General features: G+C 40.1%; 1 protein-coding gene across 5 annotated transcripts; it reads right to left on the bottom strand.

Annotated features, from left to right (window-relative positions):
- Positions 1-3602: 3602 nt before the first annotated feature.
- Positions 3603-42277, bottom strand: plekhf2 (pleckstrin homology domain containing, family F (with FYVE domain) member 2). Of its 5 annotated transcripts, XR_006379118.1 has the most exons (4): positions 42098-42277; positions 5980-11544; positions 5730-5802; positions 3603-3991 (listed from the first exon to the last, which is right to left on the bottom strand). XR_006379118.1 is itself a non-coding variant. In XM_044206982.1 (2 exons), exons 1-2 carry the CDS (start codon positions 42255-42257, stop codon positions 10799-10801), a joined length of 906 nt encoding a protein of 301 aa, XP_044062917.1. In that variant the 5' UTR covers positions 42258-42277; the 3' UTR covers positions 3603-10798. The 5 variants fall into 5 exon arrangements, 2 of the variants coding, with proteins under 2 accessions (XP_044062917.1, XP_044062919.1); XR_006379117.1 differs by having other exon boundaries at positions 5730-11544; XR_006379116.1 differs by having other exon boundaries at positions 3603-5802.
- Positions 42278-50839: the final 8562 nt, after the last annotated feature.

Here is a 50839-nt window from a genome sequence, read left to right as displayed (position 1 = left end):
CTCTTTATTGGTTTCTTTTTCTTCCAGCATCAGCCGATCCTGTGCACAGAAAAACCAGCCTCCCTGGCTGGCGGTCGTGGCTCGGTCTCCTCAGGTCCAGCATGCTACTGTATTTAGGGAGAGCATAATTAATTAACCAGTTTCAGCTGGGCCAATTACCTCTCCCTGATGCCGCTCACCTGAGCCACTCCACCACCTCCCCCTCTGCAGCTGACAGCTACCCATGCCCACCTCCACACACTGATTATTATCAGCATAATGTACTTTAAGTATTAAAAGTACTCGTTATGGAGGCCTCTGTCAGTGATATATATATATATATATAGATATATATATATATATAGATATATATATATATATATATATAGATATATAGATATATATATATATATATATATATATATAGATATATATATATATATATATATATATATATATATATATATATATATATATATATATATATATATATAGATATATATATATATATATATATATATATATATATATAGATATATATAGTGTTTTATCTTTCACGTGTGAGCAGTTTTTCTCTCTCAAGGTCGAGCTAATTTGAACTATTTTATATATTGCTGGGTAGTTTGTGTGCTGTATAAAAATGCAATCTATTTTCTATGCTTATCACAGGTTTTTTAAATCTGCAAAGAAACGAGGAACTATAACTCTCAGATAAATGCAGTTGTGTAATAAGTACAGTATTCCCCTCTGAAATGTGGCAGGGACGTATAAAGTAATGCATTTAGGCGCAGTACTTGAGTAAATGGAGCCTAATTACTTTCCACTACTGCATTTGTCTCAACTTAACTAAGTTGTGAACGGTGGGATATTATCATCATCATCATTGTGAGCACGATGGCACTCGAAGGCACCACTTTAGGGAACATGTGCCTCAAATGAAAAGAAAATAACCTTCTACTGAGCGGCACCTTCATCAGCATGGACAGATGTGTCCAGGGGTGACTACGCCGTTGGAAGCATCTGATAACCTTGATTGAACATAATATTTAATACCTTTATGATGTGTTGGTACATCTGGGATTTGTTTTGATGGAGCTTTGTGGTCTGACATGTCTTTAAACGTGATAATTCATTCATTATCATGTGACACAATGACTCCGCCTATAGCGCCACTGGGATTCCTGTTTTTGATGAAGAATTTATTCTCTCTTTAACGTTGATGCTCTAATTTCAATGAACGACCGTGTGACGCCTGCAGGCCTTTGGAGTTTCTCACATAAAGCAGCAGATGGGCTCCTGCTGCGATGCTGATTTCATATGCACATTATCAAAACACACTAGCTTCCTCTGAAACAGTGAAGAAACATCAGTTTTTCTGTGTTAGAGACTCCTTTTACTTAAACTTAAGTGTTTAAGCTACAGGTACAGTTTGTGTTGGTCCCCTTCCTGTTTCAACATGACAATATCAAACCACACAATTCTGGCATATTTTGAACTACTATGTCAAGATAAGTCACAATTCTTTAATTATTAAAACCTGCAATGACTTATTATTTGGCCACTTTGGCGCAGAAGAAACAAGCTGCGAACAGAAGACTGACATCCTTGATATGGCAAACTGCCTATTTCCACATCCGGCAGTTACAGAGCCACATGATCATTCATTAGGAGCCGGCTCCTGAGGGAAACATCTGGCTCTTTAGCCGCTAGATGCTCCACTATGTTCACCAGCTGCTCTCTGACTGCTGTTTGCTGCTGAGCAGCTTTAGTGTTCAGCGGCTTTTTACAGCCTTTTCTCTGGAAACGACGCTCTGAGAGCGCCGAGAGGGAACCAGAACAGTAAAGTTGCAGCCGGACAGATAAACAGACGAGCTGAAAGTCTCTATAAAGCCGAGCGGAGCTGCAGGTTCTGCTGATGATTCTCTGTAGCTTCATCACTACACGCAACACACATTATTATAACAGTATTGATTATAGCTGCTTTATACAGAGTCCGATACTCAGATACTGAGTCATTATCGTGGATCGCCACGTAACTTTCATGAGGTTGAGGAAAAGTCAAGAGACTCTTATGATTGTCTCCCCATAAGCTCCTAGCTGTTCTGGAGCTTCTGATCGAGTTCGTTCTTGACCGTGGAAACTTTCAGTCTCAATTTTTAAGCCAACATGGATTACAGTCCTTAGAAATGGAAATTACATTACGTTTACGTTGCCATTATAACTGGACAATGTCCATGAGCCTACAGAATGACGCGCTCCAGCAGCACATATGGGTGGAAAGTTTGGGTGTCCACATACGTTTGGCCAAGCAGTGTATTTAAAAATATCTTTTGACACGGCCTGCACGTCAGTACGAACACAATTCAATGATTTAAACTTAAAGTTGATTGATAAAAATGTTCCATTATTGTTGTTTTATTATTTTATTTTACAGTTTAACTTAACTTTAACTCCTTCATGCATTACATAAAGTACATGAACATATAATAAATTATTTAAAACACATTATAATGTAACTATAAGCAGATATAAGGACATTTTTAAGTGTTTATTAATGCACAGTATTTAACAATTACATTCTTCTTGTCACTCATTATCTGTTTATACAGCAGCATCCAGTTATAGATGCTTCACAGGAGTCAAGTTGTTGACAATTACATCAATAAACACTTTTATTACATCTGCAATACTACATTATAGTGTGTTAAACCAGTTATTGAATGTTTATAAATGCTAATGGGGGGGTTGAATATTGTGTTTAGAGCTGCAGCAATTAGACTCACAAAGAATTACTTGGCGATTATTTTGCCGATCGATCGTTTTAGTCATTTTTAAGCAAAACTCCTGAGACTTTGCTGCTTTTCTTTGTCCTATTTGATAGTAAACTGAATATTTTTGGGGGTTTTGGACAGTTGCTCGGACGAAACAAGACATTTGAAGACGTCACTTGTGGGAAACGATGACGGGCGTTGTTCACTCTTGTCTGACATTTTAACCAACAAAGCGATTAATCAAGCAGATAACTGTCAGATGGATCGTTTCGTCAGGTGCAGCCCTAAATGTTTTTCCATATTTGGAAGATAAAGCAGTTAATCCTCAGTTCTCTGCCACGAGCAGCAGCAGCTCCCATCATTCCCACAGGTGGAAGAGACAACTGAACGTCCAGCCTTTTAGTTTCAATGTCACATTGTGACTGTTATCCAGCTGCAGCAGCGATCAGCTGATCCTGTTTCCTGCCTCAAATGTCTTTGTCATATTTGAACGTGCTGATTTAACTCAAAATATTTTTGTTTAATTTCCTGGAAAATGTGCCCTCGGCTTCTTTGTGCACTGTTTGTGTCAGCGGCGCTCTTTTATTTCTGATTCCTAGAGTTTTCACTGTAAGTGAACCTTTCCACACACACATGGGTACATTTCTGTTTTTTGTTATTAGAATTTATTTTAACTTCTAAATAAAGATTGTTCAGCCAATCCCAGGTTTGTTCCTTAGTGCAGGTTGATGCGCACGAAAAACTTACTAATGATAACTGTGTTTCTATTTGAGCAAAATTGGGTTTAATAATCAAGTAATCTATTTTCTCGAGCTGTGTTTGTAATTTGAATGAATCAACACAAGATAGCAGTCCGGCTTTAAGCAATACATTATTTATATATAATATAAACTCAAAGGTTTCTGAAGGAATTAGTATTCAACAATGATATGCTGGGTTACATTCTGGTTGAAGCCCTTTTTTAGAAGCTTTTAAAAAGAATTAAGGAAAATGACACCATCACATAGCAACAGAGAGAGAACATTAAAAACCCATGAGACAGAAGTGAGCGGCTCGCACAACAAAACCAAAACACAATGATCTCTCCTTCAGTTTCCCCAAGACGTCTCCTCTCATTTTGTTTCCTCACCAGTTTTTTCTTTTTTCAAATCTCAGGATCTGCAGCTTCTCTTTAATTAAGTCACGCCCGAGAACGTAGTCGAGTCTCGTCCATCTCACTCATCGGCTGCTGTGTGTTCAGACTGCGAGCAACAATTATGAAAAACATAAAAATCCTAACTCAAGGTCCACTTACAAGCTTTTTCTGGAGCTTTCAACAAGCAGGAGTTAGTATTTCTCAGCAGATGGATCTCTCACAGATAGAGCTTGCAACTGTGAGATGCAGTTGAAAGCTCTAGAAAAAAGGTAACCCTTGAGGGTTTCCCCCCACCCACAAACTATTATTTCCAACATGACAACAGCCAATCACATTTGTTGTCTCCACTGTTTTCACACTGTTGAAATTTACTGTGTAGCACATTCAGAGTGATCCTCATCATCCTGTTAATTCAGAAATGTCAAAGTTTATCACAATGACATCGAAGCAGAGCCGTAAGAGCTTGGTGCCAGCGTGTTTTTACCTCCTGTGTGTGACTACAGCTGGCAACACAGAGTCTTAACTCCTCGCTGGATATTGGGTGGAGAGAAAACGTGTGAAAATGCTGACAGCTGTGATGCAGCTCTGTGCTGTGGTGCATCTGCACAGGGCGTGAAAAAGCATCACCAGTCGGCCGTACAAGCAAGATGATTAGACTGGATGCAGTTAAATCTTACTGATAAACATCTCAGGTCTCTGAATTGTGACTTAACTTCAACACATGATGGTTAATGCTCAATATATCTATATAACTTCCACTTATCTGTCATAATGACATACAGCCAATGAGTTTAACAGCCTAAATGTGGTGATGAACAGCTGCTAACGAGAACAAACGGTCTGGTTTTAACCTATTTATTAACCCACAGTAGTTCATGTGTATTTATTCAGCAGTGATCCATGAACACCTGGACGCAAACACACCGGGAAATATCTCGCAGTGATTATTTCAGAACCTAAGGAGTTGATGAGGATCGAGTGAATGCAGCAGAGGCTTGATCATTCAAAAGAAAGGAGGAAAACATCATTTCAAAAGACGGCAGAAATAAACTGACGTTTGAAGAACAATTATGTCAACTCTGAGCGCCGAAGGGAAGTTTTGCCACTCAGCTATTTAAAAAAAAAAAAAAATCAAAGCAATTAAATATGATTTCTTTACATTTTCTTATCAAAGCTTTGTTGCTACAAATCAGCTTCGTTAAAGTAATCAATCTATAATCTGTCAGAACAGATCCACGCTGGAAAATAAAATAACAACACCAGGAATGTGTGAAATTCTGTTTCTGTTTGTCTACCAGCCAACGTCTGCAGGGTTTTTTGGTATTTCAGATTGCAGCAGGATCGCTCAACTGTGGGGAGACAAATGTTGCGTTTAGGTGCACTCAAGAAACCAGATTACCCGAGAGAAACCAGGGTACTACAGTGTATGTGGGACTGAGCTAGAGTGTCTGAATTTAACAAATAGTCATATGTTTAACTGTAAAAATGACTTATTCAGACTTTCCCTGTGAAGTCTTTGTCCTGCACATGGGTTCATGTAAAAAGCCGATTAGAAACCCAGTTTCTCCAGAAGTCTACCATGGGAAAATCCGGTTTCTCCTTTCCCCTACCCTGATTACAGAAACCAGTTCTTGTTTACGTGACGTTTAACAAATCAGCTTACTGGCGAAAGTTGACAGTAAGCTGGTTACTTAAGTGCATGTAAACACACTGAATGCCTGCCAGCTGCTGTCGCTGACCTCCCAGAGGAACAGGGATCATTCAAATGCAGATGTGGTTGGCTGGTAAACATCATCAGAGTGTCAACCTGTTGCTGTGACCGCTGTACGAAGACAGTTTTTCACCTTGAAAAAGCTGCAGATGCTGCTGAGATGTGATTGACAGGAGGAGGAGGAGGAGGGCTGAGCACAGGGAGACCTGAAACAGCGTTATTTCAGAACTGATCATAACTGTACAACAACAACAACAACAAAAAAACCCAAAACACATCTGTACAAAATGTACAAATCAACAGGATTAAAACAACATGAAGATTCATTTTAAAACATCCAACAGAGTCGCTGTTGATCAGACAGTATGAAGTAATAACTCAACCTGGGTCAAAGTCAATGTGCCAACTTTGTTAAGTGCAATCCACAGCAGACCTGAGGCCGGACTTTGTGCTTCTGCATTTGACGGCGAAGTCGTCTCCTCCATCAGCATCTCGGCCGCAGTGAGTATAAAGGACAGCTGGTTAGTGATCATTAACATGTTCATTTCTCTAATCACTTAGGTTGCTTTAACTGCAGCAACAGAAACATTAACAGCGACTAAAATCTGTAAAATCAAAAGAAATAAAAAGAAAATAATCCCTTTCTTCTCCCCGTTCTGCTGCTTTGAGTTGCAGTTCAGACGGGGCGTCGCTTATCGCTATAACCTCGTCAAACATGCAAATAACAGACTGTACAAAGATAATGCTTCGACTGTTTATAGTCAAAATGTAGATAAACATCTGAAGTGTCACTTGTAAAGGTTGAGCTGTTCAGCTTCTATTAGATGAAGCTAAACTTATTTTTTCCCCATTTGATCTCAGGTAAAGGTGAAATTAGATGGTTCCTGTTTCCAGTGATGAACTCAAGTCTCCAAAATGTGCCCCGAGACATCGCATCACTTTTACTGTTTTATATTACAATGCACCTGTGAAGAGTTTCATTCCGACACCTGTTCTGTTCCTGAAGCACTTCGGCTCCTCGGTTTTTAACTGAGGCAAACTTGAGACAAAGTAACGGTGATTAACAGAGGGCTTCACAGGTCCAAAAATTTTAAAAAAATACCAAAACTGCTGTGTGGAAACCTACCAAAACCTAACGTGCATTAATTGGTTAGAGACCTGATCCGAAAGGGACGTCAGACCTCGTCCAACAAACCGAGAACACCAACACTGGCAGCATCATGATGCGCCACCACTTAACGAGCAGCCGTGTTCACAGTTCACACTCTCCATCTGCCTCAAATAACACATTTTTCCTCCTGTGATGATGAGGACACAACACATGATCTGAGCTGAGTGAGACGCTGCTCGGATCCAGTCGGTAAGACTTCAAGTCCATTTTGTTCGGACTTGTAACTACGCAGATTTTTTAGGCTTCACAGCAGTGATGTGACTGGATGCATGCAGTGAAGACAAGGACGGAGGACGGCAGTTGCTGCTACACACCTGGTGTACACAAGATCACTCCCACGTTCACTCACTCACTTCTCCCTTTATAATAGACACTCAACAGTTTACTCTGATGGGCAGTAAATGGAAAATCAAGATGGAAATCATCCTGATTTTGTGTCACACGGATGTTTATTTTTGCATCTATAAAACGCGACATTACATTGTGGGACTGTTAGCAGAAAGTACTTTTACTGCTGCACTGTGGGACTCTCTGAGGGCCGTTTATAGAGAAGAAATGTATTCACTCAGATTTCGGACACTCGATTAAATGGTGGACGGTAAATGTAGTGCACTATAGAGTAAATAGGGAGTGATTTCGGTAGTGCCACATATATGAATTTGACACGTGCCGTTTGATGAACGTATCGCACACCAGCTGTGCTGTACAGTAGCTGGATGTGTCCAAATGTGATCAAACTGCTGCTTTTTTTTGGAGAGTTGAGGTGCGTCGACCAGTAGTGTGTGTTCTGACAATATGACGCAGATCAACCCACGTTAAGATGCTGCCGGTGTGTATTGCCCTTTAAATAGTGACCCAAGACATGCAGCGAGACAACAGGACCCTTCTTGACCCAATTAAACTTAATATAATTTGGACCAGGACTGACTATCCCAGTGGTATCCGAGTCCTGGGCCTGGTCTCGGGTACTAGGAACTGAGTGGACCTGCGAAACCCTCTAATGACCGTGGGGGAAATTTAAAAAATATCTATTCTGGGAAGAAAAGTACCACAAATACACAACTTAAAAATAAAAATAAATTAACCTTTTGCTAATTTGTTCAAAAGGTTTTTGGCTCCCCAAAATGATCCATGCCAACTTTTAAGATTGTCATCACGTTTCAGTGTGACATGAGTCACTCCTGCCTGCAGTTCTTTTGAAATTTGCCTCTTTAAAAAGGAATGAAACTCTTCACAGGAATCGCTGGGAAGAGAAACTGCAGCTGAAACTGATGACACGAACATCTGTCAGAGCAACTGAACCCAAACTCTCTACAGTTCGCCATAATTCCCCCCCAAGCAGCCTTTTCACTTCCTGGTTCAGTGTCTGATGACACGATTTAGGTCACATACATGTCACATGATCAGTAGACTGTGCTTTTCAGAGGAAAGTTCTGGTACTGAAAAAGGAAGGAAGGGAGAAAGGACACAAGAAAGGAAGGAGGGAAGGACGGCCATGTTAGCTTGTGTTGGCAGCGACTACGGAGAGAAAGGTCATTTGAGGTTACACAACTCCAGCAGGTGGGAGGAGCAGAGTTCAGAAGGGGTGCGTTTGTTTTGTGACACGATGTGGCCCCTTTGACCTCAGAGCAGCACAGGGAAGAGTCGCTGACAGGCAGACGACGCACTGATTTTCTGATATCTTTCCAGGAAATACAAAGCGCTTCAACTACTGAGCAAGTTATTACACGGACTATGATGCAAGACAAGATCATGTGATTAGAAAAGAAAACACAAGCAGCTCTTCCTGATTATTGCATTTCATTCACTGGAGGTATCAGTCAAGTGTTAAAAGAATCTTTACCCAAACAGACCGTCATAACTGCTGCGCTCTACTCTCTGTGAAGCAGTACGTTATTTATATATCATGTTCCTGCTCACAGTCTTGTGAATTCAAAATTAAATGGAGACATTAAATCACAGCTCTGGCCAACTTTTCATGCATCTCTCTGACCTACAGCTTTGTGGAAAAGCTAACAAAATCTGATAAAGATCCATCCAAGAGGGAGGAAACTTCCACCGTCTACATTTAGGCCTCTGCCACTACAGGAACTTAACGACCCGTAACTTAACGTGTAGCCACAATTTTCTGATTCAGAATATCTGACGTGTGTGTTTTGCAGCCTTGTTATTCTGTCGTTTGTGTGCACAGTGTTGGGGAGCACGTTATTAGCTTAAATTAAATTTCCTACTAACATTTGGGTAGTGTTGGTATTTAGATCATGTAACAGTTCCAGTAGTGACCCATTTTTTCCACTAAAGCTGGAATCATCCTTCTCTGGGCTGCATCTAGGCGAATGTACACAGGGGTCGCTCGGAGACATTCAACTGGCTGTTTCTTTTATACTTGTATGTACGTTTACTTTTCCCCCCATCTCCGTTTCTTACAACCCGAGTTCAATCAACCTTGCTCGACACGCAGGTCTGCACGACGCATGGTTGACATTTGGAAGGTGTGTGTGTTGTAGAAGCATAATTCTAGTTTAGGTAGCGGGCGACAAATTGCTACATTGCTATATTTTATTTCCTCTTGAGGGAAAAAATAAATCTCAGAAATGACTGCTGTGCATCCTGCAGTCTGTTCCACCCCCAGTTTCTTAGCCATCAGCTCCTTATCGTCTGATTCAGGAGAGAATCGAGCAGCTGGTTTGACAGTACAAAGCAGAGACAGAGAGAGAGAGCGGGTGCGGAAATCTATATTAGCCCCACTTCTTCCATTGTTGTGAACTGCACTCGCCTACCAAACTTTGAATAAAAATCACAACGTTTGTCCTGATTTCGTCTTTTTAAAAGACGTATATCCAAACCTTTCTGGTATGTAAAACACAGAGGAAACATGGGAACCAGGTTCAGGTTATGGGAAGCTGCAGATTACAAGTCGGTAAGTTCACGTAGTGGGAAAAAATGCCTTTTAGCAGCTCAATCTGAAAACCAACGCCTGGCTTTTTAACAACTCAAACACATTCTAATTTCGAGAGTCTATGATTGATAGCAGGTTCAAGTGTCTTTCAGTTGTCTGGTAGAAAACAAAAGTCCACATTGAACTCCCTGAAGTCCCTGTTTTTCTGCAGCCTGGACAAATAACCTTTTTCTTACTGAAGATTGAGCTCGATTTCCTACAAGGCACTACGTGACGGTATAGGCAAAAGGTAGAGTTAGCTTTTGGGGCGGCCGCTGAGAAAACTCACAAAAGTGTGTTAGCAAAGACAAACACACTCACTGTGAGACAAGCTTTAGCTGATTTGTCAGAAGCAACTATATTAGGTCAACTAGAAAAGCTCTGGGTTTTAGCATAATATCTACATTTTGTTATTCATAAAAGGGATCTTTGCTTTAGCTTGACATTTTGCTGGAGACAAATTTACAAAATATGGCAGAAAAATACCAAAACTTCTATTACAAAAAAAGCCCTGTTTGGTGTCATACCTGAAGGACAGAGGAGAGAAAAGGTTAGAGCCCAAGCATTTGCTTTTCCCTGCAGAAATTACAAGCAATCACCTTGTGTAGTTCATGGACATAAAATTAAAGAAACTGAGAAAAAGACAAACAAAAGCCTCTCAGATGAAATTAACTTCAGAGGAGAGCAGAGGGGAGGGGATGTTTCTCATTAGCACCATTGGGTTCTGTAGTGACTAATTGCAGCCTAATTAAGAGTCAAGAGAGAAGGGGAGGACTGAGCAGAGAGCGATGAGAGTCAGTGTCAGACTTTTCCCCCAGAGCTCTGCTGGTCACCCACTTAATTCCACATTTCATTGTTTAATCACTGTGTTTAGGAAAATATTTATCCCTGCTGGAGTTAGAGGAAAAAATTAAATATTTTGGTTTGAGTCTGGAAATCCAAGTGAATTAATGAATTAATCCTCAGAGGTGGAATTCATCTCACGACGGAGCATGATTCGATCATCTGGGAGGAGAAAGAAACAAAATGAGAAAAGAAGTATTTCCTCCTCGACATGGGGGCGAGGCAGGCCGTCGGGAGGACGGTTCGTTTCTCAGTCACTGCTGTCGTCTTCGTCATCATCGTCCGACAGGTTGTTGAATTTTGACCCCGGCCGGCTGATGGAGTCTGAGCGCGGCGCGAGGCCTCCTGATGTCAGCTGCACGAAGCAGTACTCGCAGACGCGAACGGGTTTGGACGACTGGCTGGGCAGGAGGTACTTCTTCTCTGAGCACGGCCCGCAAACCACGAAGCCGCACTTCCTGCAGTGGTGGCGGCGGCTGACTGGCGTGAACTTCACCTTCTGGCAGCGCATGCACACCGTCGCCTCCGAGTCGGGCACCCAGACGGCAGCGTGCTCGCCCGTCGGGGCCTTGCCGCTCTTCTGCAGCAAGTCTCCCACACACTTCCCTATGTGGTTCATCCACTCCGACTTCTCGGTTGCGGTGGCGGCATAGACGGCGAAGGACTTGGTGGGTGTCTTGATGAGCCAGCCGTTGCGCAGCTCGCCTTCGTCCGGCACCGTGTCGATGGTGACGCTCTCCAACGGGATGATGTGCTGCTTGTTGTACTTCTTCTTCTGGATGACGATGTTGCCGTAGACCAGGATGTCGTTGAAGAGGAAGAACTGGCGCGCCTTGGGCTTCTTGCGGCAGAGTTTGGTGAGGACGCCCTCACCAATCAGCACGCGGCCTGGGATGGCCAGCGGCTGGCCCGCAGCGCCAAAGCAGCCCTCCACCACCGCGATCCGCTTGGAGTTGGCCTCGCTGTTCGCAAGCCGGTCCACCATCTTCACCTCACCTGGAGGAAGACAAAGAGAGAGGAAGGTTTGAGGATTTTTAGGTTAAAAGGAAAAACAGCTCTTACTGTACTGTCAAACTTTTTCTTGCCCCATCCACAACCAATTTAATCTTTATCAACCAATAATATTGTGGAAATTAGACATGGTAACATTAATATTAGCCAATTAGAGGTCAAAACACTTTCCATATAATCTTTTCCTTGTCACATTCTCCTAAATCTAAACACAAGGTGCAGTTTTTGTACTTTCTACATTCCTGATCGCTGCTAAAAGCATGCTGTGCCAACAGATGGGAATAAAAACGTCGATGACTAAAACCCATTAGATGTTTGAACAATCCCTCCCACCCCCGCTCCTCCCAATTCATTAAAGTGGGACAACTGTTTTTGTTTTCCCACCTCTTCCTACAACATCTTGGTGACCCCGTCTGTATTTGTTCCTCTACTGAAATCACACATAAAGTCACTATTCCTCTTTCCTTCCCTTGTTGTATCTCACTTGCCTGCAATGCTGACACTGCTCAGCAAAACGGGCACAATTAACATCAGTCTGCGGTCAATGACGTTAACATTTCAAACGTTGAAATACCCGTCGCATGTTGGCTGCGTGCCACGTGATCTGATTTTACAGAGCACATCTGTGTGGTTTAGACTGGAACTAAAAAACGTGAATTCATGCAGAAATCTGCTGATCACACTGATAAGAAAACCTCTGATCTTTCTTATATGTGCCGTTTAAAAGAGGCACTTGTAGCTGCAGTGTGAAAACAAGCATGAAGCTTCAGTTTCTTTTCAGATTTTCTTTTTCTGCCCACCAGATAATTACGTCTAATTCTGGGGCCAATAAATATATTGAATAAATAGAATACCTTACATCTCTTGTCATTTGGGACCAATGAGAAAAGGCTGATATGGATAAAATCTGCTATCTATATATATATATATATATATATATATATATATATTTGCAATATGATATACATGTCATTCAGCTCACTAATTCATCTGCTTCTGCTTTTTGTGCTTCGACAAAACATCAGCCTGATATCTGCAGACAGCAGCTAGCTAGCGTTAGCCACCTGAAAGGCAGTGACAGACTGAACGAAGTAGAATCAGCACATGTTCAGTCGACTCCCGTGGCTTCATCTCTCGTAACAAGAGATAACACCTCGTCAACAAACACAAACCGAAAGTGCAGATTCCTTTCACGGTCTGTCAAATTCAGTATGAGAAGCCAGCGCCAGCTAGCCACCTGGAGTCACAACAGTCCCGTAAACAAACATTAGCAGGTGTAACTCTCACTGCCACAGTTTACAGGACTGCCATGAATCACAACACCTACTGTGGCCAGCAATCATCTAAGTTACTGTTTGACTGAAAATAACCTTTTTGTTTATGTTGTAATAACTTGATTTTCACGATGTAGACGTTTTACATATCGTGCAAAACCAAACATTTGTATTCATTAAATTAATTCAATGTACATAACATTTGTTTTTGAGTAGCATAAAAAGGTAACTACAATCAAAATCTCGTTATACAACACTGTCTATCTTGTATCTCGCTCGGCCCTACCCAGAGATATTTAAGAGACAGCTGCTACAGTATAAACAGTTGATACATTTATATCATCTACAATCAAATCACACAGCTCCAATAATGTAAAACAGAGGACACGCTCACTACCTCAACATCTGAATACTGAGGGAAACGGACTAGTTCCTTACTAGTTCAATAAAATTCTTATCCAGACAATAGTCACAATCATTACTTTAACTAACCGGTCTGTTGATTTCAGTGAAAACTGCTGACTGTACAGGACACGGCTCCCACTAACCTGAGTCAGCTCTAACACCCCACATGATGCGATTTAGAGTGAAAACTCAGCAAGCGAGCAAAATAAATGGACAAATAAATGCTCAGCTTCTGTCTTGTATGATAAGATTACTGTGACCATATCCATTTTAAATAATAATAATTGATTGATTGTGTTAAACAACATTCAGTTTAAAGCACATTTGGAACATGACCACTTACATAGAGGATCAACTATTTCTTTCAGTGTTTGTTTGGATTGCAAGGTGGGTATGGTCGACACATCTCTGCACTAAAGCCACAAAGACAAGTTACTGAACATTTACCAAGCTTTTACATACTCTTCTTTTGTTTTTAAGGTTTTTATTTATTTATTTATTTGCTTTTTAAACAGGGACAGTCTGAACCTTGCTCTCAGTGTGTGTCCTTTGTTAATAAAGGTTTCAGTTTGAATGACTCCACTTCTGAAACCTTCCAGATAGAATTCAATTATGACACAGAAGAGCAAAGACCAGCAGGTTTCTCTTTTCCACTGTGACCCTGATGGCAGCAGAGCTCATCGGCAGTGCCCCCCCCGCCCCCCTTTGGCTTTTCCTACAGCGCAACGAAGGAGGTCAAAGGTCGCCGATGATAGAGATGGAAGGGTGCTGGTGCTCTATGGCGAGCCCCGAGGGTCGCGTGCAGAGTTGTGACCTCAGAAAGCTCACATGCAGGGTGATGTATACAGCACAGTATAGACACAAACCCATAAGAGCAAACACAAGCCCGCTGTCTTTCAGATCCACTCTGACCTGTACTTTCTGCCATGTTTCCTTTCCACTGCTGTGAATATAGGTTCACAGCACTTTTCTGCATTTTATCTGGTGCTCTCCAGTCGGCCCTAATGGACTTTGTTGCTGTGAGGTGGCATGGCTAACCACTGATCCACCAAGCAGTGTTGTGTTGTGTAAATGGAGCGGACAAAATATTACCTTTTAATAACGCACTCTAATACACCACCAACACAAACGAAAGCCTAGAATATCACAAAGTTACAGTGCTCTTTTCTTCAGTAAAAAGTACTAAAACCGCATTGTGAAAATACTCCACTACAAGTAAAAGTCCTGCATTCAAAACCTTAATTAAGTAAAAGTCTTATCAGCAAAATTCACTTAAAGTATCAAAAGTAAAAGTACTCATATGCAGAAAAGTTTTCCTATTATATCTGATGTTTCTGGATTAATATTCCTGCTGCATTAATGTGTGTGTTGCATTTTACTGCTGTAGATGTTTAAGGTTGAGCTCATTTAACTACTTTATATCCTGTTGGGTAGTTTCATCTCCCTCCTTTTGTAGATTTTTAAAAAACTTTACTTCAAAATATACAACGTCCCTGTAGTGAGGTTGTGATTATTTGGCTAAAGATTTCTGCATCTCTCCCTCGCTGCAACCGACACAACCCCTATGCTTTATGCAAATGAATGCGATGCAAGACAAATGCCCTTAAAATGACAATAATATCGTTTAGCGCAATTATCGCCGAGACAATATATTGTCCAACAAAAGTAGTTATCATGACGGGCCTACTGCTAAACTGTCGAACCTCAATGAGACAAACTACCGAGTCCATGATGTGACTTTTGTTTACAAGCACTTGTTTGTTTGTAAGTAGGTGGACTGCACTTGAACAAACTCCAGACAACTAACTAACAAATAAACAAAGTGTAGGTGTGATTGCACCCTGGGTGTCTTGCCCTTTTTTAAAAAAAAAAAAAAAAAAAAAACCCACAGAGCTAGAAACTATGCTAATTAGCCAGCACAAGCCAGTGCAGCCGGGGCCAGGCTACTCAGTGATCTGCACACTAATAACCCAGAGAGCGAGCTGCTGCTGAAAGCCCTGGAGAGGACAGAGGGGCTGCTGATATGTCAACCCTGTTAGCGGGGGCTCGTTGTCCACCGCTGAGGCAACTGGCCAACCAGCTCCCATCAGGAGACAGATGAGGGCACGAAGAGCAAAGGGTCCGGAGAGAGAGAGAGGCATAAATACAGGCTGGAGGCTCCCAACCCAGTAATCAAAACGAGACAGAGTGGGATGAAACAGACTGAAAATGCACAGAAAATACCACACGGGAAAAAAAAAAAAGAGCTTTCTTTTGTTTCAGCAATAACAACCTTCAGCAAAGACAGGAAGTCAGACAGGAGGATAAAAGAGAAATCTGAGAGTTTAATGGTTAGGCCAATACATAGATTTAATTCATGAAAAATAAACTATTTCATAAATCTGAATAAAGAATAAAAACACAGCAGACCAGACAGACACATGCAGAAAAGTGCTAATAGTATCCGATCGTTATTAATGTAATAAGGGCTGCAACTAATAATTATTTTCATTGTCAATTAACTGTTTGATTATTTCAGTTATTGAATTAATTGGTCTATAAAAATAATGATTTCCCAAAGTCTCAAATTCTTTCTATTGCCATTTCAGCAATACAATGTGCCACTTTAATAATATTGTGGATTTTCCTTATTTGAAACTTCAGTCAGAAAGCAACTGGTATTTTCAGTTTGTCTGCCATAATGCCACTGGGATGAATGTCAACAAAACAACATTGGTAGTACCTCAAATTACTCCTACTGGTTTGTGGTCTTCTGAGCTCTTATTCAGTGCATGTGGACTAAAAGTATTACACATATTCGTTTTCCTTTTCCGCACACCGTCAGGCTTTACTGAAGCAAAAGGAATCAAGAAAATCCAGAGGGACGAGGCTAGAAAGTCTGCTGACCTGAGGCTGTGTGAGAAGACCAATTTACCAGCCTCATTAACAGCTGCTGAGGTGAAATCTAGAGTCTAGGTACAACAGTGATATCAAGTTATACATTTATAGTAATATGTTCTTTAAAAGGATACGGTAGATACCCTTTCTGAAACAAGAATTGCAAGAACATCAGCAAAAAAATAGTGGTTACATCTCTCCTTTGCATATTTTTACTATTGCTGGATGGTGGTATTGATAACCGCGCAGCAGCTGTAAAATTCAATTAACTTTCTTTAAATTAAGAATCAGTTCCCTTTTTTATTTTTTAGCTAGTTCAATATCACATGCTGTATTAGAAGAGCAGTAGCAACATATTTACAGTACAGCTATAAGAGGGGTATCGATCTTATTTAATTCTCTGCAAGAAAGCAAAAATTTTGAAATATTCTTTAATTGATTAATAGTTTGGTCTATAAACTGTCATCAAATTGTTCCCAGAGTCCGTTGTGATGTTTTCAAATGTCTTGTTTTGTCCGACCAACAGCCCAAAACCCAAAGAGATTCAGTTTACGATCACAGAAGAGTAGGAAACCCAGCAAATATTCACATTTGAGGAAGCTGGAACCAGTGAATTTTGGCCATTTTGCTTAAAAAAACAGCAAAAAAAAAAAAAAAACGAACAACAAAAAAACACAAATAAATTATCAAAATTGTAGCTGATTAACTAAATGGTTAATTGACTAATCATTGCAGGTCTATACTGTAAATTCAGGGGCTCATAAAGAGAAGACTACATGGGTTAAGCTGCTACACATAACTTGAGAGTACTCATTTCTTATTACTTATATTATTACATCGTATTATACCGAACATACTTATCAACCTCTAAATCCACTTTAACAACCTTCAGCAAATGAATGCCAACAAAACAACATGGGTAGTACCTCGAATTATTACAACTCCTACTGGTTTGTGGTCTTCTGAGCTCTTATTCAGTGCATGTGGACTATAAGTGTTACACATATTTGTTTTCCTTTTCTGCACACCGTCAGGCTTTACTGAAGCAAGGGAATCAAGAAAATCATACTTACGTACATACTTAACCTCTAAATCCACTTTGCTACTTATGCTTATTTTAGCTTTTATACTTATATCCACTTTGTGCTTAATTTATCTTACCTGTATTATATTTTGATTTGCTCAGTACTTCTATTCCTGTGTGCACTGACGTGACAGTGAGCAGCTGTAACAAAAGAGTTTCCCCTCAGGGATCAATAAAGTATTTCTGATTCTCATTTGACTGCTGTTTAACAGGAGAGCAAAGCGAGGTGTTTCAAATGTAAATATCTGTTCTGTGCATTTTCTTTCTGTCAGTTTGCTGGAGTCCAGAGGACAGGCTGCTCTCCTTTACAGTATCACTTCCCTTCAGCAGCTGCTATGACAGCTTGCACTTACTCTACAATACTCCTGTTGAGTCAGCATAATACTGTCTTTCAATACTACAAGAAGGTTTGCTCCATTTTTGAAGAAGAAGAAGACGACTTTCTCTCAGAAGAACAAGAAGAAGACGAAGACTTTCTCTCCGAAGAACAAGAAGAATACGAAGACTTTCTCTCCGAAGAACAAGAAGACGACTTTCTCTCCAAAGTTGACAGTGACCCAGAGTTTTTAGTCACATGTTAATCAGTATAATACACTAGTGATTTCTACACTAGCAGTACCGGAGATAACAGCTTGATAATGAAGCTGTTATCTCAAGACCATTAGACAATTAGGTCAGATCTCAGTGGGATTTAACCCTTTTAGTTCCTTCCCTTTATCAGCCTCTCAAAGTCTCTCATTCGCTTCAAATATAGATGTATTACACTGTTTGTCTCCCAGAACCACCAGCACTATTTGGAAATAAAGATTTATTTGATTTGAACAGCTGTAATCAAGGTTTATGATAGATTATATAAAAACGTAGGATTTAGGTTTGCCCAGAAAAAACTTACAAAATGCATTTCATCAGAATTCTGAAGCTGTCAAATATGATTCATATCATTACAGAACAGGAACACAACTAATCAGTCATCTGTGAGGTTTTTGGTGAAACTAACAGGAACTAAGATCTCACAGCCCCATGACTAAAAAATAAAATAGGCAAAAATTGATTTACCCCCCCCAACAAAGATGAACTCAAAGTAACCTTTACTCAGATTTTACTCAAATCAAACATGTCACTTATCTTTCTGACTTCAAAGGGGTCAAGGGTCAACACCTATCTAGAATGTCAATTATTAACGGAAGCATCATAACCAATAAATAACAGAGGCAACTATTCAGTGAAGTCTTTACAGCAGGGAGTGTTTTTTTTTTACTGCTTTTTCTCTGAGATTGAACCAAAACAATATAGTTGTGGGCGGACAGATGAACAATGAACTGACGCTCACTATGAGCTCCGTAAAGCCGAGGGGAGCTGCAGATTCAGGTGATAATTCTCTGTAGGTTCATCACTACAAGCGGCCCCCTTCACATTGTCATTTAATACATTTGTTATTATAACAATATTGATTACAGCTGATTTAAAATAAGCTAAAATAAATCTGGATGGATTTGGTTACGTGTCACAGTAAATCCAAAGACTTCTAGAAATTGAAATTTGTAGACAGTATTAACTGGGTTCTGTTTACTCTGAATGAGGTAATCCGGTGATAATATTTCAGGCTACAATCTGTAATATAATGTTATATCCATCTGTGAAAAACTAAAAACGGTGCAATTACAGTGGCTGGAGACGCTGTACATATTTTGCTATAGAGAAAAGTTTTTCCAGGTATGCTAGAGTGTGGAAAGTAATGGGTTATAGATTTAATCATTTAAAAAAAATCTTGTTGATAAACATACAGATAAATGTCAAAAGTGGCTGGTAGCGGAGACAAACTTCACAGGCAGAAGCCATTATTTATTAATATTAGGTTGGCAGTTGGTGTCACTTGGACAGGTTGGGTTTGTCAGCCAGCTGGAGACGGGCGGACAGGACTCTTTTTGCCAGCATCACCCTCTGTGGAGCCAACCTTTACCAGCTGCTCTGTCATCTGAGAAAATAAACACATCAATCATCCAGCTGTGGCCTCGTGGACAGACAAATGTAAACCGAGCCAGGTCAGGCCGGGCAAAATATTGCATGCATCACCCACATGATCACCCAATTACTGCCAGGATTAGGGGTTTGAATCCCTCTAGGGACACTCGTAGCACTGCAACTAATAGATACTGTTTATTTTACAGATATATTATTTCCTAATAATTTATGGAATGTAATTTGGTACTAATTTGGTACTAATACTGTAATCTTAGCTTCCTTAAAAGACCAGCTTCATTTAAAACCAAGTAAGTATTTATTCATTATCCATTTATTTTTGAAAACTTTATTCTTCATATATGTTGAATTGTATGCTACCTTGTAAACAAATCGCACATTTCTGCCGTGGACAGTCTAAAACACTTTTTTTTATTATTAACCTTTATTTAACCTGGAAGTCTCTTGAGACCTGGCCAAAATGGCAGCCTAAAGTAGATTATGCAAATACATTTATTGAAATTAGTTCATTGTAAGTGTACCGACTGAACACTATTTTACACACTTTTTCTATTTTGCTCATATTTAGTGTCAAATTACATTCCAGGAATCTTGGCAGAAAATTATAAAGACATTATTAGGAATTTGCGCACCTGTAAAATAAAGCTTTAACCAAACTATTACTTTCATTATCAATTATTTTTTTGATTTGTTTAGTCTATATAATGTCAGAAAAATAGTCTCTCACTATCACCCAGAGTGTAAGGTGACATTTCAAATGTCTTGTTTTGTCTTAGCGGCAATCCAAAACCCAAAGATATTCAATTTACGATGATGTGAAACAGAAACAAATCCTCACAGTTAGGAAGCTGGAATCAAAGAATGTTTAGCAATATTGCTTGATAAAAGGACTCGGACGATTAATGAATTATCAAAATTGCTGTTGATTAATTTTAATTCAATTACTCATCATTTCAGGCCTCGTCACTCATGCTAAAAATGTAAACATATGTTGTACTTTAAGACATCTGTGATTGTTTAGCTAATGTCTCTCTGGGAACTGCTCTGTGTGTGTGTGCACTGATTTGAAAGCTCAAACACAACCCAGTCTCATGGATTAGCATTTTTATACTGTAGGTATTCAGCTGCTTTAACCCAGCAACAAGTGCCACAAAATACTACCCCGACTCCATCACACACAAATGATAACGAAGCGCTGCATAGAAATAAGAGAGAAAGGCAGAAAGTGAAAGGCTATTTTTGTACATGTGTAGTTATGGTAATGCTCAGCTGGAGCTTGTTGTTTTGAATGCCAATGCAGTCCAGACGACTGGCTGTGCTACCTTGGGTTACAGGAACAGCGGTGGCTTTAGATAAGCCCAGTGATTAATTCATTAGGAGCACTGCCCTCTCTCTCAGCTTACAATGTCCGGTCACTTACTGCCAGAACTGAATCAGATTAAAGGTGGGGTATGCGATTCTATTCTGGAGCTGGTTTGCTGGCTCTGGGAAACCGTCTCGTCCCCTCTGGCTGTTAGCTTCACAGCTAACCCACAACCTAGCTACATAACTTGCTGTGTTGTTGGTAGTTAATATTCAAGCTCTCGACAGTCCTGCGGTCTGGTTAGCTGGCACAGAGTCAACATATAAAGCAATAAAAGACCTGCAGCTTGAGTTTCTTGGGTAGCCATGTCGATGCTGATGCCTTCCTCGGGAGGGTTGCCGACTGTCAGTAAAAGGAGAAGACATTCAAATGCCAACTTTGGCAAATTAAGTTTGTGTTTGAATTCACTGAGTTAGATTCGCCACAGTTTAATACAAATTACATGCATGTACTTCATAGGAAAGTCTGAACGCCTGTAACTGATATTCCAATCAATTATTCTTCTTCAATTTGCACAGCAGATACCAAAACCACACATTTCGGCCCTTGGCCTTCCAGCGAGTGGAAACTTTACCCCATTCTGTAAAAAAGGGGGTTTATGGTTCTGTGTGAAAGGGTTACGACAGTACAGTACAGTGGCTGCCGTGGTCCATGTGCCGCTCCTGAAAAATCTAATTACACGTCGGGGCTTTGGCGGCTACAGAGATCCCCCGTGGCGGCCGCAAGAACTGTAATCGGTCAACTTGGGCTGCTTGTTTTGTCCTACATGTTTGCTGGTGGAGATAACTGAGAGTGAAGACAACATGAAGCAGGTTGACGAAACACACATCTAACAAAGACTTTCCACCGCAAATCCCCTCTCTTTATAAAAGTCAACAAAACAATGTAAAAACAGCAACTGCATGACAGCAGTCTCCTTTCAGTAACGAGACAAGGAGAAATAGAAGTTACCTGGATGTAACTGCAGTTCTGTATGTATTATCCCTTTATATCACAAAGTAAATGAAAGAATGTAAACACAGTTGTTGTGGGGAATATAAGTGAAGCATGGCACTGAACTATAAATCTAAACCTACACTGTAGGTATCTACAGTGAGTAAACCCCTTGTGTCAAGTATAAACCCAGATTAAGTTGGTACCTGAGGTTTAAAATTCAGCAAAAGTTTTCCCTTTTCATGATTTTTGCAGTTGCCATTAAAAGGTCTTGAAAAGGATTAAGATTTTCCTTGATGAATCTAGCACACATCCGGAAATTATGCAGCTAATTATCTCAATATGCCAATTAGCAAAGGACATCATCTCGGCGTCACGGGGGGCCATAGACCTATTTAGCACAGAGAAAACCCTGTCAGGTTAATAACAAGAGGGACAGTTCAATCAGCCACTCGATCAGGAAAGTTTGTCTGAGTTTACAAAAAGTGATATTTGTGAAAGGAGACTTGTGAACTAGCCTATAAACAAAAAGAGGACGTAGGGTTTCTCTCTTCAACAAGACTTGCACTTAGACCTCCAGCGGTACCACACTGGGAGGCCTGGGAAGAAAGGGAAGCGATGAGTCAGACGCTAAAGGGAGAGAGCGATGATGACAAAGACAGGGAGTGAAGAGAGAAAGAGCGTTTCTGTGGGCTGTAAACAGCAGCCGCAAAAACAAGGACACCCATTTATCCTGAGGGGGTAACGTGAGGGCAGACTCTGTCGAGGATGAGACAGTGTCATTGTCCTTGCCTTTTCTGTTGGCATGTTTCTGTGTTGAAGTCGCTGCTCTTGTGTTACAAGGTAAAAAGCAACATGTACAAAGCAGGCAACAGAGCCTATAAAATGTAATAAAACCCATTCGGCACTGATCATTAACTTTAAACGCTAAAACAAGTCTACAAATTTAAAAGGCCCCTTTGCAACCTTGAGTCTACGTAAACAAGTCTACATCAGCTTTAACTATCATGGGCACCTACACATATTCTTTGAAAAACTGAGAACTAGAAGTCTTCACAGGTTCAAAATGTTGGACCCCTGAAGCAATATTAATAATAATGTCCTAAGAACAAAGGAAAATAATAATTTATTAATTAACAAATCATTTATTTATATGCTTCAAAGACTAATTTCTAAAAAATAATTTTAAGTCTAATTTTCACCTCGTGCACCAACAATGAAAGATTCTGCAGCCAACTGGGCGATAGACAGACAGAAGATTATAATTTTCTAACCAATTTAATATCTATGAATCATATATCAAACAATTTGATGAATGGACCCTGGAAGACCTCTAGTTAGTACAATGCAATTTTTAATAGCTGAATTAATGGCCAAGAGTGTGACAGTAACTAAACTGTCACTGTAAGTAACTCATACCAAAACCAAAAATGTAAAGCACTTAAAAACACCCAGGTCGTAAGCAGCCTTGCAGACCAGGTTTAGATAACCCATGTTAACTCGTTCACACCAAGACAAAGAGTCTACAGCCACACTATCAGCTCTGTGAGGCTGTAACTCGTGAGTGTGCGTGCTGGAGACCAGAAAGACTTTTAAAAATAGAGATTTCTGTGTTCAGCTCTCAGTACTGTTGCAGCTTCTTCCTGAATCTCCGTGGTTTGGAGTTTAGTTTCACTCCTGTGTTTCTGTGTGCCTCATTATACAGTTTTCTTATCACTTTCAGCGTTAAGTTGCTGCTCATATAAGAAGGAACTTTTCAAACGGATGGGATGCTTTTACTGTAAGAAGTTAAAGGAAATGCAATGTGTTTGGTACTAATTTAGCAGAGCATTATTAGCGGTTCTAGTCTTCAATAAAATTTAAAAAAAAGGTCTAATCAACCAGATATGGACGTATTCTGCGCTATTAGCTCAGCGGATCAGTTTTAAATAGGAGGAATAGTACAAAACAAAGCGATCTGAAAAGGGCTTCTGGCGACAAGCTCTTATTGTGACTTGTGACACGTCATCCAGGTGAACAACTTCACCTTACTGTGCAGTGCAGTGGAAACACACTCACAACGTTGCAGATGTATTTCAGTGGTGGACTGACAGACCGGCACCCCTAAAGCTGCTAGCATGGCTCCCAGAGTTGCTGCTTTGGCTTGAAAGGGGAATTAAGGAGCATTATTCCACTGTGAGGAATCTTTTGTGATTCGTGATGAAGTACCTCACACCTGGTCAAGTATTTTTGGATATCCATGCAGTCTGACTGAAATGAAACCGGACAGTTCTTGATAAGAGAGCGCCTCCTTTGAGAGGCCCTTATCAGCTCGTGGCTTACCTGAATATGCCGCCCTGCTGTGATCTGTCAACAACATCCTGTCAGTCTGTACACAGGATTACACAGCCACAGTGCGAGTATGAACACAGATAAAGGGATTTGGAGGTTAATCTGTTGTGAGACGTGACGGTACAAGAACTGAACCAATGTTCCCACCTGTTACCATTAACCTGGAATAGTATTTTTGACAAGCAGATTACTGTGCTTTCACACACCAGAGACCACAAAAAAGCTGCTTATTTTTTGTCAAACTGAAAACAGGAAGTTTCCTGCACTTGCATATTGCTCACTATCAATAAATTACAGTGAGACAATATATAACTGCGAAGAATGGAAAAATGATTAGTGCTATAATTAGGATTAGCAGCACTATATTTAGTGTTGATTACAGTATGTGCAGCCTTGCAGTTAGTGTGTCAGTGCACTTTGGTCACTTAGTAGAGATAACAACAGTTCTTATCATCTATCCAGCTTCAGATGGACATAACATTTAAAAACAGTGATTAACCCTTCCTCCTGTATTTCATTTTCCGTTATCTGGCTGGAGGCTCGTGGTAATTTCCCACCCTGAATGGGAAAATGACGCATAGCTTTACCGCTCAAATCTTTAATTAAATAACACGTAATATGACTACTGTGCATTTCGCAACTATAACCTGGGGGAAGGGATCAATTAGAAGATCTCGAGCTTCAAGCTGGGAACGAATGAGTAACACATCTAGACAAGAACTCGGCAGACATGAGCAGAAATCCGGTAACACTAACAACAATATACTTTACATGTAATTACATGTAATTGTACCTGGAAAAATGAGATGTATCTACATAGACCTATACCAACGATGCTTCAAGGGACAACTGAACAACTTAAAGCGAAAACATCCATTTTCTATATCTGCTAATCCTTTTTCAAGGTCATTGGGGGCTGAAGCCTTTCCCTTTAACTATAATACTAAATATTTACCATTTAAATATTCTATACACTTTCCAAAGTGTATGGTGTTATGTGAAACATTTAAACAGTGTCTGCAGTACTGTCTTGGTCTCAAGGGTGTTCTTTTGATCAAGTCTCTGTAGGCGGCACTTTGTTAGAGCTCTCTGCCTATGATATCTGGTATCACAGTTTTCCTATCGTCTGCTTGTTAACGGGTCTTGTCAAAGCTGACTCAAAGCGCTCTCTGCCCCTGCTAACTGAAACCACATCTCTTCATGTGCAGCAATGAGGAACTACGAGATGACTGTTTACAACTTTCAAATGGATACAGACTAAATTGTATTTTATCAACGTGATCAAAGTCTTTAGGTCTGCAGTTGCTAATAACAATTTAGGCCTGTTATCAAGATGACAAACTGTTTTCATGATCAAGACTTGACTATCCAGACTAGACTATCTCCACCGTCATCATAAAAAAACGGAAATATAACAGTTACCTTGAGGGAAAAAGCAGAGGTACTATTTCTCACAGCCAATGCCACGTATTAAATGAGTGCCTATTGTACATCATCATCTACTAACTAAATGACACGGGACGAGATTTGTCAGAATCTGGATGGCTTACAGCTTAACAATTTCATGTTTGTAATGTGCAGGCATACCTAATTCATCTTTTTGAATTCTTGCTCCGTTTTCACTCGAATTATTTCATTGCCTTGTACCTGCCCTTTGTAAAGCAATCGAAATCTCTGATATTGTTTTGTGCTACATAAATAAACTTTATTATCATCAATAACTTTATCACTCTCTAGCTGGAAACTTCTCACCAGAGGAATGACTTCCTGATTAAACAGATTTACATAAACCAACCTGGGTATTCTATTATGTTAGGAGAATAGACTTATGTGGTTCCAAGATAATGAGACATTAATAACTGACATTAAATAACAATAATTATCACAAAGGGGGGAAAAGTATGACGTAGGGATGCACCGATATATCTGCCGAACATCTGTATCGACCGATATTTGCCTTGTTGACTGCCATCGGCGAATAGGATGACATTCACCAATGGCAGTGGCCGATGTTCATCTGTTGTCGCATCAATTCTGCGCTGGCAAATTTTGTGTTGGTTATTTGTACTTGTTGTATAGCAGACTAAAAAGGCGTTTGAAGCAAAATAATCTTTTTCATGTGAAAGGTTACATTAAAAGGTTGTTTAATAAATTTGTATGATTTAATTTATGCTCATTTAAAGAGTGTAATGAAGGGCTGAATGACTTTAAAACAGTTATTTTTTTATAGTTATTTCTGTTTCCCTGGCACAAAAGGGGGAATAAATAACAACAAAAACAAAATAAACAAGAAACAAACTTCTGCAGTACTTGCTTTATATATATTTCTACTATGTTTATGTTTTGCACCAAAATACCTACGCAAATTCCTTGTATGTGTAAACCTACTTGGCAATAAAGCTGATTCTGAACAAAAAAACATCAGCAATCAACCAAATTGTTTTTTTTAAAACATCGGTATTGGCCCAGAATGTCACAATTGGTGCATCCCTAGTATGATGAAGTATTGAACAATGCAATTGAATCATTATCTCAGGATAATGACATTAAAACAATATGAGCACCATTTATTATCTCAAGATGAAATAATTAAGCCTTGATCATGGGCCTGTTATTTGTTATCCAATATGTTGGTGAAACTGTGAGTGTTTGGATTATACTAAAGATATAGATGGAGCAGAGGAGGGTATTGTGCTGCAGGAGAAGTTACTATGGATGTTCTGATACTTTTTTTTTTTTTTAAAGTGGGTAACTATTGGAATTAGAGTTGCAACTTAATCGATCAACAAAAAATTTACCTGTAACTATTTTGATAATTGGTTAAAACTTTCAGTCTTTTTTTTTCACGTGACACACATGACATTTTTCACTATTTCCTGACAGTTCATAGACAAACAACAATTCCCAGATTAATCAATAATGAAAATAATCATTGGTTGCAGAGAGTTGGAGAGTGTTTGATACTAATAAGATTTTGGTATTTTGGTAGTATCACTTTAACATGAATTTTAAATAGGGTAAAGGTTGCTTATCTAGGACATCCCCTGCAAAAAAAAAAAGGAATCATATAACTTAACCTTCCTTAAAAGTTAAACTCTGACGTTAATAAGCTGCTCTCCACCTGCAGTGACGACAAGTCATGTCATATCTGATTGCAAAAAAACAAAAAACAAACAACCTTTCCAGATACATGAACTGAGAATGACACAGGTTCTCAAACCTTTAAGGACCTGTTTGCACACTTTCTCAGACTGTCCTCTGGTATGCAGGAACAGTGAAAACTGTTTTCTCAGCTCATCACAACCACCCCCATAACATAAACACTCTCAAGAGCTCACAGGGGGAAAAGAAAATCAAAGGGGCTTAAACAGTTTAAAATCTCAGTGATCTGGGGCCAGGGGTATAATCAGTGTAATAACAGACCAAACCTTATAATAAATGACAGTTCAGCGACACTGAGACATCAATTTCTGCCAAACAGTCCATGCTCTGTCTTATTCTGAAATGTCAGGCTTGTGTGTGTAATATGGGCTGTGAAAGGGGAACAATTATTACGTAAGTTATATTACCTAATAGTCCCACTAAGACTACAACATCTCTTCCAAAGGAAAACTGCTCAAAACAAACATTCCAAGAAGACATTATGCAAATACTTGCAAAGATAAAAGTACAATAAAAATTTCTCAGAGGCTAACGGCAAAAAGGCATTACTTATATGACCACACAAAGCTTTTAAGTCTTCGATTAGAAAAGAGCAAATGACCTCCAGCAGTTGCTCCCTCCTGACCTCAGCTGTCTTCAAATGCTAACCTGCACCACGATTAAACGCCTCCCCAACCGAAACTCTTTCCCTTTTATGGTCACATTCTGACGTCAGCAGAAACCTGACTTCCAGTGGACATGGGGAAAACTTTAGATTAAAAGTTAAGTTAAAAGGGAGTAATTCTAACATCAGCTTTTCAGCGAAGAGATGGTTTCAAAACTACAGTTTCATCGTTTTAATATCTTGCGCTTGTTTACAGCTTGTTTTTGCACCGACCTATAACCTGTTTAAGTTGACTCAAAGCAAATGTCCTAATGAACAACTTCACTTTCCTCTTCATGACAGAAGTGCCTTTTGTAGATAAAAACTCTAAGGAGTTGTTCTCACCTGGTCCAAATCACAGAAACTTAAGGCAACCCTTTGCTAGTGTTTGCAAGAAACAATAATGCTGGTATGCACAAAAGACACTTGTGTTAAGTATAGAGTTACAACTGATGATTATTTTCATCATCCATCAATGTGTCAATTATTGTTTTCTATCAATCGTTTAGTCTAGAAAACTTGCCCATCATCAGTTCCCAGAGTCCAAGGTGACATCTTCGAATGTCTTGTTGTCTGACCAAAACCCAAAGTTATTTCATTTGCAGCAAATCTTAACATTTCAGAAGATGGAACCAGAGAATGTTTAAAGGTATTTATCAAGAAACCTGCCAAAACAATTGATTGATTATCAGTGGTTCTCATGATGGTTTCACAGGAGGCCTTTGCTAATTTGTTGCCAAATTTTACGCAAATTATAAAATCACTTTCATCGAAGGATGACAGCAGCAGAACAAAAGCAAAAAACAAACCAACAAAATTTTCATGAACAAAAAAAAGCCAAGGCACCACAATAACTGCAACCTCAAGTGCACATTTATAAAAACCCTTTAAAAAGGAAACACTGGGAAATTCCAATTTGAGCAGTCAAACTGTGACTGCATGAAGGTTGAAAGCTGTAGGAGCTGTATCAATGTCACTCACCTCGAAATTGGAACGAAACTCCTTTCAAAACATCAGAATTGGGACACTTCAGCTGCAGCTGTTTTAGTTCAGGCTGTGGTGCCAAAATAAATGCCCCTTAGACACTTTATCATTGTAAAAACTGTAGTCCTAAGCATTACGACTGCTGGTGTTTGGGGAAAAGAAGCCAAATACAGTTATCTAGCATTTTAGCCTGGGAAAGCTGGAGCCTGTGCAGGAACTCATTCAGTCCTGAACTCACTTCTGTCTTCACTGTCAGCCGCCGGGAGGATGTAATCGTCAGTTATACAGGTTCAAACAGATTGAGTGTATGATGCAGGCAATCTAACCAATTAGTCAAGTACACGTTCGAACGCGCAGAGGATTCCCAAGAAGAATGGCTGGGTGCAATCTATCAGATGCAAAAACAGCAGCGGTAAACACAGAGCTTCACAGACACACACAGTTTCCCGTACATAGACTATACATGGGCAGCCGGACCAAGTAAAACATCTGCAGTCTTCATAACACACTGTGGTATCATAAAATATACCGGTGGCTGCTAATTTAAGAAGGCCACGTGGGCGCAGATTTTTTAGTTACTGACAGGAACAGTCAACCTGAGGCGAGTAATGCTAGTATAGCAGCTAACTCTACTCCCAAAACACTGGCCCCTAACTCGAGAATATTTTTGATATCCTGTCACGGCTACGGCAGCTATGTGTGTGCTAAGATACCACATGGACACCACAACAACTGTGATTGGTCAGCTCGGCCGCTTGTGTTTTCTCCTACAAGTTTCTGATGGCAGTAGATATTGTTGAGAGAGAAGACAACAGGAAGCAAGTTGGAAAAGTCATCTTCTCCTTTTCGGTAATACACACCTTTAGCCCTTTTCCATACACATGTACACATGGGCTCGACTCGGTTTTACTCCATTACAAGAGGGCCACCCGCTTGAAGTTGCGTCTTGAGCGAGCGAGCTAGAGAGAGAGCGCAGCGGTGGTGGAGCAAGCATGAGTGTAAATGAAGAGAGGGAGCGGCGTTAGTGAGAACAAAGCAGTGAATCAGAAATAAAAAGGTTATTTTCTGATTGTTTCACTGTTTCAATAAGTAGGTGGATCACCCCACCTTAAGAACCACTAAAGGTAAAGCTTCAATGCATTGTTTTACTGTCACATGATCCAGACTACATGATCCCGACTACATGCTCACAGACGTTTCAAATCTGACAAGACTCTTGAGGATACCTCCACGGCACAAATATAAATTGAAATATGTAGAATTCAGTCCAAGAATCTACCCATATTAGTCAAGACTTAACCTCACACTTTAAAACGCAGAGCCAATCATCATGTAGCACTCATATTTGAGTCTGAAAGGAGGCTAGTTGGCTTAGTGAGCAGTAAATAATAAAACTTACCAGCCAGTGTAACCTCACAGACTGCAGAGTTTTCCTGGTCTGTGGTTTAAACACACTAACATCATGAAGAGGCACAGCTTGTCGCTCAGTGTGTACAGTTGGTGTGTAGTAAAAACAGGACTGACAGGATGGAGTTTCTGAGGAATGTGCTCTGAACAGGCCTCCATCTGTTTCCCTCGTTCTGCTGAAATTCATGTGTGCAATCAAGCCTTTCCAAATAAACCCAACAGGTAGCAGAAAGCTACGAGCTTAGATTTGGCTTCAGTTTACATTTTCCATCGCTTTATGGTTACTTCAGGGTGTTTCTGCATGCACCATGAAATCTAGGGCTGCACAATATGGTAAAAAAATAAAATAAAAATCATAGTGATTATTTTGACAGATATTACAATTGCGATATGATTCCCGATTTGCATCACAATTTTCATTTTTACTGAAAAAACTATTAAAATCATGATGATGTGACATTTGTTGGGGTCTGTACCAAACAAACATGTTTTCTTACATCTGGAGAACAAGATTTGTAGGCCAGATCATCTCTGCAGCACTGCAGTACTTCATTATAATGCTGTTGTGTCACACATTTTACTTTTATCAAAAAATTGCAGCTTCTGCGATATGGATATTGCACTTGGCCATATTGCGATTTGGATGACATTTCGATTAATTGTGCAGCCCTAATGAAAACAAATATTTTTAAATCAATTCAGCTAAATCCCTCAAGCTTGCCCACTACTGTTCAATCCAAACAGCGGAGAAAACGGCTGGTGGCTACAAACTCAGTCCTAAAGGTAATCCATCACTGAAGAATATAAACTTTAAGATGTCCAGTGTTTTGTATTAACAACTGCAACTAATAATTATTTCCACAATCTACTCGTGATCTTTTCTAAAATAATGACAAATGCCCATCTTAAAAAACCAGAGCCTGGAGAAGTGTCTTATTTAATCTGACATACAGTACAATAAGCACTGTCCAGGCCCGCGGCATGTGTGTGCATATTAAGTCCATGCCTCATTTTCATCTCAACACAAGAAACTAAGTAAAGATTTATTTATATAGCACTTTTAAAAACAAAAGTTACAAAATGCTTCACAATAAAAAGCATTACAGCGCATACACGTTTTGAATAAAAACACTGACAGATGTAGAATCCCTTTTTCTAAACTTCAATATGAAACATAAATGGGAATTATTGCAGCAGTTGAGAATAAACAGTATGATCAAGGATATTTGAACCTGCAACAAGTGCAGCTGTTGACTTAAAACTGCAAAACAAAGATCTAACAACAGGAAATCCTGAACATACAGGCTCAACACCTACAGGCTGACAGCTATGTACTTGTGATGTTATTATTAACACGTCATGTTTCAGATACTGTCACAAGTCCAGTCTGTCTGTCCTGAGTGTTTTTATCTCCTTGCACAAGTCTACAGTGGGTTAGTTAGACAAAAATAATTAAACACATGTATTTTTCCAGAGGTGATGATGGAAGTAGCTATCTCTGCTGAGAGTTGCACATACTGATCGGGCACTCGCGAGTAGGGATGGGTACTGAAACCCCGTATTAAACGGGGCCCTGGGACTAAATCATTAAAGACCGTAGTATTCTCACGCTCGCTCCAACCTCGGGCTGAGCTCCTCAACACACATACATACACCCACCCACACACGAAGCTCAGCGGTCAGCAGATCAGACAGGGCGCGGTGGAGATTACTCGAGTTGACAACAACTACGCTCGTTACTGTAAGTAAGTGCAATAAAACCTCCACGAGTAAAAAGCCAATACATTATCAATACACCTGTTCAACAAGCATAAACATGTGAACACGTAGAAAGCGATATTTTAATCTGCTCTGTCTGCAGTGTCTCATATGTTTTACACGAGCACAGTGAGCTAGCTTGCCTAATAGCGAATTGTTACAAACAAGCTAAAACGAAGCTGTCTGTATGTAGGTCTGACTGTTTCTTAGTTTGCCGCGAATCTTAAAATTTGGCAAATTCTTGTAAACTTACTGCTGGCTGAGACAAACCAGCCTCTCCTCCCTCTACCAGCGGTAACTTACCTGCGGTGAATCACAGCAGCAGCAGAGGGAGGAGGACAGCGGACAGGAGGAAGGACTGATGCTGACTGATTGTTTAGAAAGAATGAAAAACACAGACAGTATTTTGATGTCAGGAATATTATTTATTTTACTGACATTTTAGATTTGTTTCCAGTCAGATATTGAGTTTATATATTAGTGGCTTTGCTGTTTGCTGCTCTAGAAACAACATTTAGTTATATTTAAAATATTCAATTCAAATCCTGTTCTGAATTTATTCTTTTTTTAAATAATACATTTTTTTTTAAAAAGCAATGATTTAGTAATGAAAAAGAACCAATGAGTATCAATAAAGAACCAAACCAATAAGAGCATCGATAAGAGTAGTACTATCAATAAAATCCTAACGATACCCATCCCTACTCACAAGAAAATGGCAGTGGGTAAAGACAAAGTTTATTTAGATAATTTATCACTCACTCACAGTTAAGGAGTCCGTCTCTTGGGAGAAAGAGGGGGGGATTGTCATACCATTTTCAATATGCAAGAATGTTTGTTGCCTTGCATCTATAACCAGTGTGTCCTTGTTCTGATTTATGTACTTTATTTATAAAGAGTAAACATGACAATTAACTCTTTAGTTTTTGTTGTTATTTGGTAACCGCTAATAAATTAAACAATTCGTATAATTGACTTCGGGGAAGTAAAAAAAAAAAACCCTTAACGTTGAACCCTGGGATGTGCAGATTACATGTAGCCTCACTCCCACTACTGGACGCAGTGTATATTATGGTTATTTTTGGTCTATATGAAGTTATTTTATTTATATATTTTTTTTAACATTACTTCGCTATGGCTTATAATGTTTCGTCATGTTTCACATATGATCACTGCTCACGACATGCAGATAAATTTGTAAGCCCTACAGGGCATGGATCGCATGGCATTAGCACGGCGCTTGTTTTGATTAGTACGGGTGTAAGCAGTAGGTGTATTCATTCCAAATCCGTTCGGTACAGGACATTCGGTTCGGTATACGACTTCCTCGGATCGGTACGCCCTGTGACCCAAACTATTACTGTCAAAATAGTCAGTTTATGTCGACTACTCGCACCCGCGGAACAGAAATTCTAGAGTGCAAGTTTTACCCAGAACGTTTTGGCAGAGCACCAGTTGCGGTCTATCAGCTGTAGCATGCTAGTCGGCTTAGCCCAGTTAGCCAGGTTAGTGTGTAGTGTCGCTGCCTCAGAATGGCAAACCCAAATGAGAGACCAGAGCTGGAGGATCCTCCCGTGACATTTAGATCCTCTGTATAGAAGCATTGCGGTTTTCCGGTTAGTTACGATGAACAACTATGAACAATGCCGACATTGTTCAACTAAAGTCGGGTATGTCCGCGGCTCCAACCCCAATCACGACTGTGCAGACTCTGGCTACAAATGAGGTCAAAAGTGCAAGATGACTCCGCCCATATCTGGGATATTTTGGCTTGATTACAGTCTATGGGAAGGAAGTGGGGAGGCGTTGTCCATCTCTAATATTGTATTATATTAATCCATGTTGCAGTCATTTAAAATGCCTGTTGCGTGGAAGCCCCAAGCTGCTTTGTTTTTGTTAAGGGCGTAATTGCGGTGTTACACATAGGCACAGCAGTAATAACATTGAACATGTTTTGGGCAGCTCTGTTGAGAGCTGCTCTGCATGGATAAAAATAATGCTGTAAGCCGCGGCCATATTCTGGTCTGGGATCTGCACACACCGGTTTGGTTGAATGCAATATGCAGTCTTTACAGTGCTGGTGTTTCAAGTGCAAGTTGGTTTTGTTGTCTGGCCAGAAAGTGAAGGAAAAACCCAGGGCATCTTATGAGACTGAAGGGCTGACATTACAGTCACAGTCTTAGTCATTCAAACTAATGGCTACAGATGTATTCATGTGTGAGATGGATTTCCTGTCACTAAAGGTTTCCAGTTCAGCAGCCAGGTTCTATTGGCAGAGACATCATACGCTATTATCTAATTTCCTTCGCATGCATCTTTGATTTCTGACTTACTTTAATCTTTATTCATCACTTCCTGTGGGTAAAGTTCTTACTGATTAAGTTGAAATGTTATGACTCTGAACCATCTGCAGCTGCATGGATCGAACGTTATCTTACTACAGAAAATATACAGTATATTATAAATGGTAGTTATTCTGAGGTAAGAGGAGTAAAGCGTGGTATGCCTCAAGGGAGTTGTTTAGGACTTTAGCACTTCTGTTTTTTACAAATGATTTTACATAAATTTTGAATAATGCCAGCATTGCAATGTATGTAGATGACTCCACAATATACATCAGTGCCCACATCTGGACAACTACTAAAGACCTTAAATGAGGAACTGAAGCTAGTAAAAGATAATAATAGTAAAATAGGCTTATGGATGTCAGATGTTACGTGTCATGTGTGTCATTGAAGAATAGTGAATACATTATGTGGACCCTGTAAGAGTAGCTACTGTTGTTGTTACAGTAGGTAATCGGGATCTAAATAAAAAAACAGGGACTAAAAGTGACATCAGACATTTAGCTAAACACAGACAAACACAGACAAATTCTGTAACAATGTGATTCGATTTCAAGATTTTTGTGACATTTAAAATTATATTTTAGAGCTGGAAAAATTAATCGATCAGTCGATCAAAAGAGAATTAATCTGCAACTATTGTTAAGGGTGCTCCGACTGATAGGGCACCAATCGTTATCGGCTGATATTCGTTCTAAACAGTTTGATCGGTGGTCTCTATAAAGGCTGATCAGAAGAGTCGATCAGATGACGCAATGCTGCCCAGGTATATTAACGGCCGGCGACCCATTTTAGCATTTTTCAGAGAAACACACAGAGAGAGACATTATATTGTATTATACATAAGAAGAAGTGGACACTTTACAAGCACGGATTAGGTAAAGCAACAGTGAACACTGAACACACCTGGTTGGTGTCATTCGGTACCACGTTGGTTTTGATCGTTTCAGTAGGCTACGTCATTAACAACAAGCCTCCTCCACATGCGGTTCACCTGCCAAACGTGAGTTGTGTTTTTTTTGGGGGGGACTTTATAAAACATACTGCTGACGAAGAAAGTCAACAGAGCAGACAGACGAAGAGAGAAACAGAAAGAGGCGGGGCAAGCCGGTGTGTGTGCAGTAAGAGACAGGTGTAGGTACTTGTTAAGCTCTAAGATGTTCCCAATAACTAAGCATAGGCTATATGGTTTAAGTTGTGTCTGTAAGAGAGAGAGTGGAATATGTTGCACATGTTGCCTGCCACTAAATAAACAGTTGTCCATTCATGAGACTATCTTTTAATTTTTATACTTAAAGAGTAACTAAACCCCAAAGTTTTGGCTGAAGTGCCTCTACCCTGGAAATTCAAAAAATGCCTCTAGAACATGGGCCATGCTGGCAAGGGGGCGCAATTGGATAGACCTACAACCAGTCAGAGCAACGAAACATTTGAGGTTACGTAGCGCTGAACGACAGGGCGGTTCTTGGTCCCTTTTCAAGCGGGACAAAAATAGCAGCCTGGTCACAAACTTTCTCAAATTACAGCTAAACAGTACACTAAAGTGTGTCTCTGAAAACATTTGAGGCGGGAAATAGGCAATGCAGTATCAGAATCTTGATTCATATTTAATCAGCACTGCCTAGTTTGATTTGAGTTACGTGAGCCTGGTGGACGGACCTGCAGACTGGATGCAGGCCCAGACCTACAACCAATCCAGAATCCATCAACACTACTAAATACCCATATAAATTAGTTTTCAGCTGAAAAATAAAAAGTTTTGGTTGGTCTGAGGGTTTAGTTACTCTTTAATATACAATGTTGTTAAATAATAATGCCACACAATAAATAGAAGGCTTCAAATAGACCCTGTGATCGGTATCGGTTGATACTGCTACCAGCGATCGGCCCCAAAAATCCTGATCGGAGCACCCTTAACTATTGCGATCTCATTTTTTAAGTAAAAAAGGTCACAAATATACCGCTTCCAGCCTCTACAAAGTCTAGTTACATCCAAACAACACGACTGCATCTCACACATACAGAGAACTTCAACTATCTGCTCCTTGACTGCCAACATAACATTATTCACAACCCAAGATCAGAAAATAAGATCGCATCATTCAGGACAAAATATTGAATTATCATCATAACAGAGGAGCTCCCTCACATGCCCTCTCACTCTCCTCGTCTCTTTTTTTGTCCGTTCAGCAAGACTTATTTAGTTATTAACATTAACCTCTGCAGTTGTGGACATATTTGTACTAACCTATTATCCTTTTTAACTCCTGCTGAAGCAGTCACCAGTTTAAAAATCGATATGTTGCATATTGACCACTTCGTCTCCGTGCACAGACGGTACTGACCAGCTTCAAGGTAAAACCAAACACAGACAATAAGACTTCACTTCTTCCCTGTCTTGTCTTAAGCTTAGAATTCGATATTACTTGTTTAAGGTACTTTCTGAATCCTGAATCCTTTATATTTAAATATGCAATGTTAAATCCTGTGGGTCAATATGATTTCCCATGAGTCTAGGCATCATGTTAAAATTTAAGACCTTTCATAATTAAAAAATGAGACTTTAAGAAAGTTTTGAGGATTCTCGGATACCTCGTACATCATTAATGAAAATGATCGTTAGTTGCAGCCCTAAATGCCATAAAGCAGTCCTGCTCAACATTTGCCCACAATGATCTAATACACTCAGAGATATTAAAGAAATACAGCAGCTACCGCAGTATAAACAGTACTGCAAAATCTCTGACAGCAGACTAATTTATATTGTCTCATGATTTGTAATCGCCATATCACCTATGCCTATATATTTGTAAATAATCTGCGCAGACATTACAGACATGTTTCTGGAGTCCGTAGGCAGGTGAAGCAACAGACTGCCTCTTCTTCCTCAGCGTTTACCTTTGGATAGTTTTGAGGCAGGTGAGCCGGTGTGCTGGCTGTAGTGCCATGGCCGAGTTTCTAAACAGCTTTGCTTCGTCTTTGAACTGCAAAACCCAAAATACCACCAGAACTTGGATTAAACATGGGCTGGTGTATCCACATCTCCACCAGTAGTAATTTGGCTTGTGTGAACGTGCTCATAGGCCAGTGGGTTTGCGACTGGAAGGCTGCCGGGTGGATTTCACAACAGCAGGATGCCCTGTGGCCAGTTGATTAGACTGTGATTGTACTGGGCAGCTTCCAGGTGTGACTGTGTGTAAAGGTTTCAGTTTGCTGCAGCCAAAGTGTTGTAGCCCTTTTCCACACACATGTGCTGGCTTGGCTTGGCTCGACTCGCTTTGACTCACCGCGTCAGTGAAACGCGGCAGGGATTTGCGTCTCCATTACAACAGGGCTACGCACTTGAAGGTGTGTCTTGAGCGAGCGAGCCAGAGAGAGAGAGAGAGAGAGAGCAGCGGTGGTCGAGCCAGCATGAGAGTAAAGGAAGAGAGGGAGCGGCGTTCGTGAGAACAAAGCAGTGAATCCGAGAAATAAAGCGTTATTTTCTGATTGTTTCACTGCGGTTACGTTCTAAAGCACAAATAAACACGGCCACACAACTCTGCGGGAAGGAGCCACATTGACGGATTTCGTGTAAATGCAGCACACGGAGCCCATCTCATGTCACTGCAAACGGCTTGGAGGTGGTCAGGCGCTCTATGGCCCGACTACGTCGAAGGACCATCTTGGGCGTGGCTCGGCGTGCGTTTAAACTGGTAACGGAAACAAAAATCAATGCGGCACGGTTTGACTCGGCACAGCCAAAAGTCCCAAAAGACTTATAGGTGGGATGGTAGAACTGCGTTTGAACCCCCCCCCCGCCCCCCGGGTTAGGTGGATGGGCAGCAGAAACAGCAGAGTGGAGACAAACTACAGCGACAGAAACAGAGAAGTGAGTTGTGAGTGAGTTGAGTAATGGTTGGATGTGGCCAAATTTGAAAATGAGAAGTGATGATGTTGAAAGTAGATAATGACTGTACACAGAACTGTCCTTATTAGGTCTTTCACTGTTACTTTACTGCCCTATCCTTCTAGTGAATACTCTGTGGCTTTTGGCTTACGCAAAACAGAAATAGTTTTATCATCAAATTGATATTCAAAGCATTAAACTGCATGATGGTACCAGTGATGTGTAGCCGTCCACGATTGATGTGTCCGTAGCATTGCATGACAACATAGTGGGTGTGTTTACACTCTGTGGCCCGCACTGTAGTTACAGCAGACCGGCTGAAATGCTTTGAAGAATGGGCTAACTGTTGCAAAGCAAAAGAAAAACAGCTAATGCTACGTCAACCTCAAGTCACGGTAACAATCGTATTATCAGATAAAACAGACTGTCCTCAGTATCGGCTCGGGACATCTCTACATCTAAGTATAAATATTATAATAATAAACATATAAATAAAGAAACGGCATGTTCAGCACCGGTGAGCTTGGTTATATAATTTAACCCCATTAAAATTAAGGAGGCATATAGATGACGATACATATCCATATTCATAAGCAGTACCGATTTCGATAAAATACCCCATCCCCACTAGCATGCCAGCTCTAGTGCATCAAATCAAGCACTCACTACACACAGGTAATCCGTTTGTTTACCTGTGAACTACTTGACGTGTCACAGAGGAAGTAACCTGCTCTTCTCATGCTTTTAATCTTCATCCATTTATAAACAAGAGACATACTGGATTATGTATGCTGGGTGTTGGATTACACAGGAACCCAGACCAGTTAATCCTGTGCTTGCAGAGTGAAAGGGCGGGAGGTGGGGGGGTGATTAGCCTACCTGTCAGGTAGATGATTTCCCTCAGCCTCGCCCTCCTTAGCTCTGGCAGAACTAGTTTTACCACAGACACAAAAACCGACTTGCCAGAGGGAAACTCACGGTCCGCTCCAACAGTTTAAGCAGCTGATGAATCACTCAATAAATTTACCAGCTGCTCTGGTCAGGGACTGGAAATGGAAAGTGACAGTTTCCCTTCCTGCGAGTCAATTACCAGAGGCTCTCTGTTAGCTCTTCACCTACAGCTGACTATATTGATGGTAATTTCCCACGCAGAAACGAACAAGTGCCAGCCTCCTACTTTCAGTCCTCTAAGGAACTACAATGTTGAAAAACCGAAATTTCCAGCTGCTGTGCACATGACAAATCACATTTTTCTCCTTTTGAGACATCAGTATCATTCAAAATGCCAATTCCTGAGTTTCACTTCAAACACATTTTCTTTTTCCCCAACACCTTCAACACTAATTACAAATCACGTTTGTACCTTTTGTCTACTTCACAAAAGAAGACAAACTTCTTTATATATCATTGCTTTAGGTTAAGTAAATGTGAAAATTAATCTGACTAAACTTTCAACTTTCCGTGCAATTTAGTGCTAAAACAATTAGGTGATTAACTGTTTAGTCAACTGACAGAAAGTCAAATCGACGACAGTTTTTATAAAAATCGATACAACATTTGTTGGACCTGGCAGCTCAATTAAGAGGATCTGTTCCTTATCTTTGTTTTAAATCACTGTAAATTGAATATCTTTGGGTTTTGTTTGTTAAACAAAAAAAAAAAGGTATTTGAAAATGTCCCCTTGGGATCTGGGGAGTGTCACTGGCAGTTAATTGGAAAGAAAGTATGAAAAGTATCTCCAGTTCAGCTGGATTTCAAGAATATTAAGGTTTGATACTCCATATAAAAACAGGATGGCATTTCAGTCTCATTACCAAAAAGGTTACAGGTCTGATACCAATTATAACGCAAGTATTACTGAAACACCAACTTTAACAGAAACTCCCACCATAACCAGGTGTAGTTTATCACCGTAAATCTGTCTGAGTGCAGCAGAGTTGTACTACAACACCAGTCATGTAGGACACAATCTACTTAACACCTAATGACACATCTGATGAAAACACCTTTTCTACCAAAGGGCTTGTCTCAACTACCATTTCCTTTAACCTTCTCTTCCTGCAGAGGTGCTCAGTCTGACGCCGCGACGACGCTATGACATTATTGAACATTAAATAACAAATGCAACCTGGTGTTTAATCCGTAACGTCTCCGCATCCAATTCCAAAACCGTAATCCACCATGAGTGGTTGTCGTTTACGGCCGTCAAAACGCTCTGAGTGAACTCTGTATTTATGACTACACTTCAGCTGAAGGAGAAACATGAACATTTTTTTTAAAGATGATGTTTTTCTGAGTCCTGTGTTCACTCTACTTCCACCTGCTGTTGAGGATCCGTTGGATTACAGCCGGTAAGGCTTTTTCTGATCCATAATTAGTAATTCATCAAACTGGGCTCAGGTCACCGTAAAGGCTGACACACCAAACCGATGTCAAAGAACTAGCGGCGACGAAAGCCGACTGTTGCGTTGCCTCACGTCGCCTGTGTCTTGGCCAAAACACAACGCACCGACTACAGCGATCGGCCAAACGGCACGTACGTTCTGCGCCTGCGCGAGAGGTAATAACTCTCCACACCAGCAGGTGGCGGTAGTCTGCATTCGTCATTCAAAAAAAATAACATCGGAAGACCTCAGTGTGTAAGGTTTCCTGACTGGTAATTTAATCTAGGGCTGCAAGTAACAATTATTTTCATTATAGATTAATTTGTGATTATTTTTTGATTACTCAAATAATTGTTTAGTGGATAAAATATAAACAAAATAGCGGGAAAAAAGCCAAACACAATCTCTCAAAGCCTCTTCAAAAGCCCATCGATATTCACTTTACAAATGAGAAATACAGTGAAATGCAGAAAATCTCACAATAAAGTAAATGGTGCCACTCTGAAAATGTGGTTTCCTGCTTCTCAAAATGTGAAGATTTGCTGTGTTTGTTGTTTTTATTTTCTGTTTTAAATAATTGTAACATTTTTGTGTTTTGACATTTGACAAGACATTTGAAGACATCACCTTAGACTCTTTAACACAGGCGTTTTTCAGTAACGACAATAATCAGTCGCAGCCCTGGAGGACAAGAAATGTGTGAAATTCAGCACAACCGGCAGTTTTAAAGCAGGTCTACAAACTGTGCAAAAGGGTGAGGAATTCCTTACTTCAACTGAGAAGCAAGTTATTGGATGTAAACGGATAATAAGCTTAAAACCACCAGGGTAGACTACATGTGAATGAACCATTCATTTAAAAAAAAGGGACAAATACTAGTCATTAGAGAACTACTACTAATCTTTAGACCAACATAACCCCACTGACCTGACTTAAAGAAACACAAGGCAAATCAAACTTCTCCTTTTGTAGCAGGAAAAAGTTTCACCAGCAGGCAAGGCAGGACCTCACATTCACTTCCACAAGGCTGTTTTAACAAATTACAGCTCACCTGTACAGTTTTGGTACAGGTGGGTGAAGTAAAGCTACACCCAGACAGATTCTAAACTTTGTACTACTTTGAAAAAGTGCTTATTATTAATCATAAATCATGCTAACGTTATATAAGCTGAGGAACACTTGATAAATGGTGCGTTTCCAGTCCGTCCTGACCGTGAATAAACAAACCGCAATGGCTTTATCCCACAGGGCTAAAATAAGCCAACGCAGGAGAGGCACGTAAAGCCACCGTGGGTTCATGTCTCCCTTTATATAGTCACACTTCTTGCCCACAAAAACGATTTTTAAAAAAAGTTTCCTCAGTGACTTTTCAAGTTATCGCACCAAGTTTGGCAAAGCGGTGTCAGTTGGCAGCGTTAGCCAGCTAGCACAGAAGTTAGCTTCTTTCCCACATTTGCATTTGTTGCGACTTGTGCCGAAGCTAACTCAACTCCGTTTGGCACTACACACAGCCGTATATCTTATCTTATCTCGCAGAGTTATGACTTTAGGGAAGTCGAAAGGAGAGCTTTTACTGAGTTAACCAGCTAGCGTTTGTTAGCATGAATGGGGAAAGGGAAAAAAAAAAAGTAGCACCAAACCACGGAGTGAGCTTTTAGCTAGCAAAGTGTGACAGAACATCAACAGAGACAACTTTTAAAAATCACAAAAACTACATACCCGACGGCTCCTGTCGTCGTCCGATAACTTTTGCAGTGACTCGAAGCTCGGTTGTAGTCCAGATAATGTCAGTAAAGCAGCGCCTCCCCCTCAGCGACCTCTGAATCCGCAGACAGCGACAGCAGCTGGAAACTCTGCCCCGAAAATAAAACAACAACATGGCAGCGGAGCGCCGCGCCGCGTTCACGGCACACTGGGCAGTCGGTAAATATCAGAATCAGAAATACTTTATTGATCCCCTGTAGGGAAACTCTTTGTTACAGCAGCTCGCCTTTACGTCAGTGCACACAGGAGAAAGTACTAGCAAACAATATGATGCACTATAAAACACTATAAAAACAGGTCAGAAAATAAATTAAGCATCAGGTGGGTATAAGTATAAGATAAACTAAGTGTCGAGTACCAAGTGGATTTACCTGTTGATGATGATAGTACAGTATAATAATACAATGTAACCAAATAAGTAATAAGTAATAAGCAGAGGTGCATGTACTGTCGAGAGTAATGGAGGTATATAATATCGATAACAATAAATAAGAAAAACTAACAAGGGAAAACTAATATTGCACGGGAGTAGTACACAGAATATTGCACAATTATTCAATTATGGCAGAGATGTTAATGATCAATGTCCAGTTTAGTGACTTAGGGTCATACAGACTAACCCTTAGAGGGAGGAGTTAAAGAGTCTGATGGCCACAGGCAGGAATGACTTCCTGTGGCGCTCTGTGGTGCATTGTGGGGGGACGAGTCTTCCGCTGAAGGTGCTCCTTTGTTTGACCAGCACGTCATGGAGCGGATGGGAGACGCTGTCCAAGACGGCGTGTAGTTTGGCCAGCATCCTCCTCTCTGACACCACCTCCACCTCCTTATGTTTGTTTTAAATCACTGTAAATTGAATATCTTTGGGTTTTGTTTGTTAAACAAAAAAAAAAAAGGTATTTGAAAATGTCCCCTTGGGATCTGGGGAGTGTCACTGGCAGTTAATTGGAAAGAAAGTATGAAAAGTATCTCCAGTTCAGCTGGATTTCAAGAATATTAAGGTTTGATACTCCATATAAAAACAGGGTGGCATTTCAGACTCAAAAACAGTCTCATTACCAAAAAGGTTACAGGTCTGAAACCAATTATGACGCAAGTATTCTGTTGAAGAGTCTCTAAGCCAGACACTCATGGCTTCACCACTCAACCCTGAAACACCAACTTTAACAGAAACTCCCACCATCACCAGGTGTAGTTTATCACCGTAAATCTGTCTGAGTGCAGCAGAGTTGTACTACAACACCAGTCATGTAGGACACCTTCAGCGGAAGACTCATCCCCCCATAATGCACCACAGAGCGCCACAGGAAGTCATTCAACTCTTTAACTCCTCCCAGAGAGTCCAGCTCCACCCCCACAATGCCACCGGCCTTACGGATCAGTTTGTTGAGTCTGTTGGCGTCCGCTACCCTCAGCCTGCTGCCCTCAGCCTGCTGCCCTCAGCCTGCTGCCCTCAGCCTGCTGCCCCAGCATGCAACAGCATACAGGACAGCACCGGCCACCACAGACTCATAAAACACCACGCTGTAAAATGCTGCTCAGTTCAGAAAACACCCAAATCATTTCAATCAATCAATCAATCAAACTTTATCTCTATAGCACCTTCCAACAATCGAAACTGAACCAAAGTGCTGTACAACATTAAAAACAAGATAAAAAAAAATAATAATGATAATAGCAAATAATAATAAAAGTACAAATAGGTCAGCAGAGCACATTACAACATTAAGATAAAGAGAAGTGTAGCAGGGCCACTAAGTGTTAAAAGCTATTCTAAATAAGTGGGTTTTAAAGTGGGTTCATTTCTTCTGCAAGGACACAACTCCAACCACTGAGTAAAAAACAAACAAACACTTTATTTATAATTTATAAACCATTAAAGTGTCAGTCTGTATGACCCTAAGTCATTAAACTGGACATTGATCATTAACATCTCTGCAATACTTGAAATAATTGTGCAATATTCTCTGTTTAATACTCCTGTGCAATATTCTCTGTTTTCAGTTTAATTTATTGATATTTATTCATACTTCTATTACTGCTGTGCAATATCCACCGTCTCATAATCATCTTATTAAGCTACACTTAACTTGACAGTTCATGCACTATTACTTATTACTTGTATTATTACAGAAATCAGAATCAGAAATACTTTATTGATCCCCAGGGGAAACTCTTTTATTACAGCAGCTCACTGTCACGTCAGTGCACACAGGGATAGAAGCACTGAGCAAAAACATATAATACACTATAATACAGGTCAGATAAATTAAGTACAAAGTGGGTGTAAGTATAAAATAAAATAAGTGTGAAGTACAAAGTGGGTTACCGGTTGATGATAAGTATGTACAGTGTAATAATACAATGTAATAATATAGTAATAAGTAATAGTGCATGAACTGTCAAGTTAAGTGTAGTTTATTAAGATGATTATGAGACGGTGGATATTGCAGTAATAGAAGTATGAATAAATAAAATTAATAAATTAAACTGAAAACAGAGAATATTGCACAATTATTTCAAGTATTGCAGAGATGTTAATGATCAATGTCCAGTTTAGTGACTTATGGTCAGATAGACTGACACTTATTACATTGTATTATTATACCGTAATATTGTCATCAACCGGTAAATCCACTTTGGTACTTTACACTTATTTTAATTTTATACTTATACCCACTTGGTACTTAATTTATCTGACCTGTATTATAGTGTATTATATTTTTTGCTTAGTGCTTGTCTTCCTGTGTGCGCTGACGTGACAGCGAGCTGCTGTAACAAAAGAGTTTCCCCTCGGGATCAATTAAGTATTTCTGATTCTGATTCTGAAACAACAAATATCTATATATATATACAAATATATATATATATATATATATATATATATATATATATATATATATATATATATATATATATATATATATATATATATATGTATATGTATATATATATATACATACATTATTTCATTATATTATAATTTTATCTGGTAATCATGACTAAGCTATTCTAAAATTATTACTTATTTTGAAGACTTTTGAAAAATATAAAAACTTATATACTGTATATAGCACATTTCATTACAAATCAACTCAATGTGCTTCACATAAAAATACATACACCAACATGTACAAAAGAATATAATAAACAGAATAAGCTGTGACAGGTGTGACCAGTTTGTTTCAGACCAAAGTCGCTCAGTGCGCCCTCATCAGATCTGGATCTGGGTTTATAGTGAGTAAACCACAGCTAATGACCTGTAGAGAAACGTACAAGCAATTAAGCCCTCTGAAGACTTTAAGTCACAGTTGATTGTGTATTGCACTGGGAACCAATGACGCGTCTTATAGCGTGTGTGTATTATGATCAAATATTTGTAAGTGATAGGTTCCCAAATCAAACTTATGACTTAAAATCTCATAACAATAATTGATTAATTCCTAAATTTACCTTTTGAATCTTATAATTTTGACTTGATGGTTTTAACCATGTCCAATAAATTAGGATGTAGCGCATCTTACTTTTAAATTACTACGTCACTGTTATACTCGATACATTTTCATGAGTGTTTTTCTTTTCATCGTCCCTAATATTTAATCAGTCCGTGTTCCTGGGAGGAATGGGCTTCCAGATGTACCCGCACTACCTGAGGTTGTGTGTCACTCAGTCCTCGTTTCTTCATTGGTCAGTGTTTTGATCTTGAAGCCGATTAATTTGTCTTTTGTGATTTTATCTTTACTGGTTTATCTTGATTTTATATGGATTCTCTGGGAGCGTAACATGTCGTGTTATCTATCTTTTTTCCCCCTTTTACTTCTTTATTTTTAAACAATTTAAACTAAATAAACCAAACTAATACCACTTACCTTAGCCTTTCTCTGATTCTACTTGAAAACACTTTTCACCTCAGCTGTGTGGTGGTAAATGATGCTTTCTATCTATCATATCAGGGAGTAAATACTACCTGAAAATGTTTAATAAGCTCTAACTCTGGAGGCCTGGTTTTAACGATGCGGTCCAGATTTATCAGACTTCCTAAATTATGAAATTACTAATAGGAAAATATCTAAGTGTCAAATGTAGGGAACAACATACTGAAACACACTGAACAAAAAATAAAAAAGTTTTTATTATATAACTCACTGTATTATCTAAAGTCTCAGTACAGAGCTGTCTAACCTGGCCATGTATTCTCACTCACAGGAGTGCACGTGGGCTTAACGTCTCCAGTCCTTCCATCCTGACACAGTGATACGAGTTTCAACAAGTGACAAGGCCCGACAACTTCATTCATTCTGTTGTTCCCACGTACAGCGAAGGCAGCACGAGCAGGGCCAGAAGCTGTGCTGTAGGGAGGAGACCTTCAGAGCAGTAAACAGGACAGTGCATGCTGTGGCTTGTTACCCAGGCTATGAAAAAAATATATATATTGCAAGTTTGGATCATGTTTTCTTCACTGAAATACTTTTTCTTTTCTCTTCTAAACTTTTCAGGATCCCAGAGACAGTAAAATTGCTGCTGCTTCGCCGTTCAGCAAGGCAAAACAATCCCAACACAAGATCCACTTACTAGCTTTTTGTAAAGCTTTCAATAACCATCATCATCATCACACAGTCTTCATCAGCGGAGAGGGGACAGGTCTGTTGGCCTCCAAGCTCTGCACTGGTCATGATTTCATCTATAGCACTTTTAGGACTTTAAGTCAAGCACGAAAGTTTGTGCTTCACTTTGGAAATAGTAGTTTGACAAAGCAGACCCAACTCAAGGTCCGCTTACTAGATTTCTTCTGAGCTTTCAGCGCTTTCACGCGTTTTTATTTTCTGAAAGTTATGTGGACCTAAAAGATCAGCTGCCGAGCTCGTAAGTCAAAAGACTCCATGAAGATTCAGTAAACGCCATTCACAGGTAAAGACCGTGTGATACATATGGTCGAAAGCTCCAGAAAAAGCTAGCAAGGTGACCTTGAGTTGAGATTAGTTAGTCAAAATTCTATTTTCAAGGTCAAGAATGAACTTTCAAGCGCAATACTGAAATCTTTTTTTCAGCAAAGTATTTGGTTTTGAAATTAACTTTGCAATGTACAAAAGTTGCGTGAGAACAAAGAAACACGACGACTCGCTGCGAGCTGAAGTTCGTACATATGCAGCTCAAAGTGCTACAGACTAAACAGACAAACAGAACATTTCTTCTCTTTAGTGCGGTTTCTTGAGTTTCTTGCTAAAAGGCTTGTGAAATTATTAGTATTCCAGAGGCTAAAAAAGTCCATAACAAAGTGTACAGTTTGTGTTGCCCAGTGGCATATTTGCAAATTCTGGGACCCTTAAAGAATATTTTTCTCTGTTAACAGAGGAAATATGGACGGAAGGAAGAAGTTTAGGGCAGCCAGAGCAAACTTTTTTTTTTTAAACATCCCCTCCAGCCAGATTCAAAGACATCTAAAAATACTCTGCTCTGAATAATAATTTGCGTCCGATTTTAATATATTCAATAAACTACTTAAAAGTTCATGAAAAGCACATCTACTCCTAACTGCTGGACACACGGTGCCTCTCACTTCACTGAAAAGTTCGTTCTCAGTGTGTGTGTGTGTGTGTGTGTGTGTTGCAGGCTTGACGTTCCCACATCACACTTGTGTAATTTGCATATTGGACGATGTGATGTCACACAATCATCTTGCACGTACACGTCTTTAAGGTTTCAGGTGAGCGCAGAGAAACTTTCCCCCTTCAGCAGACTTCTAGTGTCAAACTCTGCACAGTGAAGCTCACACATCCGAGCAAAGTGACAATAAGCGAAACCCACTCGAGTGCAGGGGGGACTCAGAAGTAGTCTGGATCACACAACTTGGATTTTGACGAGGCAAAAGTTAAAACAAGGAAAAGAGAAAGAAAATGGGACCAAAGGCGGGAAATATATGGGAGGCAGATGATGGACATAATGTGCTAAAAAACAAACATTTTAGAAACAAGATGAGAGAGTGGGTTTCTAGAAGGAGAAATTGGGATTGTTGGGAGTGTGCTACAAAGAAGCAGAGACAGACAGAGTTCAGTATAAAGATGACATTTATGTGAGTCGATTTTGACGAGACGTGGACATTAAGACGCAGAGCCAGGTGAGGTGCTGGACAGGGACGATGGCCGAGAGGAGGAGGGGTCTTCCATCGGCCGTCCTGGGACCTCTCTGTCTCCCCTGGATCTGCATCGTTCCTGTGTTTGGTCAAGGCAAGTTTCTCTGTGCAGCACCTTTCAGCAACAAGGCAATTCAAAGTGCTTTACACAAGACATAAAAAAGACATTTAGACCAGATATAGGAGATCAGAATGTTATCTGGCACTAAAAAGAGATGATGAATTGGCAGAATATCTCTCTGCTGTCAGAGACAGATCCAGATATTTTGACAAGTTGTATTTTGATGGTTTGGCAATATTGTTTTTGAAACCTTCAAGCCAATAAAGCTCTTTGAATTGAATAGACAAGATAAGCAGAGCAGTATACACAAACACAAAGCAGGTAAAAAAAAAAGACACATGATGAAAATGATTTATTATTAAGAAGAAAATTAAAACAGATTAAACAGGAGGATACAAATTACAGCGCAACATGTGTCCTAAATTTTATTTAATAAAAAGGCAAACAGAAAAGTTTTCAGCCTCAGTTTTAAAAAGGAACGGAGAGTTGAAGCAGAAGTTTTCTGGGAGTTTGTTTCAGGTATGTGGCGCACAAAAACTGAACGCTGCTCGTCCAGGTTTTAGTTTTGACCCCGGAGACAGTAATAATGTGCGTTTGGCCAAATCAAACTGATCATCTGTTGATCTCTAGCTGAAGAAAGGGATCCAAGCCAAGGTGATTACTCACCTGAGGCCTCATCCCGGAGCTAAACACTGTACTGAGACACTGGAAGAGACCAGACTGGGACACAACAGTCACAGCCACAGCCTGTTCACCCTGCTGCCGTCTGGCAAGAGACACAGAAGCATCCGCTGCCGTACCACCAGAGCACAGAGCAGCTTCTTCCCTCAACTCCTCCTCATCCTCCTCATCCACCGTAGATAAATGGCATGGATCTTTGTTATTCTGGTTTTGCACATTACCATACCACTACCTTTTTATAATATGTATATAAGTAACTATATATTGTTTTTATTCTAATTGGTAGATTGACCGTACTTGTATGGCACCTTTCTAGTCTCCTGACGACTCAACGCGCTTCACACACACTACATATCCCATTCTTACACTGATGGCAGGTGCCAACAAAGAAACTAACTCATTCACACACACACACACACGGGCCTCTGGAGCTATTTGGGGTTCAGTATCTTGCTGTCACAGCCTGTCATGTTCTCACCAGCCACTACACTACACACACAGCGCACTCCCTCACCCGAGTACTAATTCCCTTCACCTGTCACCAGTCACACACCTGCACCTAATCACTCACTCTACTCCCCTATAAATCTCTCCCCCTCACCACAGTCAGTGTCCGGTCTCGTTAGGATTAAGACAGAACTCTTTCTCCTGCATCCTCTACGCCACGGACTTACCCATTCGTATCCAGTACCTCTACCCCGGCTCCTGTCTTCTCCTGTCTCTGGTGTGTGTCACTCCAGCTCCCGGTCTCGTGTGTCTCCAGTCTCCCGTGTGCATCAACATTACTCCAGAGCTCCGCTACCTCCAGTAAAAGGACGGTCTCATTATCATCTTCACCTATTCATACTCCTCGTGTATCAATAAACGATCCCTGTGTCTCCGGTCTGTTCTGTCCGTAACACTTGCCCAAGGACACTTCGGCAGGTCAGTGGTTTGATCCCAGCTTCCCCACGTAGCGATTATTGGACGGCCCACTCTAACACTAGGCCCATGAATGTTTGTATATATGTTCTGTGTGTAGCGTGAAGGGGGCTACTCCTTTAATTGTGCAGCCCTGTGTTGTAGAATGACAAATAAAAAAATAAAAAAAAGTACCTTGACATCTCTCTTCTTCTGGGGCTACAAGTAGGCAGTGCATTAATAATCGATTGTAGAAATATAGAAGTTTGTAAATGACACGTTTCTGACAGATTTCCTGGATGAGATTCTCATTTGGTCATGTCATCAGGTGATTGACAAGAGCATGATGCAGTGTGGATCATTTTGTTTTGTCTTGCAGGGCATTTCTGATTTTTGACTGTTTGTCAGATAAGAGCTGAAGGGTTGTAGTTTATTCTGACACCAGTGAATTGGTTCTGTGATGTGCATGGGAATTAAACAGGCCCCCTCTATAATTTAGTTGCCGATTCTTCACAGTAAAAAAAAAAAAAAGGATGAGCAAACCCTTTTCCCAGAAACACGAGCTTTACGGCTGCTTGGTAAAGAGCAAGAAGAATGTACGCCTTCTGTAAAGGCAGATTTCATTGGGGCAGGATGGCCTGGTGATCTGGAACGCGGATGCTGTAACAGAAAAGGTCACAGGTTCAACCCTGCAAACAGCTTAAGTGTTCATCAGCAGCTCTGTGGCCCTGAGCAGGCACCGATACGAGTGTCATGTCATCTAAATGCAAATTCAGTTCTCAGTGAACGGGAACGGGAAAATACTGCAACATGTAATGAATTTCCTGGTGGCCCCATGCGGGTACTGAGAAACTGGTTTCTTTAACTTTCTAAAACTCATCTACAACACAGGGTGTCATTTCAAACATCCCTGGTCATCTATCTGAGA

Source organism: Siniperca chuatsi, linkage group LG9 (genome assembly GCF_020085105.1).
Source record: "Siniperca chuatsi isolate FFG_IHB_CAS linkage group LG9, ASM2008510v1, whole genome shotgun sequence".
Lineage (NCBI taxonomy): Eukaryota > Metazoa > Chordata > Actinopteri > Centrarchiformes > Sinipercidae > Siniperca > Siniperca chuatsi.
Note: the sequence above shows the minus strand (reverse complement) of the source record. Positions and strands in the feature narration are given on the sequence as shown.

Excerpts from the sequence above, each read along its gene's own strand:
- plekhf2 (XM_044206982.1), bottom strand. The coding sequence starts at position 42,257 with ATGTTGTTGTTTTATTTTCGGGGCAGAGTTTCCAGCTGCTGTCGCTGT. Across the intron at positions 11,545-42,097 it reads ACGACGACAGGAGCCGTCGG|GTGAGGTGAAGATGGTGGAC; the intron begins GTATGTAGTTTT and ends GTCTTCCTCCAG.